General features: G+C 30.5%; 8 protein-coding genes, 1 long non-coding RNA gene and 1 other non-coding gene across 18 annotated transcripts; 4 read left to right on the top strand and 6 right to left on the bottom strand.

Annotated features, from left to right (window-relative positions):
• Nucleotides 1-6,712: 6,712 nt before the first annotated feature.
• On the bottom strand, nt 6,713-9,928 carry PP2-A15 (phloem protein 2-A15). The gene is made up of 3 exons (XM_016329306.3): nt 9,275-9,928; nt 8,549-8,667; nt 6,713-7,280 (listed from the first exon to the last, which is right to left on the bottom strand). Exons 1-3 carry the CDS (start codon nt 9,578-9,580, stop codon nt 6,818-6,820), a joined length of 888 nt encoding a protein of 295 aa, XP_016184792.1. The 5' UTR covers nt 9,581-9,928; the 3' UTR covers nt 6,713-6,817.
• A 7,556-nt stretch (nt 9,929-17,484) lies between these two features.
• LOC107626424 (uncharacterized) lies at nt 17,485-20,230 on the top strand. Its single transcript, XM_016329305.3, has 2 exons — nt 17,485-18,441; nt 19,021-20,230. Exons 1-2 carry the CDS (start codon nt 18,004-18,006, stop codon nt 19,939-19,941), a joined length of 1,359 nt encoding a protein of 452 aa, XP_016184791.2. The 5' UTR covers nt 17,485-18,003; the 3' UTR covers nt 19,942-20,230.
• Nucleotides 20,054-20,126, bottom strand: TRNAR-UCU (transfer RNA arginine (anticodon UCU)). Its single transcript has one exon. It is a non-coding gene; the product is annotated as a tRNA-Arg (tRNA).
• Nucleotides 20,231-21,438: 1,208 nt separating the features above from the next.
• LOC107626422 (pyruvate kinase 1, cytosolic) lies at nt 21,439-27,086 on the bottom strand. 2 transcript variants are annotated; one of them, XM_016329303.3, is made up of 16 exons: nt 26,740-27,086; nt 26,558-26,654; nt 26,330-26,427; nt 25,669-25,824; nt 25,301-25,378; nt 24,933-25,064; nt 24,704-24,784; nt 24,520-24,591; nt 24,335-24,424; nt 23,934-24,078; nt 23,663-23,751; nt 23,195-23,290; nt 22,982-23,049; nt 22,691-22,790; nt 22,251-22,310; nt 21,439-21,874 (listed from the first exon to the last, which is right to left on the bottom strand). In XM_016329303.3, exons 1-16 carry the CDS (start codon nt 26,806-26,808, stop codon nt 21,722-21,724), a joined length of 1,584 nt encoding a protein of 527 aa, XP_016184789.1. In that variant the 5' UTR covers nt 26,809-27,086; the 3' UTR covers nt 21,439-21,721. The 2 variants fall into 2 exon arrangements, with proteins under 2 accessions (XP_016184789.1, XP_088360468.1); XM_088504342.1 differs by having other exon boundaries at nt 21,439-22,128; nt 22,212-22,310; nt 26,740-27,054.
• Nucleotides 27,087-28,724: 1,638 nt separating this feature from the next.
• Nucleotides 28,725-32,521, top strand: LOC107626423 (aspartate/glutamate/uridylate kinase family protein). 2 transcript variants are annotated; one of them, XM_016329304.3, is made up of 7 exons: nt 28,725-29,629; nt 30,292-30,436; nt 30,610-30,663; nt 30,756-30,847; nt 31,302-31,537; nt 31,638-31,808; nt 32,035-32,521. In XM_016329304.3, the coding sequence occupies exons 1-7, from the start codon at nt 28,905-28,907 to the stop codon at nt 32,130-32,132; spliced, it is 1,521 nt and encodes a 506-aa protein (XP_016184790.1). In that variant the 5' UTR covers nt 28,725-28,904; the 3' UTR covers nt 32,133-32,521. The 2 variants fall into 2 exon arrangements, with proteins under 2 accessions (XP_016184790.1, XP_088360444.1); XM_088504318.1 differs by having other exon boundaries at nt 28,775-29,629; nt 30,292-30,440; nt 30,614-30,663.
• Nucleotides 32,522-32,980: 459 nt separating this feature from the next.
• On the bottom strand, nt 32,981-36,057 carry LOC107626421 (Leucine-rich repeat protein kinase family protein). Its single transcript, XM_016329302.3, has 3 exons — nt 35,451-36,057; nt 34,091-35,075; nt 32,981-33,881 (listed from the first exon to the last, which is right to left on the bottom strand). The coding sequence occupies exons 1-3, from the start codon at nt 35,916-35,918 to the stop codon at nt 33,196-33,198; spliced, it is 2,139 nt and encodes a 712-aa protein (XP_016184788.1). The 5' UTR covers nt 35,919-36,057; the 3' UTR covers nt 32,981-33,195.
• Nucleotides 36,058-46,304: 10,247 nt separating this feature from the next.
• On the bottom strand, nt 46,305-55,861 carry KDTA (KDO transferase A). 7 transcript variants are annotated; one of them, XR_015905036.1, is made up of 13 exons: nt 55,521-55,861; nt 54,706-54,748; nt 54,390-54,512; nt 54,010-54,129; nt 53,846-53,924; nt 53,550-53,666; nt 53,068-53,165; nt 52,587-52,677; nt 52,251-52,370; nt 52,102-52,172; nt 51,887-52,012; nt 49,525-49,646; nt 46,305-46,485 (listed from the first exon to the last, which is right to left on the bottom strand). XR_015905036.1 is itself a non-coding variant. In XM_021116724.2 (12 exons), the coding sequence occupies exons 1-12, from the start codon at nt 55,817-55,819 to the stop codon at nt 49,641-49,643; spliced, it is 1,293 nt and encodes a 430-aa protein (XP_020972383.1). In that variant the 5' UTR covers nt 55,820-55,861; the 3' UTR covers nt 48,672-49,640. The 7 variants fall into 7 exon arrangements, 3 of the variants coding, with proteins under 3 accessions (XP_020972383.1, XP_088360467.1, XP_016184785.1); XR_015905035.1 differs by having other exon boundaries at nt 46,305-46,477; XR_015905034.1 differs by lacking the exon at nt 46,305-46,485 and adding an exon at nt 47,167-47,978.
• On the top strand, nt 50,184-50,552 carry LOC148575503 (auxin-induced protein 15A-like). Its single transcript, XM_088504733.1, has one exon. The coding sequence runs from the start codon at nt 50,184-50,186 to the stop codon at nt 50,550-50,552; it is 369 nt and encodes a 122-aa protein (XP_088360859.1).
• Nucleotides 55,862-56,417: 556 nt separating the features above from the next.
• Nucleotides 56,418-59,238, bottom strand: LOC107628060 (protein PSK SIMULATOR 1-like). The gene is made up of 2 exons (XM_088505139.1): nt 58,883-59,238; nt 56,418-58,297 (listed from the first exon to the last, which is right to left on the bottom strand). The coding sequence occupies exon 2, from the start codon at nt 58,225-58,227 to the stop codon at nt 56,680-56,682; it is 1,548 nt and encodes a 515-aa protein (XP_088361265.1). The 5' UTR covers nt 58,228-58,297; nt 58,883-59,238; the 3' UTR covers nt 56,418-56,679.
• A 476-nt stretch (nt 59,239-59,714) lies between these two features.
• On the top strand, nt 59,715-60,902 carry LOC148575502 (uncharacterized). Its single transcript, XR_015905037.1, has 3 exons — nt 59,715-60,029; nt 60,136-60,192; nt 60,796-60,902. It is a non-coding gene; the product is annotated as an uncharacterized LOC148575502 (long non-coding RNA).
• The last annotated feature ends 301 nt before the right edge of the window (nt 60,903-61,203 follow it).

Genomic DNA, 61,203 nt, shown 5'->3' with positions numbered 1-61,203 from the left:
AATGAAATTTAAAATGCTATTAAATCACTACATAAGATCCGGTAGATTATGACAACTTTTTAAAAATTTTGCGTGGTTTCAAATCGCAGTTGAAATCGTCGCAATCCTTCTATTTATATATAGTCACCGTTATCTATCGCTTCTGGCTTAGTGAATATATATAGATGCATAAATAATTTATAATTTAATAATAAAATCTAGTTACTACTTCTTTCGTTTTATAATAAATTAATAACGGTTGTTTTTCATTTTTTTTGATTCATTAAAAAATTAATTTATTTAGATGATAAATTAAAAGCGACAATTATTATGAAACGGAGGGTGTAATTAATTAAGAAAAAAATATAGAGAAACAATGTTTTTTTTTAATAATCTAAACAATAAATTAAAAAAAAGTTAATTTTAATTTTAAAATTTAAATTTTAAATTAATTATGATTATTATATTTATGTTTAGTGAAATTGGGATGTAAACCATTGTTCATATTATTTATGGATAATGTTAGGGAGACAAAAAAAAAAAAACAGCCAGAACTTATTTTATTTAGCATTCATTAATTGTCGTAACAACTAATAAATGCTAAATAAGGCAAGTTATGACTGTTTTTTGTTGATTTTTTTTTGTTACCAAATATTTCCGTTATTTATATCCCCTAATTCGATAGGTCAAGGACTAATTCGTCACAAATCAAAGTTTCATTTAAAGATTTGCCATTGGCTAATAGGTTACTGTATGCATAAGGCAGGATTCGAAGCGCTGACAATTATTTAATTTAAGCGGACGAGTGAGTTGACTTGGTTAATGAATTGTGAATTTGAAGAAGCTAAGCTACATGCATGGTACTAAATATATATAAACCAAATAGTAATTCATAGTTTCCATGTGAAAAGCCATAAAAAAAGAGTCAGTTATTTAAGAATACTACGGAATTTGTAATCATAGCTCAAAACCTCAACTTAGGATAACTGCAATGAAGGACTATAATTAATTACTAATTAAATTTTAGATATAGGGTATAGAGTATGTAGCCATAGAAAAACTAATAAGTAACCCTCTTAATTAAAACCAAAAATTAAAGTAGTGGTAGTAGTAGTAATAGTAGTAGGTAGTAGTGGTCCTCAACCTCATATATATCATCATCAATATTTATTCAATATAAGAAGCTAAGATAGATATGAATATGATGACCTAATTTAATAAAGAAGCAACATAAAATTTAATTTTGGTGCAAAGTTTGCAGTGTGCATGCCGGGGAGATTTGAAACACCTAACATACAACAAATTTAAAGGGGTTACTTCTCTCTGCTCTCAAAATTATTTAATTTTTTATTTTTCATTTTTTTATTTTAAAAATTAAAAAAAATAATAAAAAAATAACTATGATACTCATCACGTCATCAATTTAACACAGATCTGAGTTTGTATGCGGTTCTCAGTTACTAGTTACTACTACGTACTTCTCATGGGTTGTGATCATGTTCATCAATATATATAATATTATATTATAGTAAAATTTAATTAGTTGAGCATTAGTATATATAATTTTTATTAGATTTAATTATTTTCTCAATCTCTGTAATTTTATTGAATTTTCAATTAGATTTTTATACTTTTTTTTCTTTTCAATTAGATTCTTATACTATATCAGATTTTGTAAGTAAGTCCCTACCGTGACAAAAACGTTAAAATTAATGAAATATTTTGTTAAATTATACAGAATATTCAATAAAATGTTAGGCATATTCGGTTTGTTTAACGAAATATTATGTTAATTCCATTCTTTTTGTCACAGTAGATACTTAATTACAAAATCTGATATGGTATAGAAACTCAATTGAAAAGAAAAAAAAAGTATAGGAACCTAATTAAAAATTCAATAAAATTATAGAAACCGACAGAATAATTAAACATTTTTATAAATAAGATTTTATTATACATTTGAACATATATCTATAAGCTCATAAGTTATAACTTAACATTAGTTTAGACGAAAAATTTAACAAAAGGGTTTCTTTTTTTTATTTGTAGGTTTCAATTTTATTATCAACAATATGCTATATAAAGAGCAAAAAACTTTACCAAAATTTAGTTAGTAATAAGACATATATATATGATTATGATGATTGATGAATTCGAAAATTTTTTGCCAAAATATACAATATTAAGTTTTATATCATTTTTATTTCAGTGTGGAAGCAAATAAATATAATTACATAAATAATGGGGCAATGAGATTAAAATATCTATAAACTCATATATATATACATACTCAAATTTTAATGAAAACATGCTCCCAATCCTAAACCATTTATTAAAATTATAAAATATTTACAAGGTTAAATTATTCAGTTATTAGTCCCTATAATTTTATTAAATTTATAATTGTATTTTTATATTTTTAATTGAGTCTCTACACTAATTTTAAATTTATAATCACATTTTTACCATTCAAAAAATATTTAATTTAACAGAATATACTAATGCATATCTGCTTTCACAATATTTATCATTAAAAATAATCTAATTATAAATTTAAAATTGGTATAAAAATCTAATTAAAAACTCTTAAAATATAGAATTTTAATTATAAATTAAAAAAAAAAACTACATGACCAAAGAATAATTTAATCTATTTACAACAACTCTTAACTATTTTTTTATTATTATTAAAAAACATATATAATAATGTCTAAAATTTTGCATTTATTAAAGAATAATTTATTTTATATTATAGTACATAAAAATGTATGTATAGTATTTCGTCACGTCAGAGGATTTGATTGCATTGTTAGAGTATACTATATGGAGTATGTAGTAAAATGTTTTCACTAAGAGAGTGAAAGTTGTAAAAATTAAAACTACCCTAACCCTACCTAACATATGCATGCATTTGGCTGTGAAAAACACAGGCGAAGGCTGCGGAAATAAACAACTACGTGTGACTCTACGCAAACGGCGCCGAACCTTTGTTGGTACTTCCCATTTTTTTTTTTTTCTTTTTCATATAACTATATCTTATGTTATTAATTATTTACTAACAAAATTTATGAAGCTAATAAATCTATGTCTATTGTTAGATTACTATGAGCAAGCACTTAGAGAGATAGAGAGAAACAGAATATGCATGCTACAAATTAAATCTATGGACCAATTAATTAATGGTAGAAACTCAAGTGGAGTCGACTTTACGTAAAGTTGATAACTGAGAGTCGTTAGATAATTTGACTAATTTGACTAAATTTTCATCTAATAATTCTCAACTATTAACTTCACGTGAAGTCGACTTTACCTGAGTTTTCGTCTTAATTAATTCATTTGTGATAGTAGTTCGATCAATAGGTATAAAAAAAAAAGTGGTCATTTACATATATATAATTGTTTTTATATAAAATCGAGAACTGAAAATTATTAAATAATTTAACATGTTTAATTAAATTTAAAATCTAACTAAAAAAATGAGATATTTATCATTTGAATCAATATCTTTGGTTAAATCTTGGATATCATGTTTAATCGTATTATATATACATTAAAAATTAATTATTAAATTAATTATTAGTATAAATATATATTAAAAATAAATTAAATAATATATATTTATATATAAATATACAGTGACTAATTGCTTATATACATTTAGGGTCCATAGTCCATTTAGATAAATTTATAATTTTTTTTTAATTTTAACTTATAAAAATATATATATAGTATTAGTGTAGTACAATTTTTAAAATTAAATTGCAGTTTTTTAAAAAGTTATTTTAGTATTTATGGAAAAATTAAAAAAATAATTTTTTTTATAATAAAACTTTTTTTATCATTTTTTTCTTAAAATAAACACTTTTAAAATTAAAAAACTAAACATAAAATAATTTATTTATAAGTTAAGTATTTATTGTTTAAATTATTTTTTTAAAAGGAATTTAATTAACTAGTTTACTTAAACTGGATTTTAGTAATTTTAGTACGTGTGTTACACAAATACCATGTGCTAATGATGATGGTAAAACTTGAGTTTTCATCGTAGTAATTAATGTGCAACATTAATATAGAGTTAAAAAAGATAGAGAGATTCATTAATTGAACGAAACTACCGCCGGAAAAGCATAGTAGAAGCTGTTCCACATATAGTAAAAAACCTACTCTATTCGTTTCAAATTAATTTTTCTAAAATTATGTATAATTACTAAAATAATCATTAAATTTTATTAAGGATTTAAAAATTTGAGAGAAAATGAAAAATTATATTTTATTTATTGCTATATATTTTCTCTTCGAAAAATACAATAAGTATAATTAATTAATAGATTATTAAAATATGAAAATAATTATTATTTTAAAATAAAAAAGTAGAAAAAGGGTAATTAATTTAAAACGAAAGAAATATGTTTTTATAATGTTTGAACGTACTGTTGTCTTTTCCTTTTCCCTTGTCTCCCAACCATCACACAATTTAGTTCTTTTCTTCCTGGTTTTACCAAACCCTATTCATCATTGAATTGAATGTATTAGCTTTTGCATATTTTTATTTTTAGCTTTTATCTTATTTTATTTTTATAAAGAAGTTCCATGCAAATGAATAATTTTGATTTTTCCTTAAAAACATTAATGGGGTCCCTCTGACTAGTTAGGTTAACCAAGATATATATATTGGTGAGTTCTATGGTGCCTTTATTATGGTGCCTAAATTGCCTAACTTTCCTTTTAAAGTAAAAAATAAAATGTTTAAAATAAAAAGTAAATTATATAAAATTTATTAAATATTATTTATTTACCTTTTCTAGTAACTTAGGTAGAAAGTGATAGGCACCATAGCATTCACCTATATATATTTGTCTGATTTGGACCATGTATGAATGGATAAATTAGACTAGTGTCAATCAAAAACAGTAGAAGTGATATTTTATTTTGATTCATTCATAATTTTTTTGGTGTCATATGATTCATTCATAATTAGATCTATAATTAAATCGTTACATCATTTTATTACTTTTATAATGTTTTGGATAAATTGCATTGATCTGCCTTAAAATAAGAAGATATTATAAACAAACACTGCTTGATTAATTATGCCTATATTACTTCTCTAGAGATGAGGTTTGTGTTATGTTTCAAAATTATTTTAAATTTTTATAAAATATATCTAATTGAGTATTCTATAACTTAAGACAGAGAAGGAAAGAAATATAATTTCACCTATTTCTAATATCCTAATTGAGATATTGTAAAGTAGGCAAAGTAAATGAAACAAAATGCTATTTTAATATTTTGGATGAATAAGTGAGTCTTGAGAATATTAATATAGGAAAAAAGTTTTACTTACAATATCTAACTTCGTAAATATTTGTTTTTAGAATAAAAGATAAATAAATTCCTAACTACTACTTGAAAAGACAAATAAAATTTTTTAACTAAAATTAAAGATGATTATTTATATAAAAATATTTTTATGTAAAAATAATAATTAAACATGTGTTATATTAAACAGTTTAATCGAATATGTTAAATTATTTAATAATTTATAATATTTTTCACGCCGTGTTTTTCATGTGAGTAGTAATCAAAATTAAATTACTTAAAGATTTTAACTATTTAAAAGCGAAACACAAACTCTTCTATAGACCTATAGGCTTCAACAAAAGGACCTATAAATGTTAACCATGGTTAAAAACTTATATATCCACATAGAAATTGATTAGCTTTTATCTTTTATTGTTTTTTTTTAATGCCGGTCAGATTGGATCAGGCAATTTAACAAACTAATTAAATTCAAATAGTATCAACAATTAATGTTCACTCAGTTTAAATAGTGTTTTCACTGAATTTCTTTTAGCACACTGTTGCATATAGAGGAATGATGTCACCTTTGCTACAGTTGGTATGAAAGGAAAAAAAAAATCCCAGCATCACTTTCACTTGCATGGAAGTAATGGACTTCTCAGTGATTCATCACATTTTTATGGCAATCCTATAATTATCTTCTGTGTGTGGCTATGTATTTTTAGAAATGTTGTATATATAAAGTAGAATGTGACAGGGAAGGTTCACAGCATGCTACATAACTTGGAATAAAGAACCCAACATCAAATTGACCCTAATTTCATTTCATCCAATTCTGTTAGGCTATATCATGGATTGGGAATTGAGAATTGCTACTTAAAGAAATGGGGGAAAAATTACTTATATATACTTCAGACTATTTTGTTCCTTTTTTGTTGGGTTATTTATGTTATTAAATATATTCACATATGATAGATAGGGCCATAGGGTGAAAATTTACTTGAGAACTTTCTATAAAATTACCTTAATGTTATTTACTTTAATGTGAGTTGAGTAATTTTATTTTTTACACCTAAGTAACACAGAATTAGGTTGTTCAGCCATAAATATGCTATCATTGACCACAATTTGAGTGAAAAATAAGTTAATTGATGGCATTAATAACAAAAATCTACTCTTGCATCCCAAATAAGTTTCAGAAGGAATAGAGACCAGCCACGGCAAGCAAAAGTGCAAAACCTTTTTGTGAGTTTTTTTTTTTAGTTTTTTTCTGATATATCATCTGACAAATATATAGAATATGAAAACAACTAAATACATAGAAATGATGAATTGCATGACTATAGAGAATAGATACCTACTAAATGGAAAAAAAAAAAAAAAAAAAAAAAAAAAAAAAAAAAAAAAAAAAAAAAAACTCAGCAGAAGATTATTTTCTCCAAATCCTCAATTTTGTTTAGAAGTATATATATAAGCTTTTAGACCCTAACAGAGTCTGACATTACTAAACAAAAAACTTCCTAATTTGCATGTGTGGCTATTTCAAAATGCCTCTTCTCTTACGCTCTCTCAAATCACTAGGTATAATAAATACAGAATCTACACAAAGGCCACCTTTGGAATGTGTACAATCAATTTGTTTCATGGAGAATCTAACCTCAGTCTTAGGCTCTGATCCACTGACTATGAACTCCCCCACCTTGTAATCTACCCAGTATCCACGCTTATGGTTGCCGTATCCATCGTCGAGCTCGGTTTCGTCCAAGCAGAATTCGCCTGATGCATGTTGACCATCTGAAGTGGATAACTCGAATTTCACAGGTTTTATATCCCAACCATGAGTGTGTTCGTAATTGCTTACACGCCGTCCGAGCCTTTTAGAAAACCGTCCAAGGTGAAGTCGAAAGGAGAGTGTGTATATATCAGGAGGAAATGGAAACTTTACCTCCCCGTCCACTTCGAACCACCATATTTGCTGCAAATATGCTACAATTTGGAACCTGAAAATTGTCTAAGCTGTTACACAATGCTGACAGATTATAAGAACAAAAGGAAAACAAAGCAGCTTCAAAATAACAATTTGCAAGAATGCTGCAATGCACAAAAATAAATGCAAAATGGAACACACACAAAAAGTAAACCGACATAATTTAAGTAGTGTGGCATTGAGAATTAGTTGCAGCTATCAATAAACTAATCTAGGTAGTGAAAACCAACCAAAACCAACCTCCTATTTGATTCAATCCTGTAAGAGTATATTGTGGTTCAATAAGGTTGTAAAATACAGTCAATCCCTACAAATCTGATCAACATCTCAAGTTTGATTTAAAAGAATCATTCCAGGTCACAATAACTAAAGCAGCAAATATCCGTCCTGTCCTTGTCTAAATTAATGAATGTATATGTATGTCGAAAATTAGTGTCCAAATTTTTATAATGAGTTGGATTATGAGTCTTAAAAGTTACAAAATGTCTTCATTTGTTTTCCTAGTAATCACAAAAAGGTATAATAGAATAAAATTTAAATGAAGAACTATTTACTTATAGTAAATAATAATATTGTAATAGGGCTGTCAATGTGGTCCATGAAATTATGTTAACTTTTAGAACAAAACAGAGGAAAACCCAAACATAGGAGCAAACTCACGATCACTAGTCCATTTTATTTTGGTTTGGCTCCAAAAGGATGATAATTAGTCAGCTTCACCCCATTAAGCAGTTCTATGAATTGCTTTAGTTACTTTTGATTTTAAACTTAACATTGAATCAAGGATTAAGAAATGAAGCTTTTAAAACGGGGAAGGCCGCAGAGACTACCCGTTATGTTAGTAGCATGCCAGAAACAGATTGCACATATGTGAAATGAATTACAGTCTACAGGCCTAGTAGTTCGACAAAAACACAATCAAAGCATTTTCATATAGCATTGTTATAGTTGTTAAGCACTACTCCACATCAACAAGCTCTGAGCCACGAAAAACAAGATAAAGTTGTTTTATTTCAATTGCATTATACAATCATTCTAAATAGTATATATTCGATGGTCAGTACCAGTAAATACTTAGATAAGACCAACCAATCCTACTACTAAATCATTTTCGTATGATTCCCTTTACAATCAAACCACCAAACAATCCTATTATTTCAGCAACAAAAAAGAAAACTAAAACTACAACGAATATGAAATGCAGTCTTAGAAATCACGGCAAAAATCTTATACGACAGTCTTAAGCTTCTAATCTCAAAATTAAAGATTTGTAAATCTAACCTAGATTCTTCTGTAGGAATCCAATTCCAGTATCTCCGGTCGTCAATTCCAGTAATTGCCATTGCCTTTGCCGAAATTGCCATGCAAACCCTTCCTGTCACCCTGTCGAGCCACACTTCCTGTAAGTATATGCATAGATCAGCTTATCTTTGTACTCACCACAAATCATATTCAAAATTGACTCAAAATCCAAACATAAATAAAACCCTCTCCCCTCAATCTCAGTGAATACACCACAAAACACATCCACTTCCAAAATAGCAAAAAGTAGACCCAATTCCTCCAAAGACACACAACATAGTTAGTACTTCAACTTTCCTACTTCATCAACATCAATTATATACCATGAAGAATCAAATTGATGTTACACATACTTGAAGGACCAATTTAAGCATCTAATTTAACAAAAACCTTATAAACACTTAACAAAGGGACCCTATCCAAATTATTACTACCATTGCTAATTTGATGAATAATTGAGTATCCTAACCAAATTAAGAAGGCTTTGAAGTTGGAACCCTCCAAAAAACAAAAAGCAATTTTTCACCTAAAATTCAATCAAACCAAATCAGGAAAATCCTCTGCCATACCAACAAAAATCCTGAAAACTATCTCTAACCCCAATTATTGCTACCAATGATGACCTAATTTACAATTCAGAAGAACCCTAGCCAGCACAACCACTACAAAATTGAAGTGAAACTAACCTGATTACGGAACCCTCACCTTATTGCCGTCGTCGAATGGCACGGGGCGAGATAAGAGGGCAAAAATGTCCTTTTTTGAGAGATTCTTGTACCTCTCGGGAGGCACGAGATCGAGAAGATCGTGATAGTTAGATGGAAGCTTGGACTGCCAAACGGAATCGGCGGAGGCGGCGCCGCGAAATGCGCGGTTGAGTCGCGCAAGGTTGCAGATCTCCGGCGGCGATAGGTGGAGGAACACGCGCGCCACGCAACCCTCCGGTATGTCGCCGAGGCCTGGACCGATCATCGAACCGTTCGTACCGAGGTTCGATAGCGATGCCCCCATCGCTTCTTCTTCCGATTGAAGGGCAAAATCGTCCTTTTACTTCTTCCTCCTCCTTTTTCTTCTTCTTCTTGTCGATTCAAGTCATGGTTTACGAGAATAAAGGGGGAAAATGAGGTGAAAAAAGGAGCGATTTTTTTTCTAAGGATTTGAAGAAGATTTTGGGGTAGTTAGTGGAATTTTTGTTGTCATGTGTATTGCGTATTTGCGTTGGGGGAGAAAAGATTTTATTTTTATTTTATTTTATTTTATTTTATTTTATTTTATTGGTGTTAATTTAATTCCTCCGATTGTGGATTTTCCGGGAATACGTGGAAAGGAAAATGTTAGATTTTTTTTTTCCGGAACAGTATTTAAAGCGAAAATAGTGAGTTTTTTTTTATTATTACAATAAAAAAAAAAAGACGACAACTGCCGTATGACTATAACCGAATTTTATCGAAGAAAAAATAAAATAAAACAAAAACTCATTTAGCAAAAAAAAATAGTGATTAATCAAATATAAAATATTTATTAAAAATAAATTAAATATATTTTTTTATACATAAATTATATATATAGCTAATTTAATAATTTTTTTTATATTTATATATAATTTTTGAATTTATTAATTGTATTAATCATTAAATTAATTATCAATATAAAATATATATTAAAATATAAAATATATATTAAAAATAAATTAATAACATATATATTATATAAAAATATATAATAATTAATTTTTATGTGCACATTTTTATTTATACCGCTAGATCAATAATATAATATATGGTAGGTCAAGTGATATAAAAATAAATATCTAAATTTAAATAAAAAAATCATATTATTAATTTATAATAAGTAAATTTATGATTGATTATACATATAATTCAATAAATATCTTCTGTATTTTTTATTTAAACTTAAAATTTTATGTTTAATTTAACTAAATTCTTAAGGTGATTTTTTATATTAGGTCTTTGTACTAATTCTGCTTTTAAACTTTTAATTGCATTAATTTAATTTTTTAGATTGAACTTAGAACTACATATAAATCTTTTAATTTATTTTTAACGTGAGTCAGTAAGCGAACTGCTGATGTGACACATAGCCACTGTCATGCTGTCAATTATTATGGTTAACTGACGTGGGTAACAATTTATAATTTTTCAATTTAGTTTTTGTCTCTATTTTTAAATAGTTAAATTACATAGTTAGTCCTTATACTTTTACTAACATTGTAAATTAATTCCTACACTTTAAAAATTTGTAATTGGGTCCCTAAACAAAATTAAATTTTGTAATTTAGTCCCCACCGTTTAAATTACGTTTTATTTAACAGAATATTCGTCAGTATATTCGCTATTTTAAATATGTGAGTTGCACGTGTTTGACAGTAGAAACTAATTTGTAATTTTAGTGAAATATATGGACTAATTGTATAATTTAACTATTTGAAAATGACTAAAAACTCCTTAAACTATCTAAATCTACCCCCACCCTCCCCAGCTCTCTCACTCTCACTTTTTCACTTTCCAAAACAGCACCCCCAGCGCTCTCTGTCTCTCACCTTTGTCCACCGCATCTGTACTCACGAGTCCCGTCTCGCCTCCTTCCTCCGTCTCGCCTCTCTCATCCAGCAGGGCTCACGTCGCTGCTACTCTCTCTCGCTAGTCTCTGCATTGTCATGCTTCGTCTCCCTCTCCTCCTCTTGCGTTTTGCCTTTACAGTATTAGAAAATTTTTTTAATTTTTTTAGCTATTTAGTTATTGGATTATAATATGTTGATTCGTTGCCGTGTTTATATGATTGTGATAAATTGAGCTATTATTTTTATGTTGATTTGTAGAGAAAATTAAAGAAGAGAGGAAAAGATAGGAAAAAAAGAGATAATGGAATAAGGGGGTGGGCTTTGGCGATGGTGGCTCAGGATAGTAACGGAAGAAGAAGAATAGAAACGTTGAAGAGAGGAGGAGGAAGAAAAAGGAGAAGAGGACATTATGGTAAATGTGCGTTTTTTTTTTTACGTTAAACGTCATTGATGACCTAATTACAAAATATTTTGAACAGGGACCTAATTATAAACTTTAATGTGTAGGGACCAATTTATAATTTCAATAAAAATATAAGGACCAACTGTGTAATTTAACCTTTTTAAACCCTAAAGCTTCTTTTCCTCTGTTTCGTTTTGCTTGTCTTCTTCTTCATTTTCTACTTTAGTATCCAATTCATCATCAGTGAAAAAAATTGCACTACGAATCATCTACTTGCTTGTTGTTGCTATTATGACCTCACCAATATGATCTGGCACAAATGTCCTCCTTATCACAAACGTATTTTAATTGGGGTAATATTTCTCTTATCAGTTCAGCGAGCTCCTCTCTTCTACTCAACCCATTCAGATACTTCGTGTGTCGCACTTATAGATTGGTATTATTAACTACTAGTGCCAATAATTAGGAATTGGTAGCTTTGATATCATTTAATTCAGTGCTTCTCAATTAACTCTATTCATCCATATTGGTGTGAGGATGTTGCAATTTGTAAAACGTTGAAAATTAATAAATAATTAGTTAATAAATTAATTATTATTCAAAGAAATTAAAAAATTAAATTTGATGAATTAGAATAGTAGAAATAATTAAAATATGAATTTTAATACTAATTTTAAAAGTTTTGACCTAAAATTGAACCGAACGAGCCGAAACCGAATAAACCAAATCCGTATTGGACCTATGGCCCAACCCAATTCATTAAAACACAAAGCTTCAGCTTCCTTGCCTTAAATAATTATGATTCCCGCTACTTTGGGGAAGAACAAGGGGAAAGTCACAAACCCTTGATCACTAATTTCAATCCCACTTATCCTTCAATCTAGAGCTCCAATTGACGAGTCGTCAGTGGCCACGCGTTCATCTCGAAATTCTCTACAAAGCCAACTAACCAATTTGGTAAGAAATTTACTTTTTCTTACCCAAATTTTTCCTTCTCAGTTTCGAATTTGGGGTGTTGAAATTGAGGATTTATATGATTTTGGTGTTTTAGGTTCGAATTAGTTCGCGGGAATTAGCGGGGTTTTGTTCAATTGAGACACGAGCAAGGTAAGAACCTCAAACCTCTTGTTGATTAGTAAATTAGAAAGTTTGAATGTTGATTATAGTGATATATTATGGAATTAGATTAAATAATGTTGAATTGGTCTATGTTGATAATGTTGGGAGCTTGATTGTTGGACCTTGGTGGCTGAAATTCGGTTTGGAGAGGCTTTGGGGATGTGGACTCTTGAGGGACGGTGACGTTGAGAGGTGTCTTTGGGTTTTAAGAGGAATCGGCCAATGTATGGTTTTAGTTTCTCGTATGTAATATATAATGTTTCGTGAAAATTTATGTTAGTTGACCATAAGATAAGTTTGGGATTCTTCCCATGGATATTATTGAGTTTGAGGTGTTGTCTCCCCCATATCAGCTTAGGATTCTTCCCATGGTTGGTTTTTGAGCTTGGGGATGCGCGTACAGAGGGACTGTCCACGGTTAGCTATCAGGACATGTTGGGCTGACTATGTAACCAACAGTTGATACCAACAGCCATAGGGCAGGCATACATCATATGCATATGTTTGTTTTGTTTGATTGTGCATTAATTGGACTTGCCTTTGTGAATTATCATGTTTAATTGCCGTACTTGTTATCTGCATTAACTGTACTCTACTTGTATTTGTCTTTGTCTGTTCATTTGTCTATATGGTTTCACTGGAGTTTAGAGGATTGAAGAAAGGCAAAAAATGAAGGATTAAGATTAGAGTTGAGTTAGAATCTAGATGCCTTAGATGACTTACCCTAACTTATGGTTTATTTATTATTTTAAGTTTTAAATTTGAGTATCGGAGTTCTAGGATTGCCTCTAACTTTTTCGGAACCTTATATCTTATATATGTGGCATTACCATGCTGAGAACATCCGGTTCTCATTCCATACAAATATTTATATTTTTCAGATGTAGGTCGAGAGGCACATCACTAAGCGTCTGGATTTATTATGCAAGTGAAGATCTAAATCTTGAAATGCTGTGTTTTGGGGTTTTAGACTATGTATTTATGTTTATAGATTCTCCAAAACTATAAATTTTGTAGCTTGCCTTCTAGAGGTGACTTTTAGAGAAACAGACTATCAATTTTCTGTCTTGGGTACATTTTAGGTTGTATATATGTATATATGATGTTCTCCGGTCGACCTTGGTTTCGCAGGTTGAGTTTGGAGCTTGATATTCTGTAATCTTTGATGCTCAACTCTATATATATATATATATATATATATATATATATATATATATATATATATCTTTCCTTTCTTTATTGTTTAAGTTTCCGTTTACGTGAGTGTTGCACTTTTCGTTGCGCTTTTCGTTTCGCGACTTTGCTTAAGCATTTCATTCAAGACTCCTTGTATATTACATTCTTTCTATCTATCTATCTATCTATATATATATATATATATATAATTTTTAGAGGTCGTAATACCTCGCCACCTCTATTTTATGACTTAAGCATAAGACTTTGTGTGGTAGGATGTTACACAGTTCATCCCTATTAGTACGCGGTGGAATGTTACTTTATTTTTTATTTTTTAGATTTTCAGATTATTCAAATTAGTTATATGTGTTGAAAGTCTGTTAATCTGATTAATCAAAAGCACAATACCAGCAAAAAATATGGAACTGATGGAAAAAAATAGTTTGACATTGATGAAATTAATTAACATTCAGAAATAACTCAAGAACAGAACGTTTACTAACTCAGCGACCCCAAAATTAAAAGAAGGTAAAGGAGCTGCCATTGATTCCTATTGTGTTGCAAAATATGGCACACAATGGGTTATAAGTTATAAACCACTTTTTATCTCAACTAATTTCATTTTCATTATTTTTATACACATGCATTTAGTAAAATAAACAATAAATCAATAGTGTGTCCATTGATACACTAGTATATATAGTGCATGTTTCAAGACTAAAAAGAAAAAAGTTATTATGTGAGGAAACATATTATATCATTTCACTAATTAATTAAATCTAATAATTCATAAAGCGTTAAATAAATGTACATATATAAGTTAAAAAGTAAATTCATAAAATACATAGTATACTAGTATAACTCATTTTTTTTAAATAATATAGTTAAAATTATTTTTGTGTTAAATTTATTTTTATTTATTTTTTGTAATTTCCACAATTTGGGGAGAAAAAATACATACATTGACTGTGTTAGAAAAATATGGAAATTATATTTTAAACAGGTAAAGTATATTTTTTGTCTCTGAAGTTTTATAAAAGTTTCAAAAATACTCCTAAATTTTATTTTGTTTCAATTTTGTCCCAAAAGTTTTCGATTTGCATCAAATATACCCCTGATGGCTAATTTTTCAAAAAATTTAAGACCAATTCAACAACAATTTCATAAGAACAAGTGAACAACCCTCAACACAAACAAATCAAGCATAATTTTCATGCATTATTGTTAGATTGGTCTTAAATTTTTTAAAAATTTAGCCGTCGGGAGTATATTTGATGCAAATCGAAAACTTTTGGAACAAAATTGAAATAAAATAAAACTTAGGGATATTTTTAAAACTTTTGCCAAACTTTAGGAACAAAAAGTATACTTTACCCTATTTTAAACCCTTAACAAAATTTTATTAAGTAAAAAATAAGTAAATAAATTTGGACACCAAACTTATCGATTGATGCTATAGCAAGTTGCACAGGGTAGCTAGTTAAAAAGTAATGAAAATGGAAGAAAATATTATTATTACTAATCAGATGACATGGACTTGTATGTTAATTTAATTTAGAAGTTATATTATAATAAAACCTTAAATGTATCACACAGTTAATTACTTTACTTGCATGCATATATATAACTTTAGTTGAAGATTCAAATTTCTAAGAACTAGCATGCATTATATAAAATAGCAATTAGAACAGTTCTTGAATAACAAGTTGTCCACTTGATATAGGAATCTTATTATTATACATTTTGTAAAGTGAAAACGATCAAAGACAACATTTATGGGAAAGAGGAGGAAGAGAGAAATGTCACAACCAGTAATACCACCATTGAAAGGGGACCACATCTTAAACAAGTTGCCAAAACCAAAGTAATTTGGCTCCATGCATCAATATATAGTTGACCATCCTGTCACCTTTAATTTAAGTTAATTATTATTGGATTTGTAATTTTTATTATATTAAAATTATATTATTTTAATTTAAAAATAATTAAATTATTATTTTTTATTTTATTAATTTTCTTATTTTAGAAGAATTTGAGTCTAACTATTAAATTATTACAATTAGTTAAATTATTTTTCTTTATATATGTATCTCTTAGCTTTGAAGTTAAATATTGTTTTTATTTTGCTAAAACAAAATAATAATCTTGTTATGCGTACACTTTTATAGTAAATATTATTATTATCTAACATTTCTTTTATTATTTTGTTAATTAAAAAAATATAAATACTTAATTAATTATAATAATTATATTTTTATACAAGTGTTAAGAATATTTGGTGTATGAATATTATTAGATATTATAATGTTTTAGCTATTTTTTTTTTGTTAAGTAATGTATTTTGGGGTTTAGGGTTTATATTTTTTTTTCTTTTTTCGGTCTGTAAAATATACACATATTTGTTATTTTTAGTTAACAATATTTTTTTAGTTAAAATTCTATATACCATGGGCCAAATATAATTAAATGTAATGTAAAAAAAGAAGAGATTGATGGATGTATATACTAGTATATATGTATATACATGTTAGGGTCAACTATACATAATATATATAAGATAGTAAGTAATTCGGACGAACATATAATAGAATAAGAGCCTTATTAAATAATAATAATAATAATAATAATAATAATAATAATAATAATAATAATAATAATAATAATAATAATAATAATAATCAACTGAAACTATGAATGTATGTAATAGTAATCCACCTCATTATTTTTTAATTATATGATTAGGGTTTTGGTAGGTTTTTATCAATGAGAATAGAACACATAGTAAACTATTTATATTATTTCCTCTTGAAAAAGTTTTTTGGAAAATGAAAAAATTAATTAATCACTCTTATTAGCAATAAAATATGTCATAGTTCCTTTTAAAATAGTGTTTATCACCTTAATTAGAAGACGGGGAAAGAGCACATAGCAATAGTAGCAAATAGTATAGTAGTAATGTTAGTTTGTTATTTAATTCTATAGATAGAAAAATTAAAGGCAAGTATACAGAATAAGGGTCCTTGTTGGCGCTATGAAATAGCAGCACTTAGCATTATATATATTCTCCTAAAATTTTACGGAAAAATTTGATAACCAAAGAAAATTAACAAAAAATAATTATAATTTATTTTATTATTTAATATTTATTAATAATTATAATAATTAATAAATATTAAATAAAATAAATTTTGACTTTTTTTTTTGTCTTCCTAACATCACTGAAATTTTAGTTCTTCTTCAAAATCTGTGGATTCTCTCATTATATTCATTCTTTTCCAATTTCAATTATTCCAAATGTCACCACTCTCCCTAACCACAAAACCATGGGCACTTACTCTCTCTTTCCACCCAACAAAACAAGTTGCTCTAATTTGGTTCAACTTGTTCACACTTTATATATAGTTTATGCTTAATAATAGTCATAGTCATATTATTATGAGAAACACCTTTAATATTTAATATTTGATTTATATTTATTTATTTATATTCATAATTTTTAAAATGATATAAAATACAAAAAAAGAAATAATTTTTACACATTAAAATTGTTCTCTAAAACCATGTAACTATTTATCTATTCTATCTCTATTATATTATCTCCCTCCTTATATATAAATATTATTGTATGTCTCTAATAACATCAACACAACTTCCATCCATGTAGCCATTATCTCAATTCTCTGCCATATTTCATAGCTTTGCTTCTTCCATAATATAATTATCTATTTCACATGTCTACTTATTAGTTCATGTTTGTTGTTGTTAGTTGTTGGTTTCTTCTTAATTAGTACACCCTTTTGTCCTCTTGGATTAACTAACCGGTAAGTTAAGTTTCTAATCACCAAATTAAAGGCCCTTAGTTTAATTAATTACTAGACATATGGATTTGTGTGTATTTATATATATTCATCAATTTGTTTAATTAGATTTGGATATATTGAACTCGCCTTGTTATTTGTTTTAGGTTAATTTAATTTGTGTTAGTTTTTGTTGATGCAGATCATTGTTAGCCCTAATAGAGATTAGAATTATATAATTAAGCTTAAGTAGGTCTTATTATGAGCTAATCACTTTAATTAGTCTATAATTAAGGACATGTGATATAAATAATTGAAATTCTCATCACATTTTGAACATTTTCTTTAGAGTTATGAAATGGAATCCAACAATGAACTAGGTAGTGGCATGTTCTCTGTCATAGGTTCTAGTTTCTTAGGATTAGATCATAATAATAACCCTTCACAACAACAACAACAAAATCTTCAACATAGAAACCAACCCACCAAAATGGTTCAGTTTGGTTCTTCTTCTTCTTCTTCTCATCACCAACAAATCAATTATGGTAATAATAATAATTCATCCAAGAACAAACACCAACAAGGTTCTCTAAGTGATGAAGATGAACAAGGATTGAATAATATAGATGTTGATGAGAGTAATAGTAACAAGATGAAGAACATTAGTAGTATCTCACCATGGCAGAGAATGAAATGGACTGGTACCATGGTTAGGCTCTTGATAATGGCTGTTTACTACATTGGTGATGAAGTTGGTGGCGGCGGCGGCAGCGGCAGTGGTGGTGGTTCATCAGAAGTGAGTACTACTTAACCATATACATATACTTCAATTTTGTTGGTATATGCATCAAACACTACTATCTTCTATATTTTATCTTATTTATTATTTGAATTGAAACATAGTTGTAACGCAATACATAAAATAAATTATCATTTGTATCTATGAAAAATACACAGACGCCGAGAAATGTATCCATATAATAATAAAACGACAATTGTAACCACAGAAGATGGCTTATGTGTGCCAAAAGTACCCTAACAGACCAATTGCGTAACCAACGTCTGGGTACTTTTGGCACACGAAAGCCATCTTCCGTAGTTATAATTGTCATTTTATTTTTATATGAGTACATTTGTCAGCGTCTGTATCTTTCATGGGTACAAATGGTAATTTATTCGCAATACATATGACATCTCATATAAAATATTTAGATAAAAAGAGCATTTTGATATATTTGAACATACTATCATATTCAAAATCATTAATGAGAAAACTACTATAAATATTAATTATGTTATATAAATGTTATTTAATTTGTGCTTATTTGATGATTTTTGAGATAATAATAGTATTTGTGATGATGATGTAACATAGACAAGTAGTGATCCAAATGGGAAGAAGAAGATGATGATGAACAAGCAAGGAGGGGGGTTGATTCTTCAGAACAAGAAAGGGAAGTGGAAATCAGTGTCAAGAGCAATGATGGAGAAAGGTTTCTATGTTTCACCTCAACAATGTGAGGACAAGTTCAATGATCTGAACAAGAGGTACAAGAGGGTCAATGATGTTCTTGGAAGAGTAACAGCTTGCAAGGTTGTTGAGAATCAAAGGTTGTTGGAAACAATGGATCACTTGTCACCAAAGGCCAAAGAAGAAGTGAGAAAGTTGCTGAATTCAAAGCACCTTTTCTTTAGAGAAATGTGTGCTTATCATAATAGTTTTGGCCATGGTGGTGGTGATGCATCTCAATCTCAATTACAACAAGAAAAAGAACATGAACAAGGAGAGAAAGAAAAGGAAGAAAGATGCTTTCATTCTTCTTCTAAGTTGAAAATAGGGTGTGAAGAAGAGGATCATCATGCTGATAGTGGCGACGACGACGATGACGAAGATTCTGAGGACTATTTTGATGAGGATGAAGATGAATTAGGAGAAGGTGGTTCAAAGGGTCATCATGATCATAATAAAAGGCAAAAGAAATCATCATCATCATCATGTGAATTGATGAAAGAATTGAGCAATGAGGTGAATGGTGTTTTGGAAGATAAGGGAAAGAGTGTTTTGGAGAAGAAGCAATGGTTAAGGAGTAAGATAGTGAAGTTAGAGGAGAAGCAAATAAGCCATGAGGGACAAGGGTTTGAGATTGAGAAACAAAGAATGAAATGGAGAAAGTATAGTAGCAAGAAGGAGAGGGAGATGGAGAGAGCAAAGTTTGAGAATGAAAGGAGAAGGTTAGAGATTGAGAGAATGATTTTGATCATTCACCAAAAGGAACTTGAATTGCAACATCAATAGCATTATTTTGTTCCTTAGTTTGTTAATTGGTTTTCACATTTGGGAAGTGTAATAAACCAGTATTGAGTTGGTTATGAATATAAAAAGTTAATGAGCTTCCTTCAAAAGAAAACACGCCCGGTGGGACTCGAACCCACAATCGCCTGATTAGAAGTCAGGCGCCTTATCCATTAGGCCACGAGCGCTTTATATCTTCCTATTTCGTAAAAAGGTTATGTCTTTTTTGTTTACAAGTATGAAACATTCAAATATAAATACAAAGATACAATATCGTGTTTGACTTATTTTAGAATATTGAATTAGTATATTTTTTATTTTTTATTGTTAAGAAGGACACAAATATTAAATGAGGACATAACTTATTATTTTTCTTTTATTATCATTATCAATTTTTTATAATTATTATTTTTTTTAATTTTTGTGAAGGAAAAATTGAAAGTCAATTAGATTTTTATTATTTGTTATAGTTTATATTCAATTTATCACTAAACAAAATACAAAAATATTAATTTTTGTGTCTCTGTTCTTTATTTCTTGTTCTCCATATTCTATATTGTCTTGTTTATAAAACCAAATGCAGCCTAAGGTTTAGAATAGTTATATGATATTCTTTGAAAACAATAAGTGGCAAATTAATTCAACATTAGATTTGCCTTCTTTAACTCGAGAGAATTTATAAAAATAGTTAATTTTTTATTAAGTATTAGAAACAAACTTTTAATTAACTAACATTAGCTATTTTTTTTTCTATTGTAAAATTTAACTTTCATATTTTAAAGGTTTAGAATTTACGGTTAGGATTTAAAATTTAAGATTTAGAATTTAGAATAAAAATATAATTTCAAAGAATTGGTTGATATTAGCCAAAAATAGTCACCCTCTGTAATTAAACTCTCTTATTTATTACTTTGTTCCGAAAGATGAAAGATAATTTCTTGCTAAAGTAAGCCTCAAAATAGCAACAAAGATGGCATGAAAAGAGACACATACCCGCACACTTGAACTCTAGATTCTCTACAAAATGATGAAAACTTGATATTCTTGTTGCTTTGTCATTGGATCAGGTAAAGTCTTTTTGTTTTTCTACTCATTGTGCTATTTTTCTTTTCAGTATAATGTGAAATCACTTAAGAGCGTGCAAGTTTGCATCATAATTGCATTTGCTGGTTCTTTTTTCGTGCTACACAACAAAGTTGGAACCTTCTGCTACTTTCTACTTTGCATACTGAACAAATTCAAATTATTTGACATTCAATAAGATTTTTCTAATAAAAAAGATCAGTAAATAGATGAAACAAGTTAGATAATAATTTTAGTTTGTTTGATCTTTCAAATATTTTTGAAAATCCAATAACATGATTAGATTTTTATGTGGAAAAATTCTACACGTGCATTATGATTACATTCAAATTTTATACTATCAACTAAAACATTATAATATCTTTCAAATAATTTCTACCACTAGTGCTAGATGAAAGCCATTAAAATTAACAATCATTGGTTCAACAACAGCATCCAATAAAATCATTTGCCAACTTTGTCCTCTATAGATATTAATCCAAAAAAATTGGCATCAAGGGCACATCCCCATTGATTTTTATGTTTTACAATATATAGCAATTTTCATTCCGATGCAATGGAGTTATATAAATAATCAGCCATCAAAATCAAGCAGAGATAACCTCAACTTGTGGCAGAATCATCTGCACCTTTCAAAAACTTTTAATCATCAAAATCAAGCCTAAAACTAATGCTAAAACTGTAGCTGGATTAAGCACTTTTAGTCTTCAAGCTCAATAATCTTAACAACAGAAGCATCACCAAGTTTCTGGCAAACAACAACTCTATCATGCGACTTTATAATTCCCATTGCTTTTCCATGGTCAAGGGCAACCTTAAGAATCGACTCATTTGTTGCACTTGTTGACTCGGCCTGCAGACAAAATACGCGATAAAAATATAGTCAAATATGGTCACCATATGATGGGTGCATATAAAGCAGCATGCATAACATTCTAGGTCATTTATATGGACACCCATAGCACAAAACATATAACTAGTGGTGTACATTTTATGCATAATGAAGATTATGTTCCAACAATTTAATCATAAGCTACATCATAACTATACTTGAGGACAATCAAAGTTGTATTTAAATGAACAATTACAAGATCCAAACAAATAATGCTCCCCCCCCCCCCCCCAAACAAAAAAAACAAAGAAAACTTCCTCAGGTGGGGTGCGCGCAGAACAAACTCAACAGAAACAACTAGAGAAGCAATGATAACTGCAGAGCAAGGACTACTTACAGGATGTCGAGGATCAGCAAGCATGGGAAAGAGACCTCTTACAATGAGTGATTGCCTTGCCTGTAACACAAATTGATTTAAGCCCAGATAACGAAAAATTGCAACAAAATTCATCATATATTAGAAAGGAAGCTCATAGTATCTCATGGTAAAATTAAATTCTATTATAATTAATAATTTTCGGAAATGAAAAAGGAGTACAGACAATATTTCCTTTTTTTTTTCCTCCTCCCGTGCAAAAGAAAATTGTTATTTAGCAAAATGAAGCAGAAAAATTGGGTCTACCAAAGAAGAATAATGCAATTAGAATTCCTTAGCACCAAAGTTATCATATTATCATACATATATGTACAACCACTCTGTCGGCAAGGCAACGGCATCAACAAAAGTCATCAATAGTTAAAAGAAATAGCAGTTATGTTACAAGTTAAGAATCCAACCTCAAAGGCACCACTAAAGCTCCACTTCAGCTGATTTGTCTTGAGTCGGGGGATCACAACAGAGAGAACTGGCATTGTTGGCCTATACTTTGCAATCAATCTGACAAGTACATAATAGCAATTTTAGGCAAAAACTTTTGCAGGCATAAAGATGCATAAAAGTAAAAAAAAAAAAAAAGATATTAAGAAGACAGGGTCAAATTCCAAGTGAAACTGAAATCTGAGAGACTAGTTCACTTGTGAAGATAGTAATTATGAGAACATTCATAGCTGAATACTTAGAGGCAGTACCTTGCGGCCCTTCCAGATGAAGTGAAGCAAATTATTACAGAGGCCTTAACCTTAATCGCTGCTCGCACCTAAAAACATAAAAATTCGCAACAGAGATGAAATATTACCAACCATCACAGCACAAAAGCAATAAGCAAGAACTTCTTTTCCACCCTACACACAAGGCATGGATTAGAATTTTCTATTGAAAAGAGAAACAAAATGGGTAGTTACCGCAGAGGAGGCAATAGATTCCAAGTGGGTCATGGGTTCCCCAACATACTTGACTGTCTTCTTAAAATAAAGGTCTTGATTGAAAACCTTCTCAGCCTATAAGGACATGAAATAAAAGGCAGAAACATCAGCCAACAGTAACACTTTCAGTGACAATTAAAACGGGAGAACATTTCATATGATTCAGAGGATTTCAATCAAGCAATTGGCAAAAGTAGTGCAGATCTAATGCTATACAAGATAAATCACCATAAGACAGTAAGAGAAAATAATAAAAATGAATCTATGTTCTGACTTCTGTTAATATTATATTGTGCTAAGGTTGAAAATGAATCTAAACGACTAAACTAATCTTCTAATTGTTCTCATTTTGCTTGTTAATATCATGGAAACCTACTTGCATGAACTCAGGTCAGTCATACCATAGTGTATTATTGATTATTCCACTGAGATATGAAATGAAATTACCTCTGAACAAATTCTGCCAACAGTGGAAATAGTCTCAATAGGGTACAACCCACGCAAGGTCTCAGCACCCAGAAGTATTGCATCACTGCCTGTATGTTTGTTTAACAATTCAACAAACATGAACCCAATAAGTAGTTATAACTGAAGATAGAAACCAAAAATCATTCAGAAGAATACAGTTACAGTTTCAAGCACACGAAAAATGGGATCAGTAAATTAAAAAAAAAATGGCTTAATCATTACATGTGGCATCATACAGCTGGTGACTTACCATCCAAAACAGCATTGGCAACATCAGTGGCTTCAGCACGAGTGGGTCTTAAGTTGTCAGTCATACTATCCACAACACGTGTAAGTACAGCAGGTTTTCCAGCCATATTACACTTGTATAGGGCAGATTTTTGAAACAAGAACACCTACAAAAGCAAATATAATTATACATTTACAATAAGAAGCATGGCAGAGGCAACAATCATAAATGTGGTTCAGTTCAAAGAAAAATTGTAACATTAGATGCACTATTTTAAACCTTTTTTAAACATATGGAAGCATCCATTTGTTTTAATTTACTCAAATATCAAATGCATTATCCACATGACCACAAACATAGCTATTTACACCCACAACATGAGTCATTCAAACAACAAAATGAATTTCAAAGGCAAAACTAACCTTCTCTGGTGGAAGATCAATGCCCAAATTACCACGAGATAGGATAATACCATCAGCTTCTTGTAGAATCTCATCAAAATGGGTCAGGCCCTAATTTCAACACAGACATAAGATTGAATCAGCATAGTCAATAAGAATATATATTAAAAAGAGAAAAGTTAACACTATAAAGACATCAAAATCACCTCAACATTTTCAATCTTAGCAAAAATTTGGGTCTGGCTGAGATCACCCAATTTGGAAAGGAATTCACGGGCCTGAATTACAACATAAAAAAGTATGTTAATAGCAAAGCTGAGCAATAGAAAGATTATCAATTATGAATTTGAAATTACTGAACTGAAGAAAAGGGCATCAGACTCAAATAACCTGGCGAACATCTTCGGCATGACGAGTATATGAAAGTGACAGAAAATCAATTTTGTTTTTGACTCCCCAGGTGCTAATAACCTGAAATAAACAAATGATTAAAAAAATTAAATAAAACAGCTCCTAAACTCTAAGGAAATATATTTTTTAGGCCAGGAGCCAGAGACAAACATGACGTGTGCAATGATACATGAATCATTCAAAAAGGCGACTCAAATGCAGAAATTACCTCCTTGTCTTTCTCAGTGAGGGTAGGCAAATCAATATGAATTTGAGAACCATGTAAAGTGAACAATGAGCCAGCCAGTGTTGCTGTATTCTTTATGGTACAAACAACATCTTGCCCACGGACTTCAGATACCTGCACAGCATCAGGTAGAATTTGTCATGAAAGCAGAACTGCAACTATTCTTTTAGGTGTTACTTTAGGATTTAGAGAATATCAACTCAACAAAGTTAATGTTCAATTGATAAAAATCACATTATAGACTCGAAGCATGAAAGTAGTAAAGGAAAAAAATTTAAGAAAGATAATGAAAATAATATGAAAAAGAGGACCTATTGATATAAATTTTGATTGGGTTGAAATTATATTACCTCTAGCCATACAGAAGTAGTTTCACTTCCTGTGAACAAGTATTGACCAATGAAAATAGTATCACCCTTCTTCACAGACTGCAAACAATAAGAATAAACATTAAAGAGTGTACATTTAACAGAATAAAAGTTCATTAAAGTTTATTCCAATACATACACTGCATTGAACAGAATAAAAGCAAGTGTACATTTATAAATCCTGCAGGCAAACAGTTCCAGCACAAGGCATCTAAAGGCAAAGACAATTGGAAATGCAGATACAACACAGACTAGCATACACTCCATAGGCAACAAAAGTGTGAACAGTTAATCAATGAATCATTCAAACAAGTTAATATGCCTTCAAAACAATGTAAATATCAATTAACCTTGGCCAGTCCATCGAAATTGATGGGCAATAACTCTGAAGTGGCATCTTGTCCCCGGTCAGGAGTTAGAACAACCTGCCCATCCGCCTGAAGCGAGACAGTTGTTTCGCTCTTGTTAACGACCTGCATCTCTGCACCCACTGTGTCCAGCATAACCTGGCAGAAGCATTACAGCAACAAACACTCAGTTATTTGCCGTTGTTCATGCACAATGTTAAAGAACATATATAGCTTGAAACTCAACCAAGAAAACCGTGCACAGGTGATTTGCAAAGAAACCCACTTAGGGTGCATTTGGTTGATAATTTGCAAACCATAGTGTGGTTCCAATGTAAGTAAAACTACTTTTTAATTTTTTTTTTTAAATATGCTTAAAACATAGTTTGAGAGTAAAAAATTACTTTGAAAAGTAACTCAGCTTAGGGTGTGTGTATGTCTTATGGTTTGGTCCACACAAAAAATACAACATTCTCTCTTCATTACTACTCAATTTGCACCCCTCAAATCATAGTTTGGACTGTGATAATGCTAACCAAAAATCCAAACATGGTATTGAAAACCAATTCTTTTTTCTTCATGACACAAACTGAACTATCCAATCCTTCATGCAAAGCAAAGCAACAAGGAACAAATAAATAAAGAAAAAGAAATAGAAACTGACAGCACAGAGTTTCTTAGTGGTCTTGATAGCAGCCTTGAGATTCTCTAGAGTCTCTTGGTGGTACGCAGGGTCACCCCATGAAAAATCAAATCTAGCCACTGCAACCATCATCAATCATCAATCACCATCATCATCATTAACAAGTATTAAAAATATAAACATTTTTCAATCAAAATAAACTAACAGTATTTACACGAATTTGAGAATTTGAGAATAAAGAAAGCATACCAGACATGCCAGCTTTGAGGCAACCAGAGATGGAATCAACGGATCGGGATTTAGGTCCCAAGGTTCCGACGATCTTCGTCATTGCAGGGAAGAAGCTCTGCAAAAAAACAAAAAAATTAGTAATATTAATAATAAATAATTAACATGAAATAATAAATAAAAAAGAAGGAATCGAAACTAACAGGCTTGGATGGCTCGAGGATGGAAGCCATCCGAATAGGTTCTTCTAGAAGGAGGTGACTGGACGGCATCTTTCGTAGTTTTGAGTGAAGAAGAGTGAGTAGCTGCTGCTGCGTGAAGAAGACGAGAACTGCGAACGACGAAGGAGAAGAAAAAGAAGAAGCAGCTCGCGCTGGCTGATTTGGAATTTGGAATTAAGAAAATAGTTTGAACGAAGAATATGCTTCGTTGTTTGCTGCTTCTCTCTCTCTATAAATGCTTCCCTAGCTCGCTTTTTCGCTCTTTCTTTTTTTTCAGAAGACGACTTATTATTATTACGTATAATAATCAATAAAAATATAAACCATCCAAAATATCTTTGAATTATTAAATCACTAATAAAAGATATTCTTTGAATTTTATAAGGATAAAAATATATTTAAAAAGGTTAGGATATTTATTATAGAAATTACTTAGTAAGTTCGTTAAAAATTTACATGAAGTGAAAGTATATTTTATCAAATTATTCTTATTACGAAATAATATGACTCATTATTAGTTTATTATTAGGTGAAAATTCAGGTGAAGTCGATTTCATGTGAAGTTGATATCTGAAAATCGTTAGATGAAAATTTAGTTAAATCAGTCAAATAATCTCAAGTATCAACTTCACCTGAGTTACCACCTTATTACTATTAAAAAGAGAAAGATATATTTTATGAAGTTAACAAATATAACTCAAATAGTATAATTTTTTAATATTTATTTAGAAATTACAAATTCGAGTTTTTTTATCTATCATAAAAAAATATATATGTTTCGTGGAGAAGGGGAAAGGAAAATAGAGAAAAAGGAATTCGGAAAGGGTTGATATGATACGAGAGGGAGCACGTGGGAGTTCATAGTGCTGCGTGGTTCCCACCTTTTCCCAAGTAGGATGGCACGTGACATGGTTATGGTGGAGTTAAGTGGTTAAGTTAGAAAGTTAGAAGTTAGAACTTCGGAGTAGGTGTGATCTTTCAACAAGCAACATCAAACATGGCCATGGGAGATCCGGCTTTGTTTTTTCTTTTTACGTCAAGTAACTTATTGTCTAATAAAAAAGAGAACTATGCTCAATAATAATAATAATAAATAAAATAAGCCTATTCACAATGTGAACCTTGGGCTTCGACTTTGATGTGGCACTTCTTGCCCTAGTCATAATCGCCCATACTAACGTTTACAATTGGATTGGATATAAAATTTCATTTGTTGCATTTTGTTTTGTTTTGGTAAATAATTTTCATTGATTAAGAATTTAACCTTGCATGTCCTACCAACATATGCAGATGTCGTAGTGGTATAAATCGTACGTTGCACCGGTCATATTAATGGAAGGAAGCATCAACTCAATGGAACTTTCCTATTCTAACTTTCTTCCCATCACTCTTTACTATGCAATGCAACAAATTAAACTACATTGAGAAAGCAAACATTGAAACTTTCGAAACTCGTGCTTCCTCGAACCCAATACTTCTATTGTCCGTATGCATATTTCAATCACCGTGCTTGTTATATTTCATAATGTTGGTATTGGTTAGAATGAGTAAATTACTATTTTAGTTTTAATGTTAGGATTAAATTTTAATTTAATTTTTAATATTTAATTTTAGTTCAAAAGATTTTTAAATGAGTTTAATATTGTCTCATTATTCATATCAAATTTAAAGGTGATACAACATTGAATTTGTTTAAAATTTTTTAGAATTAAAATAGAACATTTGAAATGTTACTATGTTAGGAATTAAATTAGTATTTAGCCTAATAGTACTTTACCCTTATTAAAATTATATATTGTAGGTAAAATTTTAAATTTAAATTAATTATCTTTTTATTTTTTTGAAACTATTGGATCATGAAGTTTTTGGTCACTTTGGGCCCGAATGTCCAATTTGGTTGGATACCAGCGTTTCACTATGGCCCGTAACCGTAGACTATCATCAGTCTTCACCTCACGATACAGAGAGCGCGTGTAGTGCACTTCCCAATAATCACTTAACGGGACCGTCACCACCACGTGACGGTAGATTCCACACAAACCTTACGGAACTCAAATCTCCGTCAAAAAGCTCCCTCCCTTGTTCCTTCTTTTCCAAACGCCGCCGCTAACGTCACCGTTCCCTCAAACCCTAACGTCCCTCTCTGAATGGCCTCTTGCGACGACGACGATGACGACGGATTCTCTCTCCTCCACCAACCCTACGCGCCACCGTCCCACCACCACAACTACTCCACCGCCGTCGCCGCCGCCACAACCGCCGTGCAACCTAAACCTGTCTCCGACACCGACGCCGAGGATTACAGCAATCCCTTCGACGAAGACAACACCACCACCACCCACGCCAACGCCAACACCACCGAGAAGAGAAAAGATCAAGACGAGATCGGCAACAACAATAACAGCAACGATGCATCATACGGTTTCAACAAACGATCTAAGCTTACGGCGAGCGCCGCCGGATCGGGATCCGCCTGCTCCGGCGCCGAGTACCGGAAAGACAGGGAGGAGTGGAGCGACACGGCGATCGTGTGTTTGCTAGATGCGTACACGGAGAAGTTCACCCAGCTGAATCGGGGGAATCTGAGAGGGAGGGACTGGGAGGAGGTAGCGGCGGTGGTTTCGGAGCGATGCGAGAACCAGTCGAAGAGCGTGGAGCAGTGCAAGAACAAGGTGGATAATCTGAAGAAGAGGTACAAACTCGAGAGGCACAGGATCAGCAGCGGATGCATCACCGCGAGCCACTGGCCTTGGTTCAAGCACATGGAGAACATCGTCGGGAACTCGCTTTCTGCAGGGAAGTTCGCCGGCGGCGATGAGGACAAGGCCATCGTCGCCTCCACCGCTGGGAACTCCCCTCGGCAACCGAAGAGGTTGGTTATGAGTTTTTCAGATCTGAAAACTGAGCTTGATTCCCTTTTTTTTTTAACCCGTTTATTAGTGGCATTTAATATAAGATGCGTGTTTGTTTCCATCATTTTACTTCCGTAGTTGCATGTATTTATTTCACTTTCACAGTATCTATCATACTGCTATATTGATATAGTTTCTTTGATTATTTGGATCTTTGGAGATTTAGTTATTTAAGTAAACTTTTGCTGTATCTAAATGATTTATATAAGACATTATTGATATTTGTGGGTTTCATGCACTGTGCCACTGTGGTGGTAGCTGATGCAGCTTGTTGTAGTTTGCAAAATCCAGCTTGTTACTTATTCATTTTCAGCATTGAGAATAGGATTTTTGACTAAAAGGGGTCTATGGGTTCTCACTGAATCTGAAATCTGAAGTATTTCTTCAACGGTATTGTTGATTTGTTGCACATATGCATTGATTATGCTAACCGGTGATTCCAACTTTTCAAGTTGTAATGTCAGATGATGCTACAACTACAATGATATCATGGCATATAGCCATATATGTTCTGCTTCTATTTTATGTTGACTGTTATTCACTTTGAATTGTTTTTTCTCTCTGATAATTTCCTTGTTCTAGTAGTATTTTGAATTTTGCATTAATCCCCTTTCATCTACAGATATGGAGGGGCATCACAAAGCAGTGGAGGACAAGTGAATAACATGAAGTCCAAAGCATTGTCGAACCTTAGATGGCGAAGAGTAATCCTGAAAATTAGTGGTGCTGCCCTTACTGGATCTGATACCTGCAATATTGACCCAAAGGTTTGTGGTTCTGACAATTTGATGTACCTCAAAAGTAAAACATATTATGGAATTTAAGTTATTATTTGATGTAGAGGTCTGATCGCTATCTCCCCCCTTATGATTTTTTTATAGTAACTATCTGTGCTTTATGATGAAACTCATACCATTTGTTTTTTTAAGCTAATTTCCAGGTAGCTATGTTAATCTCAAGAGAAGTTGCAATAGCTTCCCGCCTTGGTGTTGAGGTACTAGAGCAAATCATTATTGTCCTTCGGAATCTGGTATTCTACTTTTCTCAGTTTTGCTGAGGCCTGCTTCTTTCCGTGTGATCTTTCAGGTCGCCATTGTTGTTGGAGGTCGGAATTTCTTCTGTGGGGATGCATGGGTAGCTGCAACAGGATTAGAAAGATGTAGTGCATACCAAGTTGGGTAAGGTTAACTGCACCAAACACCTATTTGTATACGTTTTGTCCCATTTGCTGCTGGCAATTTGCATAAACCCATTCCTCACCTTCCTTGAGTTGCCACTTGCCAGGATATTACAATTTTGTGATGAATAAATCTGTATTATGTAATTTGTAGAACAATTAGTTCCTTTATTACAGTTCAAGCTATCAAAATATGCTGTTTTATCTGGTTTATGCCTTTTATTATTTTTTTTTTTGGGCTCCCCGAAAACAGTTATGATGTTTAGCCTTGCACATTGGTAATATTGGGGCTGGTGCTGTCATGGTTGTTTAGGGCTTTAGGCCACTGGTTAATTTCCCCAAGATCTTTTTTATATCTTTCTGGTTAATAAGCTATCCTCTAAAGTGATGTTCTTTTGATTCCTGTTATATTTTAAAATATTAATGTTAATGGGTGGTGCTGGCTTTTATCCCAGAATGATGGCAACTATGATGAATTCAATATTGCTCCAATCAACTCTAGAGAAGATGGGTGTTCAGACTCGTGTACAAAGTTCAGTCAGCATGCAAGAGTTTGCTGAACCGTACAATAGGCACCGAGCCATCAGACATCTTGAGAAAGGAAGAGTGGTTATATTTGGTGGAATTGGCTTTGGCACTGGAAATCCACTATTCTCAACTGACATAGCTGCAGCTCTTAGAGCTTCAGAGCGTATTTTTCTAACTTACCGTTTTTATTATTTCAATTACCTTTTGTTTTGTCCCTCATAAGCAACACTTGTATCTTTGCTTTTGTTTTTTGTACTCTGCAGTAAATGCTGAAGCTGTTCTCAAGGGTACCAATGTAGATGGTGTATATGACTGCAACTCCAGAGACAACAATTTCACTTTTGAGCACATTTCCTTCAGGGAGCTGGTATCAAGAGGAGTCACTCCTATGGACATGACAGCACTGACATTCTGTGAGGAAAATGCTATTCCTGGTTAGTATATTTTGGTCTACTTTGTAGGTTTTGGTGCCTGAATTTTATTATTGTGAAGACAATACATTGCTATCGTGATATACTTGTCTGTGCCTTAATTGTTACTCTCTCCATATAACATTGATTTATGGAATGGAGGGAGTAATAGTTACTGAAGCAGCATAAAGTGGAGCTTTCATTTCATTAAATATATTTGATAATATTTTCCCCCCATTTACTTGCACAGTTGTGGTTTTCAATATATTGGAGCCTGGGAACATATCAAAGGCTTTGTGTGGAGAACAAGTTGGAACACTAGTTGACCAAACTGGAGCAATAAGCTAACATTAATTCAACCAAATTCAGTTATATTAGTTAGCAAACTGGAGCCGTTAAGTTGAGCACTGTGATGGATGCCTCGAGAAGAAAATATAAAAAAAGACCCAACAGTTTCAGAGTGCATGGTGCAATCAATGAAAACTGTGTTTTGGAGCTGAAATCTCAAATTCCCTATCCCTAGGATTTGAGGTGGTGTTGTATTTAAGTATGTATTTCTGTAGGAAAAAAAGAAAAGAAAAGAAAAAACAATGCTTGTGTATATCATAATATCATTCCTAGATGAATTGTACTGTAGTATAGTAGTAGTAGTAATAGTAGTAGGCTTCCTTTGTTAATAAATGTAAACATATTTGGAGTAATTTAATTCAAAATCCAACTTTATTATTTGCAAGTCATTATGGATGGTAAAATCTTTAGTCCAAAGTATTAGCATAGAAATATTATGTTTAATAATTTGGGTACTCATTAGTTGTAATTTGAAAGTTATGTGATATCTGAGCATGTCTGCCTTCATGATAGCTCATTATAACACTGCATGACTTCGAAGTTGCATATGAAAGATTAAAAATAGTTTTGATGAAGTTGCATCTAAACTTAAATGATCGTAGGAATTTAACTTGGTAGTTCCAATAAAGAAGTACTGAAAGAAACATAGTTTTTTTTTTTTTTTTGTTTACCCAAACGGTATCCCCCAACCCGACAGGTTAAGGACTAATCCGTCATAGATCTGAGCTCCATTTAAGGATCTCAGATCAACCAAACATAGTTAATGAATCAATATCTCCTAATTGCACAAAAACCCAATGCATTCCACCATTTTTAATCGTTATGTCTAAAAAACTACATATGCAAAATTAATGGTAAAGGCCAAACTCATTTTTTAACAATGGAATTCCACAAAGCTCTCAAATTTTACAAAGAACACTTAAATTAACACCAATAAACAAGGTGCAGTGAGACAATGAGACAATGCCACAGGAAGAGAAGCAGAGAAATTTACTTACTTAAACTATTAATTCTACAATGACATCAATTATATATACCAAGTATTAAAAAGTGCTCTTAACACTTAAGCTAGACCATCTTCAGTGGTGGGAATGGAAGGTGAAAGTGAATTCCTTGATTCATCATAGTCCTCTCCAAGGGGTGATTGCTCCACCCTGATCTCTTCAATCATCTTTGCAACTTCTGCCATCGTTGGCCTCTTCTCCGGCTGCAGCGCCACACAAGCCAACCCAACATGCAGCATTGAAACAAGCTCCTCCTCAATGTTCTTGTACCTCAATAACTCCTGATCAAACACTTCACCGGTCCACTCTTCCTTCACGACCGACCGAACCCATTTAGGAAGATCCAAAGCAAGTTCTTCCTCGTCATCTGGGCCACCACGAGGGCGAGCAGGAGAAGGGTAAGCCGATGAGGGAGCCCTTCCAGTTAGGACTTCCAAAAGCAAGACACCAAAACTATACACATCAGCCTGCTGAGACAGCCTCTTTTGTTCGGCCTGTTCTGGAGCTCTGTACCCTCCCAACCTTGCAATGGCATGAACAGGGTTCAATAGAAGGGATAAACCAAAGTCTGAGATGCAAGCAACACCATTCTTGTCAAGAAGCACATTGGAAGATTTCACATTTCCATGAGGCACTTTGGCTGAACTATACTCTGCATGGATCCTAGCAAGGCCTCTAGCTGCTCCTAACACCAAGCTTATTCTTGTGGTCCAATCTAATGGAATTCTTCCAGGGCCACGGTTCCCTATTAGTATCCAATATCCAAAAGAATAATCAGAGCAAGACAATTAATTAGTAAGGATTGAATTCAATAGTGTTAGTCTTAAAGTTTCAACACTAATTAGTAAAAGATATGCAGCTTCTCATTTCTTGTATGTAACATACTCATGGTATCATGGTATATAGACAAACATAGATACTAATACTAAAATTGAATATCACTGAATTAGTTACCATGAAGAAGAGCATGGAGGCTTCCATTGGGGAGATAATCATAGACAAGAAGCTTCTCTTCCTTGGCATAGTAATATGCTCTGAGTCTAACAATGTTTGGATGCTTCAACCTCCCTATAACCTCCATGTATTGTTCAAATTCATGCCTTACACAAGGGTTTGTATCTTTAAGCCTTTTAACTGCAACAGTGCAACCATCATCAAGCACTGCCCTATACACAGTTCCCAAACTACCCTTCCCAAGCATCTCAGCAGAAGCTCTTAGCAGATCCTCAAGCTCAAACTGGTTCCTCCTATCAAAGAACACAAGCTTGCTTCCATCACTTCCACTAGTTCCATCACTATCACCACCACCATTAACAACAACACCATTTGCATAAACCTTCTTGTTCTTGTTCCTGTTCTTGTTCTTGTTCTTTTCACTGCCGTAGCCGCCGCTAGTACTACTTCCACTACTCTTCCTCTTACCACTCTCACTTCCAACATAGGAACCAGAATTGGACCCTCTTTCTCTTCCACAACATTGAGCAACAAGAAAAGATGTTACCACCACCAATGCAACACAATTCGCCAAAACAATGGCTACAATGGCACCAGGGCTTAACCCTTTATGATGGTGGTGTGGTGTTCCTGGCCTTGCAACCTCACTTGTTTGTGGCATTGAGCTTGGATTTGAAGGAACAGTTTGTCCCAAATCATCATCATGACCATCTTCACCACCATAATTAGGAGGAGAATTCTCATTGGCAAATGAACAAACAGGTAGTGGGCTTGCACCACATAGACCCTCATTTCCATAGAAGCTTTCAGCACCAAACTTCTTGAGCATTTGGTCAGGCAACTTTCCATATAACTCATTGTTGGTCATGTTGAGCTCACTGAGATTCTCCATGGAAGATGAGAAGTCAGGTATGAAGCCACTGAGCACATTGTCTTGAAGCCTCAGAGTAAGAAGCTTTGTCAAATTCAACAGTTCCTTTGGAACCTGATCCAAAATAATCTTAGCTTAGCCAAATGCAGCTACATTAATTATTTCTTACTTAATTACTTAACAAAGTCGCAATTAAGTTGTGCAAAAAAATATATAATTCAAAAAAGTAAAAATTTACGTGCAGTTTATTAATAATTAAAAGTTATTATACCATAATTTAGTCAAATATATTGAATTATTTAACTATTTTCAATCATCAAATTTTACATGAAAATATTGATAAATATTATTACTAAGGTTAAGTTGTGTTATTAGCGGCCAATGAGTTATAGTTCAAATGACATAGTCTCCCTATACTTAATTAAGAGGTTGCGGATTCGAGTTTCCTATCTTTGTAAAAAAAAAAAAAGTTGTGTTATTAGCATGCACCTTGCCACCGATGTTGTTGCCAGATAGGTCGAGGCGGAGGAGGCCGGTGACAGAAGATATCTCCGGTGGAATCTCGCCGGAGAGATCGTTGCCGGAGAGATAGAGAAGGATGAGGTTGGTGCAATTGGAGATCAAAGGTGCAATGGTGCCGTTTAAACGGTTGTCGTGAAGATCAAGGAAGCGAAGGTGAGTGAGGAAGGAGAGAGGTGTTAAGGGTCCTCTAAGGTTAAGGGAAGGTAGGGAGAGTGTGGTGACACGGTTGTTTGGGGAGCAAGAAACTCCGCGCCATGGCGCGGCCGAGGAGCAGGCGTCGGCGCCGGTCCAGTTAGGGAGGAGGTGGCCGTGGATGTCGGCTTGGAGGCGGAAGAGGGTGAGTGCATGTGTGTCATTGTGGTGGCTCAATGCTTGTTGTGGTGTAAGAACAATAATAATGGTGGTGATGATGGTGAAGAACAAGAGCTTGTTCATGATAATATGTTGTTCTTTGATCGTTTTGAGAATGTTTGCATTGATTGTTTGTGTTTGTGTTTTGATATTTGTTAAAAAGGAGGGAAGTGGAAGCAATAATAATAATAATAATGAGTGTGTTTTGCATTTAAAAGAAGTGAAAGTGTGTTCTTCTTTTTCTTTCTCTTCTTTAGAAAAATGTGTAGTAGCTTAGGGATTTTTTTTTGTCCACAATATTTTTTAATTGACAAGTCAAAAGAATTAAGAATAAATTATCATTTGTACCCATAAAAGATACAGATGTTGACAAATGTACCCATATAAAAATAAAACGACAATTATAATCACAGAAGATGGCTTCCGTGTGCCAAGAGTACCCGGACGTTTGTTACACAATTAGTTTGTTAGGGTATTCTTGGCACATGGAAACTATCTTCCGTAGGTACAATTGTCGTTTTATTCTTATATGGATACATTTGTCAGTGTTTGTATCTTTTATGGATACAAATGGTAATTTATTCTAGAACTAATTTGTCACCGATTTAAATTCTATTTAAGAATTTGTGACTAGCCAATGAATTATTATATACACAAGACAGAATTCAAATTTTCGATATTTATTTAAGTAAACGAGTGAATTTAACACTCGACCAACCATTATAACTTAGGGTTTTATTTATTTTGATATGTGCTCTCACTCTAAACTGTTTTCTTAATCGTCACAAATCCGACATATAACAACGGTTTTAAAAATAGTTACTACTTACCGATTTTTTTGTAGTCCAGCTCATGAATTATCTTGTTATTATGTAGAAAATTATGACCTAATAGTTAGATGCATTTTTCATTTATCTAATACTAGTTAGATGTAATTTTATCCCACCTAGTATTTTTCATGGTGATTAAAAAATAGTGTGACTCTTTTTTATAGTCATAATACTTATAAATATAACAATTAAACCCTAAATTGTTGTGTTTGTGAGAGAGAAAACTAGAAAAGGTTCCAATAATTATTACATGGGATGGTGATTAGGATAGAAGTAATATTAAACATGATGATTAAAGGTGGCAGCTAATTTTGGGATGGTGGTTGTGTGAATGATTGTTGTTGTCCACTCCTCTAAAGAAACAAGAATGATTTGTGTTCAGAGATTTTTGCTTTTTCTTTTTTCATGTTTTGTTCTGCAAAAAGTGGGAAAAGGAAGAAAAATGTTATGCTTTGCTTCTTGATCTTGGTGACCATGAGCTATGGTGTATGGTCCCTAATATTTTATAATATAGGGAGTGTCACTCACATAACATGCTCCTATGTTATAGGATTGAATAATTTAGTAGCAATAGAAAAGATTAATAATAAAAGAGTGAAATGAAAAGGAAAAAAATACAAAAATTTAAATTTAAATTTGGGTGAAATTATTGTTTGTTTTCTTGTTTTTTTCCTTTAATTTGATGTTTTCTTTTTTATAAGTCACTAAATACTCCACATTTTGTTATTTAGTAACATAAAATAATGGCCTAATGTTTATAGATTCAAGATCCTAGCTCATGAGCATTTGATTTGATGAAACACTTGATGCTAATGGAGGATATGAAACTGATTTTCATGCATGTATAGTTTTCAACAAAGGAAGCCTATTCCTATATTTACTTTCCGACAGTATTAGGTGTTAAGTGTTGTATTAATATTCAAAGGAATTTTTTGGTATCTATGAATTTTTTTTTGTCAAATTTATCTAAAAGTAAAGATAAAAAAAGTGAAATCTTTTTTTTTTATGTCTAAAATTTAGGTACGAATTTAATATTCAAACCGTATTTACATTGTGACTTTCAAATGATAATGTTTAGAGAAAATTTCACTTCCCTCTCTTAAGAGATGCTAAAATGACACCCCTTTCCTCTCTATTTATAAAATGTACATCCTTCTCCTTTATAACTTTTAAAATTTTTTTTCTTTAATCTATTTTAATTTTTTTGTGTTAACTAATGTTAACTTTATCCATTTTTCAAAAAAAAAATTTATTTTTTACAAAAATATCTTTTAACAAAAATTTTATTTTTTTATCATTAAATTTTGCTTACCAAAATATTTTTTTAATAAATTATTTTTTTATTAATTAAATTATATTTGTATCAAACTATTTTTTAAAAAAATTAATAATTAAATTATTTTTTCTAAGATACTCTTTAATAATTTTTTAATTATTAAATTATAATTATACCAAAATTTTTATTAATAATTTTTTTATATTTTACTATTAATTTTTCGATATCAATATATATTATTTTAATATTAAAAATTCTTAATAAGATTATTTTTCAATATCAATATATATTAATTATTATACATATTAACAATGGTAAAATTTTTTTATTTAATTTTGAAATAATATACATCAATATTAAAAAATTAATAATAAAATATAAAAAATTATTGAAGGATATTTTAAAAAAATTTAATTAATAAAAAATAATTTATTAAATAGTATTTTTGGTAAGTAAAATTTAATGATAAAAAAATAAAATTTTTGCTAACGGATATTTTTATAAAAATATTTTTTTTGAAAAATAGATAAAGTTAACATTAGTTAACACAAAAAATTTAAAATAGATTAAAGAGGAGGTTTTTTAAAAGTTAGAAGGGAGGGGAATGTATATTTTATAAATAAAGGGGATGAGAGTATCATTTATTTTAACATCTCGCAAGAGAGGGGAGTTGTATTTTCTCTAATATTTATTAGTGGACAATAGCATGCACAAAAATAAGCCTAAATACATTATTATATATAAATTGATATCTATATGAATGAAACTTTATTTAATCCACATTAATATTATGGTAGCCTTATGTTAACTACATGCAAATACTATTTTCTCATATATGCTGCTGAAAGTTGAGACTCAATAAACTCATCAACGAAAAAAAATTGGTTAACTTATATGGCAATTGTATTACGCAAGTAGAAAAAAAATTCGACAGATTCTCTCAAAAATTTTATTTAATACTCTTTATTATATTATAGTTACGATATACTTTTAAATTTTTTAAAGACTTGTATAGAGATATATTTAATGATTATTCACCAAGGATTCATAATTTTTTCTGCATTAATTAACTACTTTTGATAGAACTAATAAATATATTATATCATCATGAAAAAATTAATTTTGACACAAATTTATGGCTAACACCAACATACTATAATCTTCTTATCTCTTGAATGCACTGGGGTGAGTATATATATATATACCTAAGTTTGATATAATATTTTTTTAAAATATATTTATTATATATAATTTATAAAAAATATTTTGTTAACTTCAAAAATTAAAATTATGATCTTTTAATTTTAGTATAACATATTTATCATTAATTCTAAATAATCTATTATTATATCATCCATATTTATAAAAACCTTTTGATACCTTCTATCCTTCTAAGGTCAACTTTTTCTTATTGAGGAAGTATAAAGCTTTTGAGAGAGTTGACTGTTGACAATAATATTCACATCTAAATAATTGTTAGGTGATCACTTTCCTCATTTTGTTTTTATCTTTCATTTTTTCAACACAGGCAATAATTCCGTTTAATTTGCTTTCTCCATAGAAATTATTATCTCAATAATAAGGCCACAATAACTATTTGTTTCCTTACATAAATATCAATGTAAATTTTTACATTAACAATGTATGAAACCTATGATGCATGGACACTGACACGAATACAGGATACGACACGATACGGGACATATCGACACGTAAATTTTAAAATCTTACATGACATGGGGACACGCATATATATAAAATATAAAGTATTTTTTAGATAAATTGTAATGATATTTTGATATTTTATTAATATTAAAATATAAATTAAAATTTTTAATGTCTTATTTTAATTATATCAAGTATTTAAAATATTTTTTGCTTTAATAAATAATAATATATACTATATCTAAATTTATTTTAAAAATATATGTTAAAAATAAGACTAGACACGCGAACACGTGATGATATTTAGGTGTGTCCAGACATGTCTGGAGAAGAATTTTTTATTTTTTATTAAGACACGGATGGACACAGCAGACACACGTGTCGGACAAGTGTCGGTGAGTGTCGTGTCTGAAATGTATCCAATACGCGGACACGATAACTCAGCGAAGTGTCCATGCTTCATAGATGGAAACTAAGATCATATTATAGCACATATTAATATATTTAACCAAATGAACTTTGATGCACATTTTCTTTAGCAAACTTTTGAAGTTTTCAACAACAACAAAAAAAAAGTGCATAGATGGTCTCATGATTTGATTTGCTTGCTGCCCCTCTTCAATCTTTTCCATGTCCTGCTAAAAAAAGAAAAGAGAAGAAAAAAAGAAGAGTCTATGATATATAGAAACTTTAAGTCATGTTCAAGCAAAGTTTTTCTCTCACCAGTCTTAAAGTGATATAAACATGCAAAGCAAATAAATAAAAAAAAAGCTTATTTATTTGATCTATAAAAGGAATAATATGATTTAATTTATGAATTATTGTCCTGACTATTAATATTCAAGTCAAATATACAATATATAATGTATAGTCAAATCAAAATATATACTTGAAACTGACAAAAAAGAACTTATTTAGAAAAAAATAGCATGACACAAATTAAGTCACAAACAATGCAACCAAAGGACATATAATCTGTTTACAATATAATAATGCACTTACACTTAATATAGTACATGTATATATAGTTACTTCATCATATATATATATATATATATAGCTGCTAGGATAATGCATGAAAAGTTAAAAACATATGATCTATATGAAATTTAATTCTATTATTATAAATTAAAGATACCTAATTAATGACACATGGGTGGGGGCGGTATAGTTGGTACTCTCATAGACTGCTATATCACTACTCTTGTCTCTTCCCATAGTTCTTAATTATAAAATATTTTTTTATTTTTAATTATAGGTTGTAAATTTTGAATTACCGGTATAGACAATATTATTTTTTTTATCAGTCATAAACTTCAACAACATAAATCATCTAATATTTAAAGAAATTTTATGAGTGAATTATTTTTACATATTTGGATTAATTTTTTGAATTTACATATTATAAATATGTAAAATTTATAGAATTCAACTTTTGAAATACATTATTGTTATTTTTGTAAAATGTGTGATTAAATTAAAATTTGTTGAAATATAACGTCATTTTTGGATAATTCAACTTTTATATTAAAATATTTTGATGTTGATTATAACAGTTTAAAACAGTCAAATATAGAAAAAAAAATTGTCATAGGAAGTAATCATTTAGTAACAGTTTTAAATAAAAAAACTGTCACTAAAAATATTGTGACGGTTTAAATAGTCACTAAATATACTTAAAAATTGTCATAAAAACTAGTAATTTAGTGACGGTTTTAAATCATCGCTAAATATTGTGATGGTTTAAAATAATCACGAAATATAATTGTCACATGATTTAGTAATTTAACAATAGTTTTAAAACGTCGCAAAATATGACATAAAAAATACCTTGACAAGTGTTATAAATTAGTAACGATTTTATACTTCAAAAATCGTAACAAACAATTTAGCGACAGTCTTTATTAACAGTGATCCAAAATCATCACTATATTAACTGACGACGCCTAAATCCATGACATTTTATTTAACCATCATAAAAATATTTAATGACGATTAAAACTATCGCCAAATATAAAAAAAAAAAAGAAAACCATCGTAAAAATACTGATTTTGTTTTGTTGTAGTGATGAGTACAACATATCAAATATGTACATCACTTCTTCATACATACATATATAGATTTGATTCTTATACAGGGACAATCAAGTAATTTAATACCTCATCATATCTGGGGACGGAGTTTCATAAGGGCAATGGAGACTATAGCCCTCCCAAATATTTTAAAAAAAAAAATTACTATTTATTTTAAATAGATAAATATTATTGAGTTGTCTTTTATTCTTCTCGTAAATTTTGCACAATAATAAGTTTAATTTTTGCTACAATCTCGTCTCTTTTTTTTAACGTCATCAAATCTTCATTTTTCTATTTTTATTTATTTATATATTTATTTTATATTATAATTATAGACAATATTTTTTAAGTTTATAATTAGAAAGACAAATTAATTATTTTAAATTATAATAATTTTACTAAATAAAATTCATCTATGAAATAATAAATAATATAAACAAATAATTTTATATTATTTTAGTAATTTTAATATTTTATAATACAAAATTATTTTTCAATTAACCTATAAAATAGATAAACTAATTTCCCATTATTTCATATATATGTATATATATAAGTTTTATTAAATAAGTCTAATTTTTTAATATTCTATCTCATTGTTAAAATAGGTTGCACAATAGAATAAGTAATATCGTCATAAAATCAAATACAAAATATTGTTAGATTTTAAGCAATCCTATAATTATGAATTTATAATGATCAAAAAGTAAATTTTTTTTTGACACATTTAGTTTAAATATAAACATTTTTACATAATTTATATACTTAGTTATATATTTGGCCCTAAATTGTTTTTCAAGATCTGATCATATCTCTTGAACTAAGTTTATAGACAAAAATAAATAATAATAATAATAATAATAATAAATAGATTATATTCTACATACTCATCTCATTAAATATATGGGTGATGTTACATTGTTTGAAAACTTGTTTTTTGCTAGAAAGTTTTAATTTGTAACACCCTTGATATTATATGAGTGATTTGATGAAAATCATAGGCGATTAAATATTTAAAGTGTGTCTATCATATTTTGCCATAAAATTGTGGCAAATATATTTTGACAAAGCTTTTGCTGTTGAAATATGTTTTATTTATCAAGGAATACTCTTATTCATAAATTTTATCAATATTTACATTGAGTGCATTCAAATATGATATAGTAAATCTGTCCCACCTAAAAATATTTCTACTTCACATTAAGATCAATAATATAGACATGATTAGATGATTATCCAATTTCTTTTTTCTTTTTTAATTCTTAATAGTAAAAAATTAAAACAAAATCTTGTACATATAAAAAAATCATGTGTATATAAATATGTATCAATAAATCAAATATTAATATGTACAGCATTGTTGTCCCAAAAGTGAAGGACTTGATTCAGCTTTAGTTTATTTTTCCTTTATTGTTGGTTGTTGCATTAGATAGGGTGGCACAATAAGAAACATATAAAAGCAAAAGGAAAATAAAGCAAGCATGGATTCAAGGCGAGATTGGCGTTCTAAATCCAAAAATAAAAAATCATAAAATAAAATAAAAATGCCAGCCATTCATTGAGTCAGCTAGATTTGAAAAAGAACATATTTTTTTTTTTTGGGTACAGGAAAAGAAGAATATAGTACTGCATGAAGAGTAGCTGTATATGGAATCAAAATCTAGGGGTGTTCAAATCTATCCATTCAAATTGAAGTGTTTATCCAATTCAATTTAAATCGAAAGTCGATTAAAATTGTATTAATTTAGATTTGATATTGGATTCTATTTTTTACAAACTGTTGGATCGAGTCGAATTTTGAATCTATTTTCTATAATCGATATAATTCAATCCAAACCGCACAATGTACTATAATATTATTATTTTATTATTATATTTACAATCATACTTATAACATGTTCAATTTGTTATATATTTTTATATTATTCATGTATTATTATTATTATTTAATAAATATTTTATATTCAAATATAATTTATTTATTTATTTTAACTAACTTATAATTTTATTTCTATTGTTATGATATCGTTGATTTTTAAAATACTGTTGAGACTTATTATATCATTGTTGGTTATTTAAAATTTGATGTTGAGAGTTGTTATATATATATTTAATTTTTTTAATTTACAAAACCGTAAATCCAATCTAATCTAAACCGCTTGAAAATAAATTAAACTACACGCACATATATTTATACATATACATAAATATATTAGTAACTAATTTTAATGATTAATTTTAATGTACCAATAACATTTTTGTATCTAGCTATAATGATTGTGATGCATGCCTTTTTCATCATGATTAAATTGTTCTTCTTATCTTCACACAATTGACATTGTATATAATAGGACACGATAGTTTCGTCTGATCTTTGTAACTGACCTATTTAGTGAGATAAAATTTGATTGTTATTGTTGATTCTTTTGCTCATTATATATCTCTAATTCTAATACACATAGCTTAAAGGGATATGACAAATTAAATGTTAACATGGAATTCTTTTCAGGCTAATATTTGAACTTGTCATGTCAATTTAATCTGTTACATTAGTTCATGTTAATAGTTAACAGGATAAACTAATTACAAAAAACAAAAGCCAAAAATTCGTAGTTTATAGAAACTAAACTTATTTTAATCCTTTGTTATTTATAAAATTTGAACCTGAAAAGCAATTATTCAATTTTTTGTGCTTTGACAACAATAAAATTTACATTTAGAATTATATATATATAACGCCTAAAATTTTCATTTCTAACTGTATTAGTACTTTGATCCATATCTATCATCAGATATAATTCAAAACGAGTTAAAGAAGTGTTTTCGATGATTAGGATAATAATGTCTTAAGATAGACTCAATGTACAGAATATATACTTTTATATATTATATATTTAGTTATGGTCTCTCTCACTCTTTCTCAACAATTTACCATTTCAAAAATATTATGTGTACACTAAAACTTAATTATTATGTATTATTTATATATAAAATACATATATTATTTAATTTATTTTTAATATGTATTTTTATTTTATTATATATTATATATAGGTGACTAATTTGATAACTAATCGATGTATATATAGTATAATTATTACTAATTTTATAATTTTATAACATTAATAAATAGTTTTATGAAATAAAAGACACGTCATTGTCAACTCAACGAAAATAAAAGAACCATTTGTCTGTAATGTGTATCTCTTCTAATATTTTAGATACTCGAATAATCAAAAGAACCATTAATAAACTTCAAAATAAATATTATAAGTACATTATTGTCCTCTTATTGAAAGATGAATATTATTCAAAGATAATTTTTTCCTTTAATTAAGTTATAAAAATAATGTAACTCTAAAAGCAGTTAAAAAACAAAATCAATATTATTTTCAAAGCAAAAGAAAAGTTAATAGATAAGTGAGGGGTGATGGACCGTGTATATATATATATATATATATATATATATATATATATATATATATATATATATATGGCTCTTCTACACCTGATGAATTGTCATTGAACTTTTTTTAAAGAGATAAAAGTGGTTTGCTTCTCTTTCTTCTTTCGTTTATTGGTACACTTTATTGGATAATTAAAGTGTAGCAATTAGAATCTTTTTGTTTTTTTCTGTATTTTAGAATTAAAAATATTATTCAAATATATTTTTTGTGGTCATCTTTAAATGTTTATATATTGTACCTATTAAAATACTTGACATTTTTTGTCAAACAGTTCTTATAGTAATAAATGAGCAAAATATATAAACACCTAATTAAAGGTGTCCCCCCAAAAAATATTTAAATAACACTGTTGTTTTAAATTCTCTTTACAACCCTTAAAAAACAGTAGCTGATTTTATCATCTACCTGACAATATTACTATATTACCAGCAATATTTTGCTGAAAAACTAGTCCGTATATAAATTAGGAAGAGTTTCAAGTGTACCAAGAATATCGGTATTTCAGTTGTTTTACCCGTTGATCTGAATTATAAAAAATTATATATAATATATATTAATTAAAATTAACAGTTAAAATAATTGAAATACCGGTATTTCCGGTACACTTGAAATTTTTTCTAATAACGGAATTAATTAATTATGAGTATGTAACTTTTATTTTGTTGACAAAATGGGAGATCTAACTAAGAAAGCGGCAGATAGAGACATGTGAAGGGATTGTTAGTTGTTAATATATCACTCATCTGAACCTTGCTGTTCAACAATAGTAGTATGCCAAAAAGTTTAATTAAGATGTGGATATATTATTTCTTGCTAGCTAGTTACATTATTATTACTACTATATGATACAATACATACTCAGTGTAAACTGAAAAAAAAAATGAAGAATTAAAAAAAAAGTATTATTTGTCTATAAATCAATTCTTTCCAATTTAGTTATTACATTCACTTTAATGATCTCTTAATTTGTAATGATTATATCACACACAATTTACTAAAAGATGCTTTTTCTGTCAAAACAATAATATAATTATTTTATGAAATTATGTAATGTTTACAATATTCTAATACACATATATTAAAACCTTAAAAAAGATAGTATAGAATTTTCAGAAATTATTTTTAACATAGAAATTAATATGGTATTTTGGTTGAATATTGATATTTGAAATGTATTACAGTATTTTGGATATATAAAAAAGGTATCCAACATGCATCCTACGTGTTGACCAGAATGTTGACCCGTATACAACACATACTCTGTTTGTTGTCAGAATGATGACACGTGTCCAACATACACCTTACGTGTTGACTTTCCACCTGCAAAATCTACACACCTATAATTACGTCAAATAATATCATTTTCAACAAAAACACAAATATTTTTTTCATATAAAAAAAAATTAGCCTAGAATTTGTGGATGGGAAAAATTTGCATATCTAAGTTAGAGATAGCTACTAGCATGTGTTTTGGATTTGAATAGAGTAGTACCAAGTCCATGTGAGATCTTCATATAGTGCCTAGACCAAGGTGGAGAACAAGAAAAGAGTTATAGCTATCCAAAAAAGTTGTCACTAGTCTATGTTGCACATGTTAATTTGCTATTTGCATGTTAAGACCTTTAGGTACACCTTTGGAAAGTGATAATCTTCCTTAGCCCCTAGTTCCAAAGATAAGTGTATTTTTTAATAGAATTTCCATGAATTGGTCCAAGACTAGGACCTTAATTTAATACTTAGGAAAAACACCAACATGACCAAACAAAAATTAGGACAAGAAAAGGAAAACACACATTGTTGCAAGTGCTTGTGTTACCCTTATACCATTGTGTTTTTTCTTACATATTCCTTATTATTTTTCAAACTAGTTTTTCATATTATAGTTTATGAACATGGAAAAAAAAAAGGTTAATGGTTACCGACTAAAGAATTTCTCATATGATAATGAAGTGTCATAGATACAATTACGTATTTGTTAATGCTACTCACACACTTTCTGGTACATATCTAATCTAAAATTGGAGATGGTTAAATAAAACCTTCACATGGTAATTGGTCCTCAATGTCTATGTTATTATATAGCTAAGAGCCAAGTGAGCTACCATTATTTATTGGGCTTTATTAAGCTCCTTCTAGTTTCATCACATTTGATATATAAGAACATATATTCTTGTACATCATTTTCTATTTTAAACATCTATTTATACACAAACTTTATTTATTAATTTTAAACGTTTACATCATCAACTCCACATTTCAATAATTGAGGATCACTTTCATTCTCAATTTAGGCAATGCTATTTACACTTTTTTCGTAAAGATGGAGGGATAATCCTTCAGAACTCTTTGGTTTTAATTATTTGGCTACTCATAAAAAATGCTATAAATTGAGGGATAAGTACTAACTTAGTTTAGGCTGCGTTTGTTTCTAAGAACAGGACAGGACAAGACATTGAAAACAGGATAGGACAAGACACTGATGGACAGAGACACAAAATTTTATGTTCTTGTATTCTATTTGGTGATAAACTAGAACAAATTATGAAAATTCAATTTATTCTCTTTTTTTTTTTCATTCAAAAAAATTGAGATGAAAAATATAACAATAAAAAATATAATTATGAAAAATTAATAAGAATAATGAAAAAAAAAATAAAAAATAAGTTGTGTCCCTTGTTAGTGTCTCCGTGTCCTTCCTATTAGGATGGACACAAAATACACTAATTCAGTGTCTCCGGACACATTGTCTCTGTCCATGTCTCCCCGCTAAACACGATTTTGTGTCTCAGTGTCCCTGTCTCAGTGTTCTGTCTCTGTAAACAAATGCAACCTTAACAAGAGCAAGAATTTAACATATTACAGTAAAAAAAAAATCTTTTATGCAATAATTAATAAGATGTTTAAAAGAATTCGTTAAAAAGATAAGTTATCTCTATAAATACAAATAAAGTTAAAAGTTTAGCTAATATGTGTACTTATGACACCTTAAAATTGTAAATTAAAAAATTTATAAAAAATATAAAGTTTAAGTTTCCAATATATTTATTAAAATAAAAAACTTTAAAACTTCTACTAAATAATAACCTTAACATAGAACCAATTTTAGTTAAACTCTAAAGTTTACCTATGTATACTTCTAACTAATTTTGGACCATTGCCCCAAACTATCCAGTATGGACAATGACTATTAATCTCTAATCTAAAGACATTACTCTCCATACACATAGTTAAGGAGTCAAATTTTTAACTAGATGCTTAAAGATAATTGTTATGGTTTGGTATTGTTGGCCTTAAAGACTGTTTTTTTAAGAGGAAACTAAAACTGAAAGATAGAAATTAGAATATTAAAATTAAATTAATTTTATTATATTTGATGTAAAATATATAAAATTAAATTATGTTTTAGTATTTTATTTGATTTAAGATAAATATAAAAATAAAATAAAAATAAAATAAAAATATTTACTAAAATACTTTTAATTATTACAAAAAATGTTAAAATTTCAGTCTTTGTCCCCGTAATTTTCAGTCACTTGTATTCTCATTTTTGGAGATACTGAAAAGATCACAATTTAAATTTTAGTTTTTAACTACCAAACACAATACTAAACTTCAATCTCCCAATTTTAATTTCAGCTTTTGAAAACAAACACTACTTAAATGAATAGTCATATATGATATATGATGCAATATACAATTACAATGGCAAGAGGCCTCCAAAGTGATGAAAATAAATTTGGCGAATGATGATTCTTACTGAAACATGAGGTTGTGTTATATTGTCGGTCCCAATGCATTAACATTTAACATTAACATGTGAGGACACATGAGACACAGAGAAAAAGAAGCACACCAACTCTGAACTAACAACACTAATGGTACGTTTTCCTGGAATTGGTGCCATTTCCGTATACTTTTCCATTTCGTTTTGGGATAATCCTTGTGATTTAAACAGTACATTTAGGTTTATTGTGTACTAGTTTATGAAATAATAATAATAATAAATTGTCAGTTACTGTTTGAAACAATGGTATTGATTAGGTGCAAAACATAGATCACGTTTCCTCGGTCCCTATTAGTCGGCAGATACCTTTACAGCATTGATAATTTTTTATTATACAAGCATAGTTATCCTCTTCTAATATATATTCAAATTTATAGGATTTAATAAGATATTAATAATGCAAAAATTTTTCATGACTATCCAATTATATTAATCCTTATTAGTGGTTAAATTATAGTTTGGGTTCTTAAGGTTCATTTCAAAGTCAATAATTTAACCACTAATAAGTAATAACTAATAACTAACAAGGATTAATATAAGAATTACTCAAAAAAATAAAACTTGTGAAGTTATATGTTAAAGGGGAACTTACATCTTCAAATTGAATTGATGTGTTATTAGTTTAATAATTCAGCAAATTTCATGGTTAGTCCATGCTTCCCGAAAGGTAATTAGTTGTTGGCTCTTAGTTGATGGATACCTGAAAGTTTACACCTAGTAAACCAAAAACAAATTTGGATAATTCAAATTTCTTATAATAAAATTTGGATACTAGTAAAAACAGAAAAAATAAAGCAAAAAACAAAAAATAAACAAACAAAAAAGGGTCGAGTTAGGAAAGATAACAAAATGATCAGCAAAAGCACAGAGTTGTGCCACTCCAAAATCATTAATAAGAGGCAACTAAATGCACTGTTTGTTAATTATTAATCACAAATTATAGGAATCAATATAAAATATAAATAATGGAAACAGTAATGGCCTGGCAGCAGTGGGACAAAAAGGACTGCAGCAAACTACCATACCCAACCTATGTCAAAATAATAATATTATGGATTTTGCTTCAGTCGTTTTCCTTAGCACACACTGTGTCTTCAATTTCATATCATAAAATGAAATATTAAAAGCGTATAATATAAATACAAGTATATGGTATGATTCATATATGCATATCACAACAATTAAGTCTACATACTCGATAGTCTACACCCCCAAAATAAGAACCTCAACCTCTTCATTAAAAAAACAAGCATGGCTTGCATGTGGCTCAAGCAAGCTTGCAGTGGTGGCGGCTGTGGGAAGAAGCTTCCAGCCGATGTGCCACGAGGACACCTAGCCGTAACAGTTGGGGAAGCAAACCGGAGGTTCGTGATAAGGGCAGATTATTTGAACCATCCAGTACTACAACAATTGCTAGATCAATATGAAGGGCATGGATTCAACAAGAGTGGTCCTCTGTCTATACCTTGTGATGAGTTCCTCTTTGAGGACATAATTCAGTCCCTTAGAGGCGGTGGCACCGCAGCTGAATCACGTAGACCCTCTTGCCCCCATGTGCCAATGAAGGAGTCTACACCACTACTTCAAAGCTTTGATAGCAAAAGGAGAAGTAGGAGCTAAAAAGCACTAAGGAGAACCAAATCTCTATTTAACTTTTTTCTTGAATGAAGCCTCCATTGAGGACAGTCTACAAGAACAGTTTCTTAGTAACTATGCTAGATTTACAAATAAAATCTGCAACCTACCCCCTTTTATTCAGTAGTCGAATTATATCACAAAAAGTACCCTTAGTACATTATATTGCATATGTAATTATATAATCTCTTCTTCTTTTTTTCTCCCCCTTCACATTTATGATATGATCTGTGATGCATAAATACAGCTCATGATTATTAATATTATTACGACAGGGTAGAATATAGTCTTTAAGCTGGAAATAGAGGGAAAAGTGAAGTTTTTCAAATAGTGCACAATGGGCGGGCCAAAGATGTATCAGTGAATTAGGGACCAAAAATAATCACCAGTAAATTTTGGTAGTTGACAGCAGAGCTCAAGATACAGCACAAGCTGAAGAGTTACCCTATCTATCAAACCAAGTGTTTAATTTTTCTTCTCTTACAAACAAAACTAAGATTATAATGTGACAGATTGTGCTAGCAGCAAATTTTCTTGTTAGCTAAGTAAATTTCAGTGTTACCTGCCTACCTAGATAGTAGATACCTACCAGAGCAGGGTTCCATAATCCATAAGGGTTCAGAAAACCTTCATAGATTTGGATTTGATCAATGAGTAAATCTAATTCACCTTCAAAAATTAATTAAAGGAGTGAAAATTTGTCCATCACTTATAAAAAAGATTATGATCATATTTCCAAACAATGTGAAACTTCTAATAATTGCCCACCTTAAATTTGATTGTTATTCAGCCCATGAACTCAAAGGTTTTGAACTTTGAAGCATAAATTTAACAGTCAATATCAAATAAATTGTTTTATACATTGGTGACACTAAACTTAGAACCTCAAGTAAATCTCCCAAACCCCTAAACTTGTCCTTATTTACTTCATCAAGGTCTCTTTTTTAAGAAAAAATAAAAAATCATACCACCAATCTACAATGAAAGTGAAAGTTACATCCTACTTACGATCTTCAAGTTCTAAACAGCAATAAGCTTCTAATATAAACTAAATAAATTTGATGAAAACTACAAAGCTTTAAGAAGTGTGAAGCTAATATGAAAAACAGAGAATGATTAACTTTATCTTCTATAATTTATAGCAATTTCTATTGAGATAATAAAAACCAATCATTCTAGGGAATGGGTTGCAATTTTATTATTCCTCTGTAGCAGGGATTAAATGAATTTAGTAAATAGGTATTCCTCGTTTTTCATATAATTTTAGTTTCCTCTGCAGAAAATTTACTAAAGATCCGAGAATTTAGCAAATTCCATACGTTTGTGACAATGTCACTGGACAAACGAGAAAATGCTTCCTTTGCAGCTTTGCGATGTGCTTCCAATAGTGTTGCATTTGTGAAGAGCTGAATGAGAGTTTTTTCAAGCTCCATTTTTCCAGAGACCTACAAGTCCGCAATAATAGAGAACACTGTAAGAAAAATGCATACTGTGGTTATTTTTCAATGACATGCAAATAAGATGCCATTCCCACCTGAAGGACTGACAATGGATTCAATCGTTGCATTTCCAGCACCATGTGTGAGAAATGTCCAATGTGACAACCTGAATCAATACTTTGTTCAAGTCACTGAAATTAAAATAACATGTTTTGAATTACATAAAAGGTCATACAAAATCCACCTGTCAAAACAGCACATCCAGCCGAAGCAGCTTCCGAGATATTATGGCCAGTTGAACCAGGGAGGAATGAACCCCCAATCACAGCGATTGGTGTTAACATATACAAGTGTCTTAATTCGCCTGCCAGATAGGGTGGTCAAGAATATATGTGATGGATGACTATCCTAAATAAGCATAAAAATCCCATCAACTTCCACTCACTTAGGTACTCTTTACGCAAGTAATAGCCTTCAAATTGAAGTTCCATATTACATAAAGCCCAACTTTCAAATTTGAATTTGCATAAGTGTGTTTCCATATATCATAGCATTTTATGTCGTGAAGAAAAAAACATACCCAGAGTGTCCACCACATATATGTTTGTTTCTGGCTTAAGCTTCTTATGTTGGGACCTCAAAATTACATTTTGTCCTTCCTTCTCCAGTTTCTGCACTATATCAAGTAAAAGCGTAATGAATTTGGAGATGACAAAATTATAAAAAAGAATGGCAAAATGTCATTATAATTTTTGCATAAGCATCATTTCTGTTGTATGAGAATGACTATGCAAAAGATTTACAAGTTAATTTCCATTCACATGCACCATGATGACAAACATAATTGAGTTGAACTTTTATAATTTATGAAGAACATAGCTGAAACCGTATTTTGAGTTTGAACAAGTAATAACAAGGAGAAAGGGACAGTTGAAACATATTTTTAGTAACTTAGAATTTTACGCATCGATGATGGCATCAATATTGAATGAAGCCAAGGAGGGAATCAAGACATCCATAGCAAACATTTTTTAAGTCAACGGATGGGATCAAAAGCTTACTTTGGCAATCTCACGCCCATGCTGTGGATGACGCGGGACGATAATAATCAATATATTAGGTTGCAGTTGCATAAGGGTAGTGTGAACTCCTAATATTACTGCAATCAAATCTTAATACATTACAACAAAGAAAGAACAGTGAATAATCACCAAAATACAGAGGGCAATGAATGAGGTCCAGTCAACATATTAAGCTCATTCTGAATTAATCTAACAGGACAATCTATGAAAATATTTCAAATATTTCAATTGCAAAGAATTAAAAATTAAATAATAGTTAAATGAGGAAGAATATGAGAATATGTATAACATATATGTTTAGTACTAGCATATGAAAAAAATTGAATCAACATTTATGTTATAATGCCTCTCTCAGGTTTTTTATGCTACGAAAAATGTTTAAAGTGTTTCTTTGAACTCTGTTGGATAAACCAAAAAAAGTTATCGTGGAACAACGCCAAAGGTATAGAAAAAAAACTAACTTTCTTCTTCTCCCCTATGAATGGAAGAAGCCATCCAAACCTGTTTGTGAGCAAGCTGTAATCTCAGATCATCTATACTTTTCCCCCCTCTTCCATTGACTCCAAAATCTTCTATTACTGAACAGAATGATAAATAAGACAAGCTTAGTACAGACCGCTTCACCAATTCAATAAATCAACAATTGAAAGGGGGACAAAGAAGAAGAACCCTGCTTTAATGATAGTAACCACAATGGTGTAGCACACAACAAAAAACCGATATCAAATTTCAATTGAATAAGAAACTTAAGACTTACCGTACTTTAAATCACCAGAAAAGCTTATGATAGCAGGAGGAGCTTGCAGTAGCTGGAACCGGATGCCCTGCTCTGTACTCTATGACATTCAAAATCTTAACTGCCACCATCAAAGAAACAATAACATAAAAAATAGTGGTGTCAAAAGATCTAGGGCTACATACCAATGGAGCAATCAAGGAAAATTTGGATAACATCAATGAAATTAGGGGTAGAAGCACTGGTCTTGACCAAACTTCAAAGGACTTTTCAGACATCCGAGCATTTAACAATGCCAGTGTTATCTGATGAGAATAAAAGAATACGGAAAACATGTTATATGATGCACTTGCAACATGCATAAGTGAACCATGCATATGTGCAAAGAAATTAATTGCTATTTGACCTTTCTTTTTGTTTTAAAAAAAAGTAGGTCTCACATATTCGTTAACTACCATTTACGAAGTAGGTTATCTAGTTCTAATTCTAGCGGATAGAGAATGAATCTATTCTTTGTAAGTGGTTGACGAGGGTATATCATGAACCAAAGATAATAACTACTTACACCATTTTGGGAAGCATGCATGATAAGATTTGGCCAGAGTTCACTTTCCATCAGTATAATAGCTTTTGGTTTCCAGTAACGAAGGAATGAATCAATGGAACCAGGTGTATCAAGTGGAGAAAACTGTCAAATGTGAACGATTGAGAAAATCAAAACAATGTATTAATGATCTGAAAATTTGAAAGTAAGATATAGATCAATGATTTCTTTATAAGCAAATTTAGGAACTGCTTCTCAAAATTTCAACTGGAAATAAAATTAATTCAACAAAAAAGAAGAGATTACTGCACCCATGTTAACATTTCCAACATTTTACCTGAAAAATGATTTCACTTGGCAGCCAGTTCCTTAATACTTCACTGCATTACACCAAGAAACAAGTTCAGCCATGTTTCTTTCTCTACTAACAATGTCAAATTAACGGATATTCATTCATCTCCTTTAAGAAGCACCAACCCATCACCATAGCTAGCAGATGCCTATTTGATTAGAAAAATGATGCTCATGGAACATGGTTCACATTTCACTAGAATTTGGAAAAAGCATTATAAAGATAACCAGATAAATGCAAAACTTATGCTTATGTCACAACTCACAAGTCCATCTTTTCAATAAGATTCTTGAAAAAAAAAACAAAACCTGGAAAACATCTAAATCTGTCTTCATTATTTAGCTTAATCTTTCTCTAGAACTTACTCTATGTCTAACCATTGTGCTACTCTCCATATACTTTTCTCTGCTCACAGGAAATTCTACACATCTTCACTAATCACTACACATAATTTAAAATTCTACGATCTCTTGTCTCTTCCAGTTCCAAAATGATTTGGTATCCCAACTTCAATTCATTTGTCATCCTATCCTTCTAGCAAAATCAATCATACAAGAACCAATTTCCAACAATTCTTGAAAATCGCCATTTTTTGAGAAGTTCATCCAAACACAGAATAATCATAATCGTGAATCTGAAATTATGATACTTCCTAACATTTCAACATATTCAACTGCTAACTACACTTAGAAAGCAAAAGTAATTAATTCAAAATATGTCAATTTTTCTTCGAAGTTTTGCACGCAAAAACAACTAACAAAGCATGCAAATAACGCAATTCGAATTAGAGTTTATCTTACAACGCAGACATAGTAGTGATTGTCATCAACACGTTCACGTTCGGCATCTTCCGAACGCACTCTCTGATCACTGGAACCGCCGCCATTCCTTCTCCTAATGACACAGCGTGAAACCACACCAGAGGTCCCGGTCGCCGGGGTAGGGAGGGGCGACCGAGTCGCTCCGGCCACCGGCAACGGTGGTCGAGGCCTCGGGAAATGCGCCACCTCAAGTGGAGCCGAATCAGCGGCGAGAGAGCGTAGGTTAAGGTTCTATATACGTTGTACACTAGCAAACCCTTCTTCGTTGAATACGCCATTGCTTCTTCTTCAGCTTCAGCTACTACTACTACAGACCGGAGTGAAGTATTCGGTGGGCGAGGGTGTATGATAGAGGCCCAAGGAATAAGCACATTAATTGGGCCTATGCGCCCAATCAAGTGGAACATAACGGGCTTCAGACGTGTTTGGTTCGTAGACCCAAAAAAACTGTGTTTTCTTCACCAAAAATATGTTTTTTTTTATATTAATGATAAAAATATTTATTTTGCAAATAAATATTGATACTTTTAGGGATAAATGCAAATTTTAAAAATAATAATAAAAATTATAGATAATTGGACAAATAGACAATTGCAAGTTACAAGCTTTAATCATGAATTGGAAAAACAAAATTGATGCTTTGAGTTTATATGTTTATTTTGTTTTTTTCAAAATTAAGAGTAAGACTCAAATCTGAGATTTCTAAATGAGAATGAAAAAACTATACCATTTGAGTTTATATGTTTATTTTTTATTTTGATGATTTTGTAGAAAAAAATAATAAAAAAAAAATCTGTTTCTTTTTTAACAAAATTCTAATAACAAAAAACATTAAAAAAAAAAGAGAACACAAATCAAACACACTCTAAATAGTTCATAGTAATTTTCTCACCCTCTAATTATGCAGATGAGAAAGAATGAAAGATAAATTATATACTTTGAACATTAATCATCTGATATAAGTACATCAAAGCAAAATTGATTCATCTGAATGTAACATTTGCTAAGAATAAGCATCTTAATATTCAAATTTCAAAGTACTATTTGGAGGAAAAATAGAAAAAGAAACCTCCCATATGAAAAATGAGAGCTATACAAGAGAGTGATCTATTCATACAGTGCACAAAAGCATAGTCTATTAAATCTCATAGCAGAAATCATGATTTCTCAATTGAGCACGATTGAAAGACCTTGATCTAGAGAATTCCGGCTGCCGTGCCTCTCGGATTTGAGCTTCTCTGTTAATCCGGCAAACATAGCTTAGACCAACAAGGAGCTCAACAATTGCAGCTTCAGTTTTTGCTTGGTTTGCAAAGTAAAGTGTTTGAACAAGCAAAACACTTGCTTCTGAAGTAGTGTGTTCCTTCTCAAAGTTCCTCACTTCATGCCACCTTATCATGCTGTGAGCAAGCGGCGCCAACCATCCAAGAATCTGTGTCATCGCCACGCTCCATTCGGCTGCAATGCTCGGATCATGCTTGCGTTTTGCATACCATTTAAGCTTTTCCCTCAGATCAGTCCTTATTGTAGTTGGTAACTTGCTGTACAAGTCATCTCTAGTATGATCATCAATAAGATGCGGCGATGACACTATTTTCTCTATCAATTCAATCACATTTGCATAATGCAGGGCTAAAGCTGCATCACCTAGGGTCAATCGCGCCGGCTTTAAGAAACAACCCTTTTCAGGTAGTTTAGAATATATTCTAATTCTACAAGATTGAGAGTCAATATACCTCTTAGAAACACCATGGACAATAGGAGAGTCATGATGCCTCGACTGCTGCAGTTGTTTCTTTATGTTCTTGTTCTTGTTCTTATTCTTTTTCTTTTCAGATTCGGATTCAGAGCACACCGGCCTCTTAGTCTCAGAAGTATGAACATAAGAACTAGTATTAACCGGTAAGGAAGGGCTGCGCCGAAGAGCATGCTTAGATTCTATAATTATAGAATCGCCCTGTTGTTGCGAAATTGGGAGATGAATGTTTCCAAACACAAGTATGATTCTCTCCAAAATCGTAAACAATGATCTTGCCAACAATCTCACAATATAATCAAAACTTCTATTCCAAGGAGATATGTCTTTGAGATTCTTCACTTCCTGCTGATGCCAATTGAACTTCTTCTCGAACTCGGCCAATTTCCCTTTATGAGTCTTAGAATTCGCCTTCATTCGCTTCAGAGTTCGTTGGCGATCCTCCAGCACTTCAAGCTCTTGGAACAATTGTGACATAGCAGCAACAAACCTCTCCATTTTCTTTACCTTCCTATCCATCTTCTTCCATGCATACTCCCAACCACACCATTGAACATAGTTTTTAGCCGGATTGCGAACGAAGCTTTCGTACCGGTGATACACCGGATCCTTGCACCTTTTCCCCAATCTAGCCACATACCTTGCTAGACATTGAAAGCTACTGAGAATCTCATCCAATGCAAGTTCCATCAAGTAATAATAGTCATCCGAAACAAGCATTTTTACCCCGACCGAGTTTGTTATCCATTCTTTTAAACTCGCTACGCCTCGATCGCTTAAAGAATGCCACAAATTAACAATCTTAGACATCACTCCAACAATCTCAGATGCCAGAATTCCAATTGCTTCTTTTTCATCTGATACAATCTTTCTTGATAGTGGCCAAATAGCACTTAGCCATGCCCCATTGACAGTTTCACCCCCACCCATTGATGAACCCACTTCAATTAGGGTACCTTAACAATCTTATTAACAATCCTAATACAATTATTATAGTACCCTGTATATATAAAACAAAAGAAACACAAATTAGAGAGTCCAAAACCCTTTATTTAAAGCCAAATATGATGTAAACTATATCATCATCAAAATAAACCCTTTTTTTTCTTAAACATCATATTTTGATTTGCTTAAAATATTGGGGTTTACGGTGAAAACTCAGGTGAAGTCGACTTCACATGAAGTTGATATCTGAGAGCCGTTAAGATGAAAATTTAGTCAAATCAGTCAAATCATCTAACGGCTCTCAAGTATTAACTTCACGTGAAGTCGACTGCACCTGAGTTTCCACCAAAATATATATATCAAGAACTTCCTAAGTAAACTTTTGATTCTAATCTGATTAATTCAAGCATGCAATTATCAAGAAGAAAAAATCCTAAGTCATAACCCAAACTCCTTTCTCAACCAAAACCAAATCAAACATCATATCTAGCTTCACACACTTACACATGCACATTCATCACTTCACAAATCAAACACAAGCATCATATCACGTGAGTTCAGCATTCTTAGTATTCAAAAACATCATAATCATAATCATATACATAGAAAGATAGATAGATAAAGAGAGAGAAGAACATACCGTTCACAAAGTAGTGATATGAAGCAACATTGAAGTGAAGGAGAATGAGTATAGTATAGCAGAGGAAGCATGAGAGGGTGATATTGAAAAGAGGGTAAATGAAAGAGACAAAGTTTCAATTACCAAAGTGAGAGAAAAAAACAGAACAAAAATTCGGTCCAAACGAGGTAATAAGATATGCTTTTGGGAAACGTGGATATTACTATTGTGACAGTTCAGTGCTTCGTTGCGTTTGGTAAGTGCTAAGTTCAAACTTCAAACATAAACTCACAGACATGCAACTCTTCCAATGTGACCATTCACAATGCCTTAAAGATCTTTTGAATTTTCTTCTTCTCTCTAAATTATCAATTTTTTAATACACATTAATTTGTTCAAATTAGATTAACATATCAGAAGAATTAAGATTTGTTAATAATAGGATTAGATTTCAGTGTCTAACTCAATTCTAAAAATAACTTTTGGAGTTATAAATTTCGACTTTATTTATTGAATGATATTAATTAGTCACTAAAATTAGTTAATAATAAAAATTAGAATAATTATCCAAGTTAGTTTTTATGAGGTTTTTAAAATTAGATATTTTAATTTTTTTAAATTTTAAAATATACAATATTTTTTAATGGTTATTTCTATTAGATAATGTAGTTTTCTTTCGATTTAATTCGAAGAGTAAATTATAAAATAGTTTTCAAATTTTACAAACTCTTAAAATAGTTTTTGAAAGATTTTAAAAATTTTAAAATATTTATTTCGATTAAGCGGATCAAATTAAAGAAGAACTGTATAGTTTAACAAAAATAAACGTTTAAGACTGTTTGTATTTTGAGACTTCAAAAACTAAAATATCTTATATTAAAAATTCTAGAAATTAATTTGGATAATTACTCAAAAAATTAAGCAAGAGTTCGATTATATTAAAATTGGGATTGCACCAAATTATTTAATTAGGGAAAAATATATATCGGCATATAATATAATAGTTCAAATGTGTGAAAGATAGTGTTTTGACCCAGCCCATTAAGAGTTTTGGATCCGGTTCGAAGCCACCAACCTGTCCGGTCTACCAACCCAAACTACGAGGCGACCCATTCGGCACCTCACGGTTTCTAGAAGACCTGGACAGCTAGTAGAAACTTTCAGATAGGTGAGTCTGGTCATAGGGGTCCACTCCAGAGATACGTCACCTTTCTAATACTAATTTGCCGCCTATTCGTACGGACTCTAACTTTAGTATCGGAGTATCCTTGCAGGTGGCCCCACCCGCTGACGCATAGGCTAAACGCACCCCTCCAGCAACTCGCGCCCAGGTCCAGATCCTTTCATTCCCTTGCTCCGTTATTCACCTTACCGATCCACCAAACACTCGAGTACCCAGGACAAATAGTTTCCATAATTTTATTACTATATGCTATCTACTTATATTGTTATATTGGTAAAATTATTTTAACTCCAATATTCCTTATCTTACACATTTTATAAGAATTTAGATCTTTTAAAATGAAAAAATTGACAAAGTAATTAATAAAATGAGAAATTAATCACTATTAAATTTATAACTTTTATAAAATGTGTGTTTTATTATCTTAATTTAAAGTAATTAATTTTTTATTTGACTATTTTATTAACTTTCTTATTTTAAAAAATTTTGATTATTTTACAAATATAAATATCTAATAGGTAGATGATCATTTTAAACTCTTGCATTATGAATTAGGGACATAATAGGATAAATATGTGGTGCATTAGTTGTGGATTATAGTAGTAGTAGTAGTTGGTAGTGTGAATACGTTTTTTCTTGTCCAAATACATTAATTTTCATTGTGTCATTGTACCTGAAATTTTGAGGAGTATATACCTGAAATGCACAACAATAAATTAATTGCTAATAAAAGCTCTTGTTTGTACATCAGATTCATGAATCGGAATATATGCCATAACGTCTCATTTTGGAGGAAAAAAACATTGGATTTGATGACTTTTAGAAAATGGAAGCAATTTGTCATTAACTAACAAGAGGCAAATGGATGATGCATGCTTCCTTATTTATTTTTAATAGAATTTAATGTAATTTAATGTAATTTATCTCTTTTGTATTATGTCAATTATTCTTGTAAAATATCGCTTATCATCAATTATTACTATTTTTCAAAAACTCATTCTTAAATGCTTCTTGTTAAATAAAAAACGTTTTATTTTTATTAATTAAACAAATCTTAATTCTGTATTTGTTATATTTATTTATATAAACAATTCAAATTTAAAAATTACATGTTAATCACTTTTTTGTAAGATGATAATAAAATAAAATAAAAAACTAA

The sequence above is a fragment of the Arachis ipaensis genome, chromosome B2 (genome assembly GCF_059453495.1).
Source record: "Arachis ipaensis isolate K30076 ecotype BB chromosome B2, ASM5945349v1, whole genome shotgun sequence".
Classification (NCBI taxonomy): Eukaryota; Viridiplantae; Streptophyta; class Magnoliopsida; order Fabales; family Fabaceae; genus Arachis; species Arachis ipaensis.
Note: the sequence above shows the minus strand (reverse complement) of the source record. Positions and strands in the feature narration are given on the sequence as shown.

Coding starts and splice junctions, on each gene's coding strand:
- PP2-A15 (XM_016329306.3), bottom strand. CDS start 9,580: ATGGGGGCATCGCTATCGAACCTCGGTACGAACGGTTCGATGATCGGT. Junction 8,668..9,274: donor CATTCGACGACGGCAATAAG/GTGAGGGTTCCG, acceptor ATATACTTACAG/GAAGTGTGGCTCGACAGGGT. Junction 7,281..8,548: donor ATTCCTACAGAAGAATCTAG/GTTAGATTTACA, acceptor GACAATTTTCAG/GTTCCAAATTGTAGCATATT.
- LOC107626424 (XM_016329305.3), top strand. CDS start 18,004: ATGGAATCCAACAATGAACTAGGTAGTGGCATGTTCTCTGTCATAGGT. Junction 18,442..19,020: donor GTGGTGGTGGTTCATCAGAA/GTGAGTACTACT, acceptor GATGTAACATAG/ACAAGTAGTGATCCAAATGG.
- LOC107626422 (XM_016329303.3), bottom strand. CDS start 26,808: ATGCCGTCCAGTCACCTCCTTCTAGAAGAACCTATTCGGATGGCTTCC. Junction 24,785..24,932: donor TCACTGAGAAAGACAAGGAG/GTAATTTCTGCA, acceptor TGTTTATTTCAG/GTTATTAGCACCTGGGGAGT. Junction 22,311..22,690: donor GCTTTAGTGGTGCCTTTGAG/GTTGGATTCTTA, acceptor TTTGTGTTACAG/GCAAGGCAATCACTCATTGT.
- LOC107626423 (XM_016329304.3), top strand. CDS start 28,905: ATGGCCTCTTGCGACGACGACGATGACGACGGATTCTCTCTCCTCCAC. Junction 30,664..30,755: donor CTTCCCGCCTTGGTGTTGAG/GTACTAGAGCAA, acceptor GTGATCTTTCAG/GTCGCCATTGTTGTTGGAGG. Junction 31,538..31,637: donor AGCTCTTAGAGCTTCAGAGC/GTATTTTTCTAA, acceptor TGTACTCTGCAG/TAAATGCTGAAGCTGTTCTC.
- LOC107626421 (XM_016329302.3), bottom strand. CDS start 35,918: ATGAACAAGCTCTTGTTCTTCACCATCATCACCACCATTATTATTGTT. Junction 35,076..35,450: donor GCAACAACATCGGTGGCAAG/GTGCATGCTAAT, acceptor ATTTTGGATCAG/GTTCCAAAGGAACTGTTGAA. Junction 33,882..34,090: donor CCTCCATGCTCTTCTTCATG/GTAACTAATTCA, acceptor GGATACTAATAG/GGAACCGTGGCCCTGGAAGA.
- LOC148575503 (XM_088504733.1), top strand. CDS start 50,184: ATGGCTTGCATGTGGCTCAAGCAAGCTTGCAGTGGTGGCGGCTGTGGG.
- KDTA (XM_016329299.3), bottom strand. CDS start 55,819: ATGGCGTATTCAACGAAGAAGGGTTTGCTAGTGTACAACGTATATAGA. Junction 54,749..55,520: donor ATCACTACTATGTCTGCGTT/GTAAGATAAACT, acceptor GGTGTAATGCAG/TGAAGTATTAAGGAACTGGC. Junction 54,513..54,705: donor CAAGTGAAATCATTTTTCAG/GTAAAATGTTGG, acceptor CACATTTGACAG/TTTTCTCCACTTGATACACC.
- LOC107628060 (XM_088505139.1), bottom strand. CDS start 58,227: ATGGGTGGGGGTGAAACTGTCAATGGGGCATGGCTAAGTGCTATTTGG.